Below are 58,048 nucleotides of genomic sequence, written 5' to 3' on the forward strand. Positions count from 1 at the left end.
ATGAACTAGGAAAGTCCTGGCCAAAATGAATTGCATGAAGCATCTGTTTAGTATAAGGAAGAACCAAACTGAAGCTATTTTTGATAGAACTTTTATATTGAGTAAGGGCCAAATATTGTTCAAGTTCCTAAAACACCCCCAGACATCACTGTAACTTACATCACTGACATCCTGGTTGGCAAGTTGAGACATGAATGCTGGGCAAGTCACCCAATCATAGTTGAGCAAACCCATCAATGAGAACAATTTAAGTGTGCCATGGGCACAGGTTCCTAGGAAAGTCCCTAATATTTGAATTCTGATTGGTGAAAATGTAACTTTAACTTAGCACAGACATTTGTGATTTTCAGGCTTAAAAGATCTGTAACATTCTGTCTTGGGTTAGCAGTTTAGCTCCCTAAGACAGAATGTTTTACTGTCCTGACCAATCAGTAGTGATTTGATTACATTGAGTTTTTTGTTTTCTGCATTGACTTGGTGCGTGAGTTGTGTTGGATTTACCTAGACCCTATAACATTTAGGAACCAATGATCTTGCTCTCTAAGTAAAAATATAATAAGAGAAAATACAATAATGATATGAACATACAGGAATGGAATACTGGGAGATTAGGGTTTAAGAGGAGATAAAAATTGAGTATGAAAGAAAAGAGATATGGAGATATATTAACTAAGAGTATGGATGTATTATGAAGTAGCCTTATGAAATATCACTAGTTTGTAAGCTAATTAAAAATAAAAATTTGAGCAACAGCAATAGAAATTGTCTATGGAATCAATGAGAGACCCCACTGATCAACAATTCAAAAAGAGGTAACACATACCTAGTACTAGGATTGTATTTGGTTGTCTATGGTGACTCAGAGGGGCATGATTTCCCAATTATAGGTTGACCTCTATGTATGTAGATGTTTATGCTCTGTGAAGTTTCTGCAGTAGTAGTGTACTCAGTTCGTAAGTCTTTATGTTAGTCATTCCTACCCCACAGTCAAGCTTCCATTCTTCTCTTATTCCAGCCTGACAGTCCTTTATTTCCATCATTTCTATTTCCTCCTTTTCCAAGGCCTTGCCACAGTTCAGGTTTAGGTGCTGAGACAGGGAAAGGGAGTTGGTGGAAGAAGAATTGTACAGCTATCACATAAGTTTCACAGAAGTGGCTGGCTCCAAATAACTTGAGTCATCTTTATTTACACTTTAAAAGCAATCATGAGTTAACAGCAATAACCTCTGGCAAAAACAAATATGTTTTGTCCCCCACAACTTTTACATAAAAATCCTTTAAGATAAAAACAAAATCTAGATTATGCTACCTTGGCTAAATATCTAGCCAGATACATCCTGCCCTCACAAAGCTAAATGGTGATAAACATAGGCACACATTGTCAAGAACAACATTGTTCAAAACTTAACAAAGCATATTTTATAGACACAGGAGTTATTTGCCATAAGTTGCCTGAATGCCTAAGCCTCCCTATTACAAAACTAACAAAGCTCAGTTCCCAAGGAATTTTAGGGGAAAAACTTTGAGAAAAAAATGGTATTTCCCAGAATAATCACATCTGTACCATGCATGACCAACAAGGTGACACTAAAAACTGCCAAGACAATCATCAGTATTACAGGGGAGAAGAGAGTGTGTAGTCAGCACAGTTTCAGCAGCATTCTAAATTGTTCTGGAGTTAAATGGCTCTTGCTGATTGAGAGACTATCTCCATAGGACTTGCCTCATGAAGAGTCATTGGACAAGTGCTCATATGCTCATCTGAAATGAGACTATACATCTACCAAAACTCTTTAATATCACCAGCATTCTATCCCCAAATATTAAAGCCAATGTCATGGATCCTGACTAGTTTTGTGACATTTATATGTATTCTAACTTAAATGCATAAACATCTGAAGACTGAAATATAACATTCATATATGAAAGATAGTGTAAGTTGTTCATGTTGTTCTGTGATACTGCATTCAGAATGATTTTTTCTAGCTTCATTATTTTTTTCATAATTACCTTGTTTTACACTTAATAAAATTCCTTTGTGGATATGTTTATTATCAATTTATCAGTTGATAAATTTATTATCAAAAAATCAGCTGTTGCACTTGATTTTCATCCAGCATCTGATAACACATTTTGATTGTTGAAGAAGTTTATGCTGCCTAAGTACATACTTGATCCACAGGAAATGGGAGAATGAAGCTGGTACTGACTTATAAGCTTCATCACCACTGGCCAGATTTCATAGTGCAGGAAGGTTGTAAGAGCAATCTAGGGAAGAAAAATAATTGACAGTGTCTCACTGTAAACCTCATAACTGCAATAATGACTAGTCTTGGTAGATATACCCACTGGTACAATGATGGCACAAAAGTTATGAGAGTATTCTACCTTATGATTAGATTTAAAGCTCATAGTACACAATAGAAACTCACACTGAACTTTAAATCCATGGTATGTATATAATAGCTGTAGGGGGGATTTAATACTATTATTATACTAAATATACATAGAAACAAATTGTCCCCTAAGCATATATATATACACACATATATATACATATATATGGGTAATTTATTATTAAAACAAATTGTGATTAATACAAAGAGTCATAATTGATAAACTTACAGAGGATAAGAGAATATGGAATGCTCCACTGTAAATGGAGGACCTAGTCTAAAGATAGTCAGTTCAAGATCTATTTTTCTGTATCTTCATTCAGAGTTGGTGGTGTTTTCAGCAACAGGATATTGCCCACAGCAATAGAAATAACTTGTATTTTTTCTTATACTCCTGAAGCCTTCATGACCAATAGGGAAGTGTCCCATGTCTGACACAGATTTTCATTTGATAAACTATGTCACATGAGAGGGGCATTTCACTGGTGCAGGGTAGCTCCTTTTAACCACTCTTTCACAAGGTTTGTGCTGTAAGAGAGGGTGGAAATGTTGTCAGAGCCAAAGGGATTAGACATCTGTATAAAAATATTATTCTCTGTCCATGGTAGTGTAATTGTTGTTGTGTCAGAGGGAGAGATGGGGGAGAATTGGAAGTGAGAGAAAGGTAGGTGAGCTTTATCATAATGCATTAAAATGATTATAGGAAATTCTCAAAGAATAAGACATTTAAGAATATATTATTACATAGGAAAGTTTTTCCCTGTGGGTTAGTGTTTATTGGGCATAGGTTATTATTGTGCTATATAGGCTCCTGGAGGAAATAGACAATGATGGTCTTACATAGCACTTAGCTCTGCATTCAGTAATGCCAACTTGACAGCAGCATGCACCTAATTGTGGGGCAACTAACTGGCTACAGATTATATCTGAGGCCTGCTTCACTGGAGGTAATGCCATGCCTCATACAGTAATCCTGGTCAATTTTGGTAAATAATCATGTTGTAAAACTGCATTCTAAATTTGTATCTTTATATGCTAGACCTAGAAAGCTATCAACCGGATCATAGAAACTTCTTTTTGCTGTGGGCTAAAGTCAATGTAGAGAAACAAAGCTTGCCAAATAGCTGAGAAGAAGAAACTGAATGATCAACCTTAAAAGGAACATACTTATTATTCAACTTTGTTACTGCCAAGGCTCAGGAAATTCAAAAGGAGAGGAGGTAGAAAAAACATAAAAGAGTTGAAGCATAGTAATGAATGATGTGAAATGTTATTCTCTGAACATAATGAGGCTATTACATTTATAAGCTGACAACAGTTGTGGTTACCAGCATAAGATTTATAAAAGACAAAGCCAACCCAAATTACTACATACATGGGGTAGATGATCTCCAGGCCCTATTCCTTACTGAAGACCTATAGAGAAATGATAGATGTTAATAAGAGAAGAATACCGTTGTTTGAATGAATGGCCACTTTTAGGTTTTCCAGGTTCTAGTGAATGGCCCTATACCCATGTATATATGGGCATCAATAGTGTGGATTGTAAGGAAAAGACATGAAGTTAGGAGATGGGATTGTTAAGAAGATCCAAGGGAAATTGGAGGAGGAAATGGGGAATATGTGGTTGTTTCAGTGTATAAATATATGTGAAATTCTCAAAGAATAAAAGTGTTGAGGGCACAGGAGGACCATGGGACCAGTAGACTTCTGAGAGAGCTGGTCTATTCCGCCCCCACTCAGGGCAGAGAACAGAGGGAAGAGGGCAAAGGGCAGAGAGCAGAGGGCAGACCTCCCACTGACGAGGAGAGGGAGTGCCTCAGAACCATCCACACCCACCATGAGACCCATCAGAGTATTGGACCTGCTTGCATCCACTGGAAGAGAACTTTAGATCCATACCCACCAGGAAAGAAAGAGTCTCCAACTGTACACACTGGAAGAAGGGATGGGAATATTACAATATAAGAACACATTCAATGACAGAAAAAACAATATGATTATACCAGAGTCTAGGGACTGTACACCAAGAAGTTCTGAACATCACAACACAGATGAAGCAGAGGAGAATGACCTTAAAAACAACTTCATGAAGATGATAGAGACCCTAAAAGAGGAAATGAGAAAATCCTTTAAAGAAATGGAAGAAATGACAAAACAAAAATTGCCAGAAACAATTCAAACAGTGCAAGGTTTGAAAGCTGAAAAAAACACACACACACACAGTTTGAAGGAATACTGGAAATGAAAAAGGTGAATAAATGATCCGGAACTACAGATGCAAGCATAACCAACAGAATACAGGAGTTGGAAGAGAGAATCTCAGGCATTGAAGATTCACTAGGAGAAATAGATTCATCGACCAAAGCAAATCTTAAGTCCAACAAATTCCTAACACAAGATATCGAGGAAATATGGCACACCACGAAACGGTCAAATCTAGGAATAATAGAGATAGAAGAAAATTTTCCCAACCTACAGAAAGACATGCCAATGAAAGTACAAGAAGCCTACAGAACATCAAATAGAGTGGACCACAAAAAAAATGTCACCTTGCCACATAATAATCAAAACCCCAAACATATAGAATAAAGAAAGAATATTATGAGCAGCAAAGGGAAAACGTCAAATAACATATAAAGCCAAATGTATCAGAATCATACCTGACTTCTCCATGTAAACTCTGAAAGTCACAAGGTCCTGGGTAGTTATTCTACTAACACTAAGAGACCACAATGCCATTCCAGCTTTCAATCACTATAGATGGAGAAAACAAGATATTCTTTCCCCAAATCAGATTTAAACAATACATATCCATTAATCCAGTCCTACTGGAAGAAAAACTTTGACCTAAGGAAGGTAACTATGCTCACAAAATCATAGGCAATAGATAGTCCAACTTTACCAAAAGCCAAAAGAAAAAGCAGGGTAAATCCAAAAACAATAACACCACCATCAACAAACCAAAAACAAACAAGAAGCAACACTCAATGGTCCTTAATCTCTCTCAATATTAATGGTCTTAATTTACCTATAAAAAGACACAGGCTAACATAATGGATATGAACACAGAATCCATCTTTCTCCTGCATACAAGAAACACACCTCGCAGCCCCTCCAAGACCCCAACCCCAGGGAGTCCAGCTTCAGGTGAGATTGGGTCTCCAGCGGGGGACCGCCCACCCATCACCCTTCCCCCTCCATCTTCGGGGCCGCTCCTGGCTTCCAGAAGAGCCGCCCACACAGGAAAGAGATCAGCCCCTCCAAGACCCCAACCCAGCGAGCCCAGCTTCAGGAAAGAGATCAGCCCCTCCAAGACCCCAACCCAGCGAGCCCAGCTTCAGGTGAGATTGGGTCTCCAGCGGGGGACCGCCCACCCATCACCCATCCCCCTCCATCTTTGGGGCCGCTCCTGGCTTCCAGAAGAGCCGCCCACACAGGAAAGAGATCAGCCCCTCCAAGACCCCATCCCAGCGAGCCCAGCTTCAGGTGAGATTGGGTCTCCAGCGGGGGACCGCCCACCCATCACCCATCCCCCTCCATCTTTGGGGCCGCTCCTGGCTTCCAGAAGAGCCGCCCACACAGGAAAGAGATCAGCCCCTCCAAGACCCCATCCCAGCGAGCCCAGCTTCAGGTGAGATTGGGTCTCCAGCGAGACTGCCCGCCCATCACCCATCCCCCTCCATCTTCGGGGCCGCTCCCGGCTTCCAGAAGAGCCGCCCACACAGGAAAGAGATCAGCCACTCCAAGACTCCAACCCAGCGAGCCCAGCTTCAGGAAAGGCATCAACCCCTCCAAGACCCAACCCCAGGGAGTCCAGCTTCAGGAAAGAGATCAGCCCCTCCAAGACCCCAACCCCAGCGAGTCCAGCTTCAGCATCCCCAGCTTCAGCTGCAGTAAGGAAGGAGACCAGAGGAGACAGAAAGACCCCACCAGCACCCACTGGAAGAAGAGATGGGAAGAAGACAGAATAAGAGATCACTCAGCAATAGAAACACCAACATGACCCCACCAGAATCCAGGGATCCAACACCAGCAAGACCCGAAAAGCACTACATAGATGAACAAGAGGAGACAGACCTTAAAAATTATCTCATGAAGATGATGGAGACCCTCAAAGAAGAAACAAGGAAATCCCTTAAAGAAATAGAAGAAAAAACAAACAAAAAAATCCATGAAATGGGGGAAAAATTTCAAGAAATAAACAAATCTCTCGAAGAATCTAAAGAGCACCAAGAAAAAACAACCAAGAAAATTAAGGAAACAGCTCAAACAGTTGAAGGATTGAAAGCTGAAATAGAAACGATAAAGAAAACACAGAATGAAGGGATGCTGGATATAGAAAAGCTCGGTAAACGGTCTGGAACTACAGATGCAAGTATCACCAATAGAATACAAGAGATAGAAGAGAGAATCTCAGGTGTTGAAGACTCATTAGAGGATATAGAGTCGTCAAGCAAAGAGAATCTCAAAACCAACAAATCCTTAACACAAAATATCCAGGAAATATGGGACACCGTGAAGAAGCCAAACCTGAGAATAATAGGTATAGAAGAAGGTGAAGAACTTCAACTTAAAGGTACAGAAAACATATTCAACAAAATCATAGAAGAAAACTTCCCTAACCTAAAGAAAGATATGCCTATGAAAGTACAAGAATCTTACAGAACACCAAATAGGCTTGACCAGAAAAAGAAGTCACCTCGCCATATAATAATCAAAACATCAAACCTACAGAGTAAAGAGAAAATATTAAGAGCAGCTAAAGAAAAAGGCCAAGTAACATACAAAGGCAGACCTATCCGAATTACACCTGACTTCTCAATGGAAACGATGAAAGCCAGAAGATCCTGGTCAGATGTCCTACAAACGCTAAGGGAACAAGGATGCCAGCCCAGACTACTATATCCAGCAAAGCTCTCAATTACCATAGATGGAGAAAACAAAATATTCCATGACAAAGCCAGATTTAAACAATACGTATCCATGAATCCAGCTCTACAGAAAATGCTAGAAGGAAAACCTAGAGCCAAGGAAGATAACTACATTCACAAAGACACAGGCAATATATAATCATACTTTACAAAACACCAAAAGAAAAAGGGAGGAGAAACTACACAAAATAACTTCACTAACAATAAATCAAGCGCAAACAAGGATCACCCATCAATGGTCATTAATATCCATCAATGTCAACGGCCTCAACTTGCCTATAAAAAGACACAGACTAGCAGAATGGATACGAAGACAGAACCCTTCCTTCTGCTGCATACAAGAAACACATCTCAACACCAAAGACAGACGTTATCTCAGAGTAAAGGGCTGGGAAAAGATCTTCCAATCAAACGGCCCCAAGAAACAAGCGGGCGTAGCAATCCTAATATCTAACAAATTAGACTTCAAATTAAAATCAATCAAAAGAGATGAAGAAGGGCACTTCATATTCATCAAAGGAAAAATACATCAAGACGAAGTCTCGATTTTAAACATCTATGCCCCAAATACAAAGGCACCTACATTCGTGAAAGAAACATTACTAAAGCTCAAAATGCACATAAAATCTCACACACTAATAGTAGGAGACTTCAACACTCCGCTCTCACCATTAGACAGGACCTCCAGACAGAAACTTAACAAAGAAACAAAAGAATTAATAGAAGTTATGACACAACTGGGTTTAACAGACATCTATAGAACACTCCACCCAAATACAAAGGGATATACCTTCTTCTCGGCACCACATGTAACCTTCTCTAAAATTGACCACATAATAGGAAACATAGCAAATCTCCACAGATACAAAAAAATTGGAATAACCCCCTGCATCTTATCAGACCACCATGCATTAACATTAGAATTCAACAATAACACAAATCGCAGAAACCCTACAAACTCATGGAGATTGAACAATGCACAATTGCACCATCCCTGGGTAAAGGAACAAATAAAAAAAGAAATTAAAGACTTCCTCGATTTCAATGAGAATGAAGACACAACATACACAAACTTATGGGACACTTTGAAAGCAGTGCTGAGAGGAAAGTTTATAGCACTAAGTGCCCACATGAAAAAACTGGAAAACAGTCATACTAGAGAATTAATAGCACAGCTGAATGTTCTAGAACAAAAAGAAGCAAACTCCCCCAGGAGGAGCAGACACCAGGAAATAATCAAATTGAGGGCTGAAATCAATCAAGTAGAAACCAGGAAAACACTGAGAAGAATCAATGAAACAAAGAGTTGGTTCTTCGAGAAAATCAACAAAATAGACAAACCTCTGTCCAAACTAACCAAAAGACAGAGAGAGAACATGCTAATTAACAAAATCAGGGATGAAAAAGGGGACATAACAACGGACTCTGAGGAAATCAAGAGAATCATCAGGGCATACTTTGAAAATCTGTACTCCACAAAATTTGAAAATTTAAAGGAAATGGACAATTTCCTGGATAGATATCACTTGCCAAAACTAAATCAAGAACAGATAAATAATCTAAACAGACCTATAACCCCTAATGAAATAGAAGCAGTCATCAAAAGTCTCCCAAACAAAAAAAGCCCAGGCCCAGATGGCTTCAGTGCAGAATTCTACCAGAAATTCAAAGAAGAGCTCATTCCAATACTCGTCAAAGTATTCCACACAATAGAAGCAGGAGGCTCACTGCCAAACTCTTTCTACGAGGCTACAATTACCTTGATACCCAAGCCACACAAAGACACCACTAAGAAAGAGAACTATAGACCAATTTCCCTCATGAACATTGATGCAAAAATACTCAATAAAATACTTGCAAACCGGATTCAAGAACACATCAGAAAAATCATCCACCATGATCAAGTAGGTTTCATTCCAGGAATGCAGGGATGGTTTAACATTAGAAAATCTATCAATGTAATCCACCATATTAATAATCTGCAAAAGAAAAACCACATGATCATCTCACTAGATGCTGAAAAAGCCTTTGACAAAATCCAGCACCCCTTCATGATAAAGGTCCTAGAGAGATCAGGGATAACAGGAACGTACCTGAATATAATTAAAGCAATATACAGTAAACCAACAGCTAACATCAAACTAAATGGAGAGAAACTCAAAGTAATTCCTCTAAAATCAGGAACAAGACAAGGCTGTCCACTCTCTCCATATCTCTTCAATATTGTACTTGAAGTTCTAGCTACAGCAATAAGACAACAAAAGGAGATAAAGGGGATACAAATAGGAAAAGAAGAAGTCAAACTTTCACTATTTGCAGATGATATGATAGTTTACATAAGTGACCCAAAAAACTCCGCAAGGTTACTCCTAGAGCTGATAAACACCTTCAGCAATGTGGCAGGATACAAGGTAAACTCAAAAAAATCAGTGGCCCTATTATATACAGAAGATGAAGTGACTGAGAAAGAAATCAGAGAAACATCACCTTTTACAATAGCCAAAAACAGCATCAAATATCTGGGGATAATGTTAACCAAGGAAGTGAAGGACCTGTATATCAAGAACTTTGTGTCTTTGAAGAAAGAAATCAAAGAAGATACCAGAAAATGGAAAGATCTCCCATGCTCTTGGATTGGTAGGATCAACATAATAAAAATGGCAATCTTGCCAAAAGCAGTCTACAGATTCAATGCAATCCCTATCAAAATTCCATCACAATTCTTCAAGGACCTGGAAAGAACATTAATCAACTTTATATGGAAAAACAAAAGGCCCAGGATAGCCAAAACATCCCTATACAATAGAGGAACTTCAGGAGGCATCACCATACCTGACTTCAAGCTCTATTATAGAGCTATAGTCCTGAAAACAGCTTGGTATTGGCACAAAAATAGGCAGGTAGACCAATGGAACCGAATCGAAAGCCCTAATTTTAACCCACACACCTATGAACACCTGATTTTTGACAAAGAAGCTAAAACTGTACAGTGGAAAAAAGAAAGCATCTTCAACAAATGGTGCTGGCATAACTGGGTACTGGTATGCAGAAGACTGCAGATAGATCCATGTTTATCGCCTTGTACAAAACTTAAGTCCAAATGGATCAAAGATCTCAACATACATCCAGCCACACTGAAACTTTTAGAAGAGAAAGTGGGAGATACTCTTCAACGAGTTGGTACAGGAGACCACTTCCTAAACATAACACCAGTGGCACAGGCACTGAGATCGACAATTAACAAATGGGACCTTTTGAAACTAAAAAGCTTCTGTAAGGCAAAGGACACAGTCAAAAAGACAAAAAGGCAGGCCACAGAATGGGAAAAGATATTCACTAACCCTACATCTGACAGAGGGCTAATCTCCAAAATTTACAAAGAACTCAAGAAACAAGTCTCCAAAACACCAAAGGATCCACTTGAAAGGTGGGGTACAGAGCTAAATAGAGAATTCTCAGTAGAGGAGGCTAAAATGGCCAAGAGACACTTAAGAAAGTGCTCAACATCCTTAGCCATCAGGGAAATGCAAATCAAAACAACTCTGAGATACCATCTTACTCCTGTCAGAATGGCTAGAATCAAAAACACCGAAGACAATTTATGCTGGAGAGGATGTGGAGAGAGAGGAACACTCCTCCACTGCTGGTGGGAATGCCGACTCATACAGCCTCTTTGGAAATCAGTATGGAGATTCCTCAGGAAAATGGGAATTAATCTACCACTAGACCCAGCAATTCCACTCTTAGGCATTTATCCAAATGAGGCAGGTTCATACAACAAGGGCATCTGCTCCACTATGTTCATAGCAGCATTGTTTGTAATAGCCAGAACCTGGAAGCAACCTAGATGCCCCTCAACTGAAGAGTGGATAGAGAAAATGTGGTACATTTACACAATGGAGTATTACTCGGCAGAAAAAAACAATGGAATCTTGAAATTTGCAGGGAAATGGATAGCACTGGAAGAAACCATCCTGAGTGAGGTAACCCAGTCGCAAAAAGTCAAACATGGTATGTACTCACTTATATATGGATTTTAGACATGGATCAGGATAGTGCCAGTCTGCACTTCCACAGATAGAGAGTCTGGGAAACAGGAAAGAACCTAAAAGATATGCATATATGCATAGTACCCAAGAGAAGAGGATGGAGACAAGATCCTCTGAATGGATGGGGAACACGGCGAGGGGAGGGGGGGAGTGGGACCTGGGAAGAATAGAGGGGGTAAAGAGGAAGGGAGTTGGTCATGGGGGAACAGGAAGTTGAGGGGGTGGGGGTAGAATAGGGGAAATGGGAATCATAGGATCGAAGACAGATCAGGCACCAGAGTGACCTCGAGTGATCTAAAGGTATAACATCAATTGGCAAGCTAAGCAATAGTGGAGGGACCACCTCGAATGCCCATTCCTGATAATGAACTTGATGTCTATAACCATCCGGGAGCCTTCATCCTGTGACTGATGGAAGCAGAGGCAAACACACAACTAATCACTGAACTGAACCCAAGGAACCCAGTGACAGAGAGGAGTGATGAGCAAATTGGCAAAGAATGGGCTGGCAAAACCAGCAGAGACAGCTGATCTGAACAGGGGAGTGCCCTTGGACCCCAGACCAACAGTGGGGAGGCCAGCATGGGACTGATCTGGACCCCCCAAATGTGAGTGTCAGCGAGAAGGCCTGGGCAACCTATGGGGCCCTGAGCTGTGGATCAGTGTCTATCCCTGGTATACAAACTGTCTTCAAGTGCCTATAGCACAAAGAGAGATGTTCTCTCAGCCTGGACTCTTAGGGGAGTGCCTTGACCCTACCAAGAGTAAAATGACAGACTCTAGATATCCCCTATGTGGAAGGATTTGGCAATAGGGTGGGAGGGAGGGGGGGAAGGGGAGTGCGGGAAGAGGGGAGGGAGAGGGAACTGGGATTGACATGTAAAACAAGCTATTTAAAATTAAAATAAAAAATGAAAAAAAAAAAAGAAATACACCTCAACTTCAAAGACAGATATTACCTCAGAGTAAAGGATTGGGATAAGATTTTCCAATCAAACAGACAAAAGAAACAAGCTGGTAAATACCCAGCGATCCCAGCTAGGTGAGCTTGGGTCTCCGGGGGGGGGCACTCCCCATCATCCACCCAACCCTCATCCCCTCTATCTTCCAGGGCCACTCCTGGCATCCAGAAGACCTGCCCATAGAGAAAAGACATCAGCCTTTCCAGGCCCCAAACTCCGATGATCCCAGCCAGCCAGCTAGGTGAGCTTGGGTCTCCAGAGGGACACTTCCCATCGTCCACCCGACCCCCATCCTCTCGATCTTCTGGGGCCACTACTGGCATCCAGAAGACCCGCCCACACAGGAAAGACATCAACATTTCGAGGCCCCAAAGTCTGGTGATCCCCGCTTCAGCTTCAGGAAGGAAGGAGACCAGTAGAGACAGAAAGACCCCACCAGCACCCACTGGAAGAAGGGATGGGAAGAAGACAGAATAAGAGCTCACTCAGCAATCAAAAGGCCAACATGACTCCACCAGAATCTAGGGAACCAACGTCAGCAAGACCTGAAAAGCACTACATAGATGAAACAGAGGAGACAGACCTTAAAAATCATTTTATGAAGATGATACAGACCCTCAAAGAAGAAACGAGGAAATCCCTTAAAGAAATAGAGGAAAAAACAAACAAAAAATCCATGAAATGGGGGAAAATTTCAAGAAATAAACAAATCTCTCAAAGAATCTAAAGAGTACCAAGAAAAAACAGCCAAACAAATGAAGGAAACAACTCAAACAGTTGAAGGATTGAAAGCTGAAATGCAAACAATAAAGAAAACACAGAATGAGGGGATGCTGGAAATGGAAAAGCTGGGTAAACGATCAGGAACTACAGATGCAAGTATCACCAATAGAATACAAGAGATAGAAGAGAGAATCTCAGGTGTTGAAGACGCATTAGAGGATATACAGTTGTCAACCAAAGAAAATCTCAAAACCAATAAATCCCTAACACAAATTATCCAGGAAATACGGGACACAGTGAAGAAGCCATACCTGAGAATAATAGGTATAGAAGAAGGCGAAGAGATACAGCCCAAAGGTACAGAAAACGTATTCAACAAAATCATAGAAGAAAACTTCCCTAACCTAAAGAAGGATATGCTTATGAAAATACAAGAATCTTACAGAACACCAAATAGGCTGGACCAGAAAAAGAAGTCACCTTGCCATATAATAATCAAAACATCAAACCTACAGAATAAAGAGAAAATATTAAGAGCAGCTAAAGAAAAAGGCCAAGTAACATATAAAGGCAGACCTATCTGAATTATACCTGACTTCTCAATGGAAACGATGAAAGCCAGAAGATCCTGGTTGTCTTAGGAAACCTTGAGGACAGTGTTACAGTGCCAGGAAGGCAGGTGCCTGAGTGTAGAGGGGTGCAGGATGGCTCTGTCAAATGTTATCTCTGTATGCTCCTCCCCGCCTGGTTCTAATGCATTGTAGAAGGTATATGTCACCTTACATACTTTTGGCTTGGACAGCGCACTGCCCTTAGAAGTCCTCACATATTTCTGTATGGAAAAGCAGAGGCATGGAGTGTGTGTATTTGTGGCACCCCAGGTTATTTGGGTCCTCTGACTTGGCTGAGGGTTTGGTGAGAATGCAGGGAGGCACAGGCATATGGGCACCAGCACAGGGCCAACCTTCCCTCTCATGACCCTTGTGAGGGACACCAAACAACCCAAAGCCCTGGCTGGCCACTGCAGTCTTATGGCAGCTAGCCCCTCTTTTTTGGATACATCTTCCCTCATCCCTAACAAGGTTCTAGCCACGTATCCCCATTTAGTACTTCAGCTCCTTATAGAAGGCTGTGAAGCCTCTGTTAAGCTTTTTGGTTGCCAACCCACTAAGGTTATTGTTCCTTACACCAAGCCAGACCTACAATGACTAATGGAAAAACATCAAGAATGGATCGTTTTTGCCTCAGGGTTTTCAGGCACCATGGATAACCACTATCCCCCAAACAAATTGCTTCAGTTTTTGCGCTTGCACCCTGTTGTTTTTCCAAAGATTACCAAACTTCAGCCCATTCCTAATGCCTCCTTAGTTTTTACAGATGGCAGCTCTAACAGCATGGCCGCCTTTAAGGTGGACGGCGTTATTCATCAAGTGCCCACACAACACACCTCAGCACAGCTTGTCAAACTTGCTGCAATAGTTAAAGTTTTTGAGTTAGTTCCCCAAACTTTTAATTTGTATACAGATAGCTGCTACATTGCAGCATCCCTTCCTCTTTTAGAAACAGTCCCTTATATCTTCCACCCCTGCATCTGTCCTTTTTTCTAAGATACAGGAACTCCTTTTACTTCACACCAACCCATTTTTTGTTGCTCACATTAGAGCACACACTGGTCTTCCTGGCCCTCTGGCTGAAGGAAATGATTCAGTCGATAATGCTATATGACTTCTAGCTGTTCTTTATCCGTCTAACTCTTTACAGTTAGCACAACAAACTCATAGATTACATCACCTTAATGCACAAACACTTAGGCTACAATATTCCATCACTCGTGAACAGGCTCGAAAGATCGTTAAATCATGCAAAGCTTGCCTCTCCCTTTTGCCTGAGCCTCATACAGGAGTCAACCCCCCATGGTCTTGAGCCTGGTGAGCTTTGGCAAATGGATCATTATTCTGCCTTTGGCAATCTTAAATATATTCATGTTATGGTGGATACCTTTAGTGGCTTTGTTTGTGCCTCTCTCCAAACAGGAGAGGCCACCAAGGATGCTATTGTCCATATTTTACATTGTTTTACCATTATTCCTGTCCCTACCACCATTAAAACTGACAATGGCCCAGGGTACATTAGTTCTAAATTTAAGGATTTTTGTACAAAATTTGGCATTACCCACAAAACAGGAATTCCCCTTAACCCTCAAGGACAGGGAATAATAGAGCAAGCTAATCAGACCTTAAAAAATATGCTCTTTAAGCTTTCTTCCGAAAGTGAAACCCTGTATGCTCGCAAAGGCAAGCATCGCCTACTTTTAAATCATGGACTTTTTGTGCTCTATTTTCTCTCTCTGGACAGCAATGGCCGATCAGCAGCTGATCGGCTCTGGCACCCTTCCACCTGTGAAAACTTTCGACAGATACTCTGGAAGGATGTACACACGGGCCAATGGCTCGGTCCTCACCCAGTCCTTATCTGGGGAAAAGGACATGCTTGCGTTCATAACACCAGCAATGGAGAAATGCGCTGGCTTCCAGACAAACTGGTCAAGCTTTATAACCCACCCAGGGAAAGAGCCCCTGAGGAATCTCTTGTTTTCTCTTTCAGATGCTGTTGAAAACAAAACTCCCAGTGAAGATGACATCGCATCACCTACTACTTGTTCCATTTCTCCTTTTGATTTTTAGTTTCCCTCCTTACATCCCTGCCAGTCCCTACTTAATTCTGGCCCAACACCACTTAATCCCCTTTGTTCACACAGCTGGTGCAACCTCCTCCATATCCAGTTTACAGCTGCAGGAAAAAGGTTCCTCTGGGAAGGTTCCCGAGGCGCTCACTGAGGTCTACGCTTATATGTTTCTGGCACAGACCCAGGCCTCACCTTTTCCATTAGACTATTGAAAGAAATCCCTTCCTTTCGCCCTTATTGCTGTTGGCCCCAATCCATTTTTATACCCCTCTGGTGGTGGCTCATTCCTACCCAAGGCCGCCACCCTTCACCCTCGTCCTAATCTCCATTCTCCAGCTCCCACTGCTGCTCTCACTGTTTATCAACCCACCATGCCCGCTGGTCCAGTCTCCACCTGGGAACTCATCCTTCAGATGGTCAACACCTCGGCCCAGGCTCTCTCCAACACCACTTATGAGTGCTGCTGGATTTGCTATTCGCCCATCCCTCCATTCTACGAAGGTATTGCAGCCTTCTACACCAACAACACCAATCTGCTTCACTGGGGCGCGCAGCCACAGCCACACGGCATGACCTTAGGACAGGTCGTGGGATCTGGACTCTGCCTTTTGGGACCACATATGCTTCCCCCCACCCTGCTGTTAGAAGCATGTAATCAAACCATACAAGTTGCTGCTCATACTTCCTTTCTTATTGCCCCCAACCTCACCTTTTTTGCTTGCTCCACAGGGTTATCCCCCCATATTATTGTAGATGTTTTTCTTGCACACAAGGACTACTGCGTCCTTGTTGTACTCGTGCCCAAATTGACTGTTCGCTCTGAATCTGATTTATTGCCCCAAAGCGATCCAACTGTAACTCTCTCTTGCCAAAAAAGAGAGCCAGTCACTGCCCTCACATTAGACATATTGGTTGGTCTGGGTGCAGCAGGAACTGGCACAGGAATTTACTCCCTACTCCTTACAAAGGACTCTGTTAATGCTCTATCCCGCACTGTTGTTAGAGACATAGACGAGCTAAAAAGAGGTTTAGATTACTTAGAACAAACTGTTGATTCCTTAGCTGAAGTGGTACAACAAAACCGTCGCAGTCTCCACCTTGCCTTTTTGTGGGAGGGGGAGTTTGTGCCACCCTTAAAGAGGAATGTTGTTTTTTCAAAGACAAATCAGGATTAGTTACAGACAGTATCAGAAGAGTTGAAGAGAGTCTGGAAGAAACAAAAAGAAATTGGGATCAAAGTGAATCTTGGTACAAAAATTGGTTCTCTACCTCCCCCTGGCTGTCAGTTTTGCTGCCTAGTTTGTTAGGACCCTTTATTGGCTTCATGTTACTTATTTCCTTTGGTCCTTGGGCATTTCGTCGCCTTACTGGTTTTGTTAAAAATCAGGTTGATGAGGCTACCAAAAATTCAGTTCAGGTTCACTATCAGCAGCTCTCTCAACAAGACCCGGAAGAACCTACTGTAGACAAACCTACATTCCAACCTTTGAGCTTTCGGGAATTTGAGTACCTGGCCAACCACCCGCATTCACTCTGCTCCAGGCTGTGGAGATGCTTAAGACAGGGATAGCTTGGCTGCAGAATCTGGGAGCAAACATGGCCGACAAAATCTTAATTTGTATCCTCTCTCGCCATGTCCAGAACTGGAAGCCCACCAGGTAACCTAAGCCAGGCACTTCACCCAACTGCTCTTTTCTTTTACTATATAGAAAAGGGGGGAGATGTTGGGGACTGCTAGAACCTTGAACAAAATGGAGTCTGTCAGCCATTTCTTGGCCTTCTGCCTACGTGACTGCAGGCACACATGCCCTTGAGACAAAGGAAAAAGTTAACCACAAAAGTTAAATTTACACAGGGCAGCCCACCCGCCTAGCCAGGGGGAAGTAACCCTTATAGAACAATTGCCTTTGTTGGCAAAGGGTTAATGTGTTCCTTTGGATGCTTTTACCACAATGATAGGGGAAGTAACCCTTATAGAGCAATTGTCTTTGTTAACAAAAGGTTAATGTGTTCCTTTGAATACCTTTTACCCCTCCCTAATTCCTGCACCTGGCTTACACTGACGAGCATTTGCAGAATGCAACTGATGGAAAATTACAGCTTCGTCTTTACCTTATTTGGTGTATATTTGAGTTGAGACTTGATTGGCATGCTTGTACCGCCCCCTGAGATTCTCTTCCTATAAGAACTATCTCACCCCAAAAATAAACGCTCTTGATCAGCAAAAGTTGTCTTGAGTCTGCTTCCCTTAACCTCTTGAAGTTTACTTTTAAGATCGGATCTGCTCATGAAGACCCACCCTCATCACCTCATCCCTGCGGGTCGGGGATCCCCTCTGGGGGTCGCAAGCATTCTTTTCGGCCTCTGGTACTAGATCAATATTTATCCCTGGCATCCAATTGACTTTGGGAGCCCATTCCACATGGAGGGATTCCTTCTCAGCCTGGACACCTGGGGGGAGGGCTTAGGACATACCAAGGATGATATGACAGACTTTGGAGATCCCCAATGAAGGGCCTCACCCTCCCTGGAGAGTGGAGTGGGAATTGCGTGAGAGATTTGAGAGGGGTTGTTAGGATGTGGGGGAGGAGAGGAGGGCGAGGGATCTGGGATTGACAAAAAAAAAGGAAGCTTATTTCTTATTTAAATAAAAAATCAATAAAAAACAAAAAAGTATAAAGTGTTAACAAGAGAGTTATTAAGATTCTTTTTCTAAACTGATCTCCCGAAATATTTGTGGAAATCATTATACCTAGCTAAATCTATTCATAATCTTTTCTATATTCTTCATATGCTTTGGAATGAGTCCATGATAATGATAATTCATTCCATTATTTCTGTTGTTAAGCATATGTGCTCAGGAATATTTTATGTTCAGTGTCCAAATGGATATAACTATTTATAGAAAATAACTTGGCTCACTTCCTGTAATATAATTTTGTTATTGTTGTAGTTTTATTTCTTTGTGACAGGGCTTCTCTGCATAGCCCTAGTTGTCCTGGAATTTTCTCTGTATACCAGGGTGGCATCCAACTCACAGAGATCTGTCTGCCTCTGTTTTCAGAGTGCTGAGATTAAAGGCTTGTGCTACCACCAGATGTAGCATAATATTTCAACTAAACTGTGACTACTGACTATCATAGTAAAAGACTAGTCTAATTGAGTTTGAAAACTATGTATAAATTTAATGTTGAATACCCTTTTCAAATAAGGAGAATGGAAAAGTATAAGCCCTCATGAAAAACTGAAATAAAGCAGACATACTTTCTCGCAATATAAAAAAATTTCACAAAGTGAATTATATAAATGTAAACATTGAAAATTATGGCTTATTGAAGACAAGGAAGGAGAAAAGACTTGTGATTTAGGGTTAGGCAAAAGTAAAGTAGATATTAAAAAAAAGTTTATGGGAAATATATGAATTGGATCTCATAGATAATATTTTCTTCTAAAATATAGTATTGATGCAAAGGAATTATAAGCTCATCTACTGACTGACCAAGATTCCCAGATAGAAGTTTCCAGTGGGTGTTTAGAAGTAACAAGTAGAAATAGAATTTGATTCTTTAAATACCTTTAAAATATGTATCATTAACATTCTGTAGGTTACAAGAGTTGAAGTCACTTATTCAAATCTTTAAAAATTTCAGAGAAAATAATTAGGGATCTTGGAGAATATTCAGCTGGAAATTCTTAATGAAGATTAATTAAGAGACAACGAATCCAACAACAGATCCCTCTACAGAGATCAAGATAATTGGGTAAATTGGGGGGTTATATTTCCATCTCCACAAGAGGGAGTATTTTCCCTAAAGAGAAACTTGTATATTTTGAGTCTCTAGGAAACCAGAGGCAAATCATAATCCAAGTTGTAAACCAGCTAAATGCTTCAATTCCTTTTTATATATAAAAGCTATCATTGGGAAGGGAGTAGCTATGCTTGTACCCCACTTGTAAGCTAGTCAGTTAAGCCATTTCAGTCCCATTAAAACCATTGCATTTCTAGTGTCAGTGTGAGAATCATAGTAAAGTTATTTCCTCTGCTGTTGGAGAACACTGAAAGTCTGATCAAAAAATATCTTCTGTAGTTAAGAAGTATTTTTAGAGTATATCAGGTAATAAGTCTTCATTATATTCTCTTACTAGAAACAAAGAATCCAAAATTACTCTTCTGCATATCCTGAAGAGCAAAGGTAAGAAGTCTCTGAAATTTTCCTAATATATTGATTTTCTTGAATGTATGAACACCCTCCTTAATGTGAGATGGACTGTTTCTTCCCTATCTTGTGTGATCTAGGGGCTTACATGAAATTGTCCAAGAAAATGTTATGGAGAATGTTAAGAGATGTAGTGGCCATCCAAGTTGCAGGATACCTCTCTATGGACAGGACTTATACACTTTTAGGTTCATGATTTTCTGTGACTTTGAGTAGTGAAAGAAAAAAAACTCCTAGGTAAATCTCTAGCTATATGAGAGATAAATCTCTATCTATGGTCAGCATTAAGTGGTCATGACCTCCAGATTTATTTGTGTGGGAAGGACTCTAGAGTAGCAATAAACTATAGAGACAGAATGTTTATGTTTTCATTCATTCACATTTATCATTTTTTTCTATAAATCATACTTACATTTTTTCACCACTGCTCTTTCATGTGTAAGATAACTTGGTTATACTCCTTACAATTTATGGGTTCAGCTGGGCCCAGTATCACATATTTCCAACCCACAAATCAAGGAACCATGATAGGAAGAGGGGATCATTTTCTAATGAGATCATTTTTCCTGTTTCTGCAGATTCTCTTGTAGAAACATGACTTCTGCAAATGTCTCTTTGGTGACTGAATTCATTCTGGTAGGACTAACAGACCAGCCTGATCTCCAAATACCCTTGTTCTTTGTGTTTCTAGCAATGTATATCGTTACTGCATTGGGGAATTTGTGTTTGATAACTCTAATTGTAATAAATTCAAACCTTCACACACCAATGTACTTTTTCCTCTTTAACTTGTCCTTCATAGACCTCTGCTATTCTTCTGTGTTCACTCCCAAAATGCTGATGAACTTTATATTAAGTAATAATGTTATTTCGTATGTGGAATGTTTGACCCAATTATATTTCTTTTGTTTCTTTGTCATTTCTGAAGGTTATGTCCTGACATCAATGGCCTATGATCGCTATGTGGCTATCTGTAATCCATTATTGTACACTGTTGCTATGTCCCCTAAACTGTGTTTGAACCTTATGTTTGGTACGTATGCAATGGCATTTTCTGGTGCTATGGCTCACACAGGATGCATGCTGAGACTGACCTTCTGTGATGCAAACACCATCAACCACTACTTCTGTGACATCCTCCCTGTGATGCAGCTCTCCTGCACCAGCACTTACGTTAATCAGCTTGTAGTTTTTATTGTAGTGGGCATCAACGTCACTGTGCCCAGCATTGCCATCGTTATCTCTTATGCTTTCATTCTCTCCAGCATCTGCCACATCAACTCCGCTGAGGGCAGGTCCAAGGCGTTTAGGACCTGCAGTTCCCACATGATTGCTGTTTCTCTGTTCTTTGGATCAGGTGCATTCATGTATCTCAAACCATCTTCCTCTTCATCTATGGACCAAGGAAAAACCTCTTCTGTCTTTTATACCAATGTCGTTCCTATGATGAATCCCTTAATCTACAGTTTGAGGAACAAAGATGTGAAAATGGCCCTGAAAAAAACTCTGACCAGATGGAAATTTTGAATGGCGACAACTTGTATCTGCCTGTGGCTTACAGAATGTGGATACTTTATAGTTACTTAAAATGTTTCATGGGAGAATATTTAACAGATTTTTATCTCTAGGCATTATTCTGTTTTTAAATTTAATGTTGAAAATTTACCACATGATATCTTAGTGTGTAGATACATTGTATCTTGATTAATGCAACTATTATTTCCTTCATATAATAATAAAGGAAATTTGAATAATTTTAATTTTTAAAATAATTTTAGAGTCCTTTTCTTTTCCTCACCATTACCAAGATTCGTCATTAATTTTCCTTTGTGTTAATAAAGCCTCATATTAATAAAGACTTTTTATTTCCCCCTTTCATTATGAAACTCTAGTTTTTTTTCAGGAAAAGAGAATGGTATGTCAGTTGATCAAGTAGAGTGACACAAGTCAGTGATTGTGGATTTTTCACTTTTGCTCCTAATGTGCCTTTGGGAATGTAATTCAGAATAATGCCTTGCCCCCTCTCTGTTGATTCTCCTTTGTAACGTAGATAACATCTTAAGCCATAGTCAGATGCATCACAGGTTGCATGTGCAGTTTTCTACTTGTATTGGGAAACAACTCTATCAGTATATCCTAGGTGCTTCATTCACTTACTGTGTGTAATAGTTACTGATGTTCAGAGAGGACCATGATTTACTGATAACCCAATAGGTTAAAGTATGAAGTTTCCAATTTTATTTTCTGATTTCAAGTCGACTGATAGTAGAAACATGCATTCTGAATTCATGTTATCATTTTTTATTTGAGGAAGTATAACTATGTGGCAATATTCCATTTTTAAATGTGATTATGACTTGCTTCTGTGTGGTATGTACATTTTTCAATATGGTTAGAGTTTTCATTTTGTTGAAGACTATTGTTTTGTAGCAGTAGACAAAACCTTTTGGAACAGGGAATTGAGTTTATCCATAATACTATAAATAAAAGTATCTGAGTGATTTCTTTGTTTTGTAATACAGGAAAACAAAATAGATGATAGAATAAGCAAGCACCCCCAACCCCAGGAAAAAACAATACGTGTTAAACTAAGAGTGAAAGAAGCTAGACACTGACAGCCTGTGATTGCAGAGAATTTTTAGGGAGAATTTGAAAAACATCTCCCTTCTGATTTTGTGTGTCATATAACAATAACTATCCCCATTGCCTGCACAAAAGCAGAGCATTAGGTGATGTTGATTCTTACACTGAGATGTGGAAATTGGCTGCATTTGTAGGAAATCAAGCAGAGTCAAGACAGCCCAAGAGAGCAAGTTGCCCTGGAGATACTATATAGGAAGATAGATTTTAGTCCATGAAAGTTAGGAAAATAACTCTCCCAGGGTTCTTAAATTTTTTACGAAAATAGAAAAATTTTAAAGATCACATTTCTCTTGACAGGATAAAGGCTCAAGTTACTGAATAGCAAAGTTAAACTCAAAGAGGGTCTGAAGACAAATCATAAATTTGTTGGCTTTCATGTATAGTTCTCATATGGAATGTAAATTGCAGATTGATCAAGGTACAGCCAGAAGATAAGGATTCTTTATAAAGGTTAAACTTTTGGTGAACAAATTGATGTCTTTTTCAGATAATAGTTGGATGTATTTTTTAAGTTGGCAAAATGATAACCATTTTTAATTTTTTTATGTAAATTAGAAACATGAATACTTCACATGTCAATCCCAGCTCCCTCTCCCATTCCTCCTCCCTAGTCCCTCCACCAGCTCTCCCAGACCCCCACCCAATCCCCACATCATTCCCCAGGGAGGGTGAGGCCCATTTTTATAATTTTTAATTTGAAGCACAATATATCCATAGTATCTTCAAAAATTAATTTGAAATAATATTTGCCATTTCCAGCCTTAAACTCTGTATTTTTGGGTGTTTTTTGGTGTGTTTTGTTTTGTTTTTTTGCTTGTAACTTCGTAAGAGATGTATTGTCTATTTCAGATATTGGGCATTTCTCAACCCATGAATTTTATTTTCCAATTACCCTGACCTATTATTTGCTCCGGCATTAAGATGCATTATTTTATCTTGGAAATACTTCTTGACAAACACTGCTGTTTTGGGGTGGGCTTTTATTTTATTTTTTAACTTAGTGATACTCTAAAAATTGACTTACAGATTTTGTCTTTCACTAATGGTCCTTGGTAATAATATGAGTGGTCCAAATGACTGGAAGAATCAACTGGGTTCACCTCTTCCTCTTCCTCTTTATCTTCCTTCACTCTTGAATGCAGTGGTGTTTTCCAGGATAGTTCCAGATGTGGCATGTACCATCCCAGAACTTATGTAACATGTGTGAATTCCTCGGTTTGATTATCAATAGGACACACAAAAACATAATACATTAAAGGATCAGGTATATTGGAAATAGTCTGTTTATAATAACACATAACGATTAAAAGTTGTTTATTTTATGAAAATGTGCCGCATTGGATTCTTTATACAATCATATTAATGCCCAGTTTCACAGTAAAATGCTGCAAAACTTTGATTTGGTTGTCAGTTATGTGAACAATAACATTTTAAAGGAAACCCCTAGTATATGATATTCACCTTACTAAAAATAATCTGACAGGATCAAATAAAAAGAAGCAACAGAAAACATATAGTCTCTGCATATCTGTCTACCAGTTACAGACATTGACTTTATATCAATTTTCATTCTGTACTTTGTTACTTTATCAATTAACCTGTTCTCCTATCTAAATAAATTCTTTCCTTAACGCACTCTTCAATTATTTGTTTTTAAAGGTTACTTTTAGTTGTGTGTGTGTGTGTGTGTGCACTCACACTTGTGAATGATGGTGTGCATGGAGTATGGAAGGATTAACAGATGATTCTGAGTTAACTGAGATGGGTGTTGGGAACCACACTCATGTCCTACATGGGAGTAGGCAGAGCCCTTGACCCCTTAGCTATCTTTGTATCCCCTCACATATGTGTCATTGCTATCACTCTTATTGTTTTACAGCGCTGGATATAGAACGTATGGATTCACATGCATTAGGCAAGTGCTGCACTATTGAGGACCATTGCCAGCACATGAAATTTTCATTTCTGAGTGTGTTTGTTTCTTTTGTTTCTTTTATTTCTATAGGGCTGGGTTAGTGGACACATATTGCTTGAATCTAGTTTTGTCATGGAATATCTTGTTTTCTCCATCTATAGTGATTGAGAGCTTTGCCGGGTATAGTAGTCTGGGCTGGCACCCATGGTCTCTTAGTGTAGGTAGAATCCAGGACCTTCTGGCTTTCAGCGTTTCCATGGAGAAATCAGGTGTAATTCTGATAGGTCTGCCTTTATATGTTACTTGACCTTTTTCCTTAGCTGCTCTTAATATTCTTTCTTTATTCTGTATGTTTGGGGTCTTGATTATTATGTGGCGAGGGAATTTTTTTTTGTGGTCCACTCTATTTGGTGTTCCGTAGGCTTCTTGTACCTTCATTGGCATGTCTTTCTTAAGGTTGGGAAAGTTTTCTTCTATGATTTTGTTGAATATGCCTTCTGCCCCTTTGAGGTGGATTTCTTCTCCTTCTTCTATACCTATTATTCTTACGTTTGGTCTTTTCATGGTGTCCCATATTTCCTGGATGTTTTGTGTTAAGGATTTGTTGGATTTAAGGTTTTCTTTGGTTGATAAATCCATTTCTCCTAGCGTATCTTCAACACTTGAGATTCTCTCTTCCATCTCTTCTATTCTGTTGGTAATGCTTGTATTGGTAGTACCTGACTGTTTGTCCAGCTTTTCTTTTTTCTGTGTTTTTTTTAATGACTCTATTTCAGTTTTCAACCCTTGCAGTGTTTGCATTGCTTCTTGCAATTTTCTGTTTATCTGTTCGTCCGTTTGTTGCCTTTTATGAATTTTTTGGTTTGTTCTTTCTTCCATTTCTTGGTTTGCTTTTTGTTCCAATTCTTGCATTTTGTGCTTTGTTTCTTCTTCCATTTCCTGCCTTTTTTGGTTTGTTTCTTCTTCCATTTTTTTCATTTTTTGGTTTGTTTTTTCTTCCAATTCTTGCATTTTTTGGTTTGTTTCTTCTTCCATTTCCTGCCTTTTTTGGTATGTTTCTTCTTCCAATTCTTGCATTTTTTGCTTTGTTTTTCTTCCATTTCTTGCTTCATTTCTTCTTCCATTTCCTGCCTTTTTTGGTTTGTTTTTTCTTCCAATTCTTGCATTTTTTGGTTTGTTTTTTCTTCCATTTCTTGCCTTTTTTGGTTTGTTTTTTCTTCCATTTCTTTGAGGGATTTTCCAATATCCTCTTTTAGGGCCTCTATCATTTTCATGAAAGTGTTTTTAAGGTCGTTCTCTTCTGCTTCGTTCGCATTGGAATGTTGGGGTCTTGCTGGTGTGGAGTCTCTAGAATCTGGTGGTGTCATATTTGTTTTTCTGTTGCTGACTGTGTTTTTGTATTGTCTCTTTCCCATCTCTTCTTCTAGTGGGTGCAGAAAGAGCCCCTTACTGGTCTGGGGACCAGAGTTCCCTTTTGGTGGGTGCTAGCAAGTCCAATAATCTGGTGGTTCTTCTATTCCTTGTCCGAATTCTGGTCCCGTGGGTGGAGAAGAAGAACAGAAATCTGGGGCGCTTATCCTCTTACCTGGTCCCCTGGACCCTATGCTGGGTCCTGTTGTACTTGATCTAGAACAGCTACTCCCCTGGTCTCCCTGGGTCCTCTGGTTTCCTGGTCTCCTTGGTGGGAGAGAAGACCTGGGGTCTGGGTGCTTGGCTCCCTCCAGGATTGGGAGCTCTGTGCAGTTCCCAGGCGATCTGCAGGCACTGGAACACAGGCCGGGAAGCCGGCCTGTTTACCTGATGCTGTCGGAGGAACAGCTGCTTCCCTGGACTCCAAGCCTCCTCTCCTTTCCTAGTCTCGTTGATGGACGAGAAGATCTGGAGTCTGGGGTGCTTGGCTCCCGCCGGGATTGGGAGCTCTGTGCAGGTCACAGGTGATCTGCAGGCACTGGAGCACAGGCCGGGAAGCTGGCCTGTTTACTTGATGCTGCCGGAGGAACAGCTGCTTCCCTGGACTCCAAGCCTCCTCTCCTTTCCTGGTCTCTTTGGCGGGAGAGAAGATCTGGAGTCTGGGGTGCTTGGCTCCTGCCGGGATTGGGAGCTCTGTGCAGGTCCCAGGCGATCTGCAGGCACTGGAGCACAGGCCGGGAAGCCGGCCTGTTTACTTGATGCTGCCGGAGGAACAGCTGCTTCCCTGGACTCCAAGCCTCCTCTCCTTTCCTGGTCTCTTTGGCGGGAGAGAAGATCTGGAGTCTGGGGTGCTTGGCTCCCGCCGGGATTGGGAGCTCTGTGCAGGTCCCAGGCGATCTGCAGGCACTGGAGCACAGGCCGGGAAGCCGGCCTGTTTACCTGATGCTGCCGGAGGAACAGCTCTCTTTTATTTCTGGAAGAGGATCTTGGCTGCCTTTCTCAGGTCATGAGCTGTACTGGTAACTACAGATGTCAAGCATTGTTGTAGACTAGTCAAGAGTGATGTGGGTAGGCTAGGTAATCTTCAGAGGGCTTCTAGTGTCTCTCTCAAATCCCAGTTAAGAAGCTGGAACTGGATGAGCTGTCGTCACTGGCACTAAGGTCACGAATGCCATCTACACCCTTTCCTATTGGCTGTTGATTCTGTGACCACCCTTGATTATCCCCAGGCTCAGACTTTGGACAGACCCCAACAAAGAACTCCCAGTCTCTTCTCATATCTAATCTTCCTGAGCAGCCATTCAGTTCACTGCAGTTTCCACAGCTTTCCTAATAACTGGGTTGTATCAGTTAGGGTGTTACAATAAAATATAATTACAGAATATGAATGAGGTTTTGCAGTTCAAGTTCACAGAATACTCAGTACTTAGTAAATTTTTGTTGATACATAAAATGTTAGAGTATTTTGTAGCTCATCACCCTGGATAAGCATTGTTCTAGAAAACCAGATACATTTAAGTCAGAAGGTAAAGCCTCCATATACATGCATACACCTTTGGATGTGTGTCTGTGTGCATCTGTGTATGAACACAGGTTTGTGTGTCTGTGTGCAAGCACACACATATATTCACACACCAAGTATATACACTACAAACACACATAAAGCAAGCACATGGACCAAACATGCATATAGACTATAGACACACGAATGAATTGTGAGAGAATAAATAATTGGCACTTAGTCTTATTTGTATAGACTCAGAGTGGGGTTTATATTTCTTTGACTGGGTACAGAATGGAATGTGGCACAGTTTAACAATAAATGATTAATTGATCTAAGTCATCTTAAATGTGACTAATAAATTGTGCTGTAGACAATAGTGACAATTCTGAAAATGACAAAACCTTAAGACTTAATAAGGAAATTAAGTAAAATAAGGACCAATGAAAAGAGCTCATTAAAAACTGACTCTGAGATTAACATTACATTAAAATCCCTGGGGTGATATATTTTTTATGATCTAATAAAGCATGCCTGGAGATCAGAATGCAAAGCCAGCTACAGCCATACAAGTTGGGCAGTGATGGCAGGAGTCAGAGGCAACTAGATCTCTGTGAGTTCATGGCCACTGTAGGCTACATGAGAGTGAATCAGTCTAAAAGAGAAACAGGGCCCATGCCTTCAGTCTCTGCGCTTGAGAGAATATACTGAGCTCAGTGCAATCTCAGATGCAGTCTGAGATTTGGAGAGGAGCAGTGAGTCTGGAGATGCAATCTGAGGTTCGGTGGATCGCCCCTTTGACCTGAGCATTGACAGAGGCAAGAACTCCAGAGTGGCTGGCCACTTTGCTTCTCTCATCTTCAGCTTTAACCACAACATCTGTCTCTGGATTTTTATTATTCATGCTGCACAACCCTTTTGAAATTTTTATTCAATGTAGCAATGAAAGTTCTAGACAGAGTTATTGGGAAAGAAAAACCAGCAAGTGCTGGCCGATCATTGGTGGCCCACACCTTTAATCCCAGCACACGGGAGGCAGAGGCAGGCAGATCTCTGTGAGTTCGAGGCCAGTGGTCTACAGAGCTAGTTCCAGGACAGCCTACAAAAAACAACAACAACAACAATATAACCAGCAAGTGCTTTTAAATTAGATATCTTGAAGAATGATTTCTCTTTATAGAGGATGTGGCCTTCTGTGTCCAAAGTTCTAATGAACCAAACAAAAATCTTATAATGTATATAAACTTTAAACAAAATATAAATATTAACATTTAGATGTCAGTTGCATTTTAATACACTAATAATGAGTAATATAAAGTGGAAATTAAGAAAATATACATATATACCAATGCATCCCAACAAAGAGTAGAATGTTTTGTACAACAAAATCTATCAAACTTTCTTGAAAAGTAATTAATAAGACATAAATATAAGGAAACACATACAAAAGTTGGAAAACAGTAGTTTTTAAACAACAATGTTCAAATTAACTTATACATGCTTAGCTGAGTTAAACAAGCAAACAAACAAAAAGCCACTTAAAAGATGTCCATGGGATGATTATTTTATTTGACTTTAGTAACATTGGATTTACAACATTAATTTTGTTCTCTTCAACTTTTGTGAAGACGTTGAAAATAGTGGCATTAAATATTCTTGATAGGCTTGAATATAGTACTTATTCACTTTTGATTTATCCCGGGTGGCTCTCTGTTGTTCAGAATATGACCGACACAATCAGTGCTCTGAAACAACAGAGACAGAAACCAACTTGACAGCAGTGTCCAAATCAGTTGCATTATGACATATTTCATACTTCTTTCCACCCTGAGGTGATGTTAGGGGTAGTGTGGCTAGCTGTTTTCCTATCTTATGTCATTGACACACATTGGGTAGGAGTTATGGTGATCCGATCACCAGTCTATATCCACATATATATTTTTACTGGAACTGAAAACAAAACTACTGAATCTTAATTACTATCAAAACTCTACCTCAGCCTAGCATTCTAGACAGTAACCAAAAATCTGGTTAACCAAAAGATGATTTAGTGTATTGGAAGTACTGTACATGTCTTTCTTCTATAGGGAGAAACCAATAAATGAAAGTTTTCAACTCTTACTCCCATATTGACCGAAGAATGTTAACTATGCAAACTTTCAGTCTCAGCTACCATCCCTTTCTAACTGGCATTTGGGATCAGAGTGCATACTGTATTTTCCTGAAATATCCTTATGGAAAACGCATGAACACATTTGGCTTTGGATGTGTATATGTGCATGACAATCATTTATCAGGGGGTAAGTTTTCATCCTTATTTTGTGCTGCTATGTCAAGAATAACTTGCGATGGTAACTTGTTTTCCCTAGAAGATCCAATTTGGCTGGTTTCATGGGAGGTCAGGATGTAAGGAACTCATGTCTAATTTCCAGATTCCTCACAGATTGAGTGGGTACATAAATGTAGCTCAGTTGCTGTGTTAATGATGTAGGATTGTATACTTCCTGTTCCATTATCTTGCTAAGTTAAAATTGATTTATTTTCCATTTCCATGGGGGAATCTGATACCTAAAGGGAAGGAAAATGAAGAAAAATCAAGCCCCTAAGGAAATAATGACATATTAATGTCTAAGGTATCACTGTAAACCAATTATCTGTACTTATACTTAAAAATATTCTCTTGAGAGGTTTGAGCAATCATCTACTCTGTTTATAAATGAGTGCATAATAACTATAGGTACATATAATATAAAAATGCTTACTTATCAAAGACAAATGTGATAAAAAATTTTCCCCTGATGCTTGAGATGGCTATAACCATAACAAGTTATGATTTTCAGTTTGGAGATACTAACTAGATATATACTAGAAATATATCTGTGATGTAATTGCTTTTCCAGGACCATCGAAGTAAGTAAACAGTGAGGAAATACCATATTTTCTTTACTGAATAAATGTGAACTTCAGAATTCAATTTATATTATTGTCTTTTTAAAGACTAAATTCTAGAGATTTAAGATATAAGTCACTGTTTTTCATAGTGTACAGTATTAGAACTCAAGTGAAACTGATATAAAAATCCATTCAAAGTGGGGCATGAAGACTGTGAGGAGACTTTGGGGATTTGGGGAACGCAGAAGATTTATATAGTTCCTCCTCCTTTGACAGAACCACACTACTCTACATTCATAACTTTTTCTATGACATGGGAATAACTAAACCATTCATGATTTTTTTAGAACAATGTACTGATCTAATGCGGCCAGCACATGTTGCCAAGGTACTTAATTCCAATATCATCACCGAGGGGAAGAGTAAAGACAAGGAAAAAAATCAATGATGCAATGATCTAATAATGATTTTTTTCTTGGTTGAATAGTCTCCCTTATCCTCTGGCTTTCAGGAGTCATGTTTTCATAGAAAACTGTTGATAGCCATTTGTGGGATGAACGTGATATTGTACTCTGTTACTTATCTTGTTTAATAACTGAGGGCAGAAATAGTATAAGAGCTGGGTCTTTGATGAATATAAGTTTGGATATGTAGCTGCAATTATGTGTCCAGAAAACACTTTTTCCTTATATTCAAACTTATACTAGTTGTATGCTCAAGATCTGTGCAAGTCCAATCCAGACTTGCACAGATCTTGAGCATACAACTAGTGGGTATAAAAAATTGCACCCTTGGCTTATAGCTATTGGCAATGGTAAGGTGATGGGAGAGAGAGAGAGTAAGTCTTCTCTAAGAGGGTAGCCCCTGGTAAGCCAGCCATCCTTATATTGAAATGCCATAGTTTCAAGAACATATGTGCAACACAAATTAACTTTATGAATGAAAAAGAATTTAAGCTAGTATAGGTAGTGAGGGAGGCTGGATCTGGAAATGTTTGAGGAAGGGAGGCAGAATATGATCAAATCAACTATGAAATAATATATGTGTGTGTCTATGTGTGTATGTGTGTGAAATAATTTAAGAGAAATATCACAATTAAAGAAAGAATTTCTGCAGATGATATTCTATGTTGTATTAAAGACTATTGTGTGAATGGGTGCATTTTCCTCTAACATGATACCTCTTTGGCTCTTCTCACAGATTCCTTTATAAAAGAATGGTTCCTGGAAATGTCTCTTCAGTGACTGAATTCATTCTGTTGGGATTAACAGTGGAACCTAATCTCCAGTGCCCACTTTTCATCCTGTTTCTGGTGATGTATGTGGTCACTGTGTTGGGAAATCTTGGTTTGATCATCTTGATTGGACTGGATTCTCACCTTCACACCCCAATGTACTTTTTCCTCTTTAACTTGTCCTCTGTTGACCTCTGTTACTCTTCTGTGTTCTCACCCAAAATGTTGATGAGCTTTATATCAGAGAAGAATGTGATTTCCTATAGAGGATGCATGACCCAGCTTTTCTTTTTCAGCTTTTTCTCCATTTCTGAGTGTTATGTGCTGACATCAATGGCCTATGATCGCTATGTGGCTATCTGTAATCCACTCTTGTATAATATAGTCATGTCTCATAAATTATGTTTGAATCTTATTCTTGGCTCATACATGATGGCATTTTCTGGTGCACTGGCTCATACAGGATGCATGCTGAGACTGACCTTCTGTGATGCCAACACCATCAACCACTACTTCTGTGACATCCTCCCTGTGATGCAGCTCTCCTGCACAAGCACTTATGTCAATGAACTGGAGGTTTTCATTGTGGTGGGCATCAACATCATTGTGCCCAGCATCACCATATTTATCTCTTATGGTTTCATCCTCAGCAGTATTTTTCATATCAACTCTAATGAGGGTAGGTCCAAGGCCTTCCACACCTGCAGTTCACATGTAATTGCTGTTTCTCTGTTCTTTGGGTCAGGTGCATTTATGTACCTCAAACCATCAGCTGCCATGTCAATGGATGAAGGTAAAATCTCTTCAGTCTTTTACACCAATACAGTTCCTTTGCTGAATCCGTTAATATACAGCTTGAGGAACAAAGATGTTAAAGTTGCCTTGAGAAAGACACTGAGTAAGAGAAAGTATTGATCTGAAAGAGGGTCTTTTCATGTATAGTTAAAAGACTTGGAAAGTCAATTTCATTAGTTCCATTTGTGTGGCCATTATCTTACCTACATTTTGTTTTTGGTCATGGTGTTTTATTTTATTTTTAATAGTGAAAAGTTCGAATCCCCTTTCAATAATGTATTTCTGTATTTAAAGATATCAACTTTCATTCTTTACCATTGTCATGATTAATTTTGCAGTTTCTTTCACACTTTAAAAATTTTAGTAGAGAAATTTGTGCATCTAAAATATGATCACTTTCATGTGGTCTTCTCATTACAAAAGATCAATGTCTAATAATGACTGCATTTCACAATGCTAGGTTTGCATTCTGTCAGTTGACTCAATTAGCATGGTCTTTAGAAACATTCATGTATAATATGTTTCTACTCTGGACATTCTCCTTCACTGGAGAATTTCCCCTTTTCAAATCAGAAATGAAAGGTTCCACAGTAAATTAAAGTTACCCACTCATATGTACAGTCAATATGAACTAAACATCTTTTAGCAAGGATCTCTCTTAGTTAATTTGACAAGTTGAGTTTATTTTCTGTAATAGGAAACATATTTTTAAGTCAGGGGATTTAGAAATGATGATGGAAATGGGGCATTTAAACTTCAAGGAATTAATTAGAAGCAAGTCAAGTTATGATAATGTTTTTCATGGAATATGCTATTTAATTATGATTCTTTCGATAAAAGTGTAAAAATGACTATCTTTAAGATACTAAATAAGTTAAAGAAGACTATTACAAAATTTTAAAAAGATAATAAATTGAATGTTATTAAAGTGAAATTTAAATATTTAAATATACTCTGTAAATATTTTGTTGATTACTTTTTCCCAACTTCATTACATTTTGAAATTTAGCATAAATTGTCCATTTTTCTATCATGTTGTTCTCTTGACATAATTAAATCCTTGACTTATACTTAAGAAACACTATCTATTTTTTCATGTGAGACCAATACTAATCTTCTGGATTTTTCATTAGCAATTCATTCATATATATTTACATATATTAAATCTATATTATGTGTATATATGTTGCAAAATATTGGTTTTTGCTTTGTCTCTGGTTTATAATTTAATTAAAAATGTTTTATATGTATGTGTCTATACTTGTGTGAGTTTATGTGCACCCTGGGCATGAAGAAGCCCACAGAGGCCAGAAGAAGTTATTAGATATGCATGAGAGAATTACTGAAGGTTGTAAACTTCCATCTGGGTTCATTAAACTGGAACCAAGTCTTCTGCAAGAGCTAAGTGATTTCAACAACTAAACAATATCTCTTGTCCCAATAAAATTATTGTCTTTTTTGAATGAAAAGTATATCTAGTAAGTAATATTTCTGCTATCTTGTAGCTAGTTCCCCTTTTAACTTTTTATCCACACATTTCCCACTTTCTGAATGCATTGTAGCCTTTCATATCTATGTTATCTACTAGTCCTACTCACCTGGAAACAGCTGTGGATTGTCTAAGACTTGCTGAGAGTTTCCTACATGGGTTTCCATTCTATTTATCATGAAATATATATATATATGTGTGTACATATATATGTACATATACATATATGAATAAAGTGCAACTAAAGCTAAATTGATCTTTTTTAAGTGATTTGTTCTTTGTACTTTTATAAAGAAAACTCCTGAGGGTATGAATTAACAAAAGAAAACATATAGAAGGAATATTCTATTGCCACCTGCCACATAAGAGAGTGGATAAGAAAAGGGAGTAAAGAATTAAAAATATAATTTAAAGCAGAACAGACACTTTAATGAAGAATGGTGTTAACTAAGAACTCTGAGGTATCACACAGACCCATCTTTACTTTCATGATATAGTTGGAATCCCACAGCAGCCAGGTCCACAAAGTGAAGATATTGTCTTAGCCTTTCCTGAAGTGCTTTATGCTTTGGTATTTGTTGAGAAATATATATTTTGACTTTGAAAATATCTTGTAAAAATCTCCAGACATTTAGAAACTGACATATTTATTTGCAATATTATCTATCTGGGAAGCATAGAAAACACATCTAGGACACTGTCATTGAAGGGTTAATGACTAAAACCTCAAGTGGGCCAGCACATCTCTTTACAGGAAAAGTGACTTCACTAGTGATACCTTTTGCCTGGTAAGACCCAGGGAGTTCCCATCCATGGATATCTATCACTTTTGACACTGGCGGGGAACTTACTCTGTTGGTGGAATATTCCATCACAACCTCTTTCCACTGCATAAAACGTCAATGCCCCTGATCCATGTGCTAGCAGTCATTACTCTCACATAGAGCCTGTGGCCTTTAGGTTGTTCTGATTAAAGGAAAAATTCTGCTTCTACATATGTTTGTCTGTTTCTTTATTTCCAGTATGACTTCATGAATCGTGATCTCCATGAATCTTGATCTTTTTTATGCTGCCACTTCTGTTTTCAATGCCTGCTTGGTCTGATACTTGACCCTCACATTGTCTGAATAAATTTTAGGAGCTGTATATGGTCACCCAGGTCTTTTCAACATTTAGGTATGTTGGATAAAAGATATTAAAATCCCATCATGTAAAGTAACAAACTACTGAAATGCTAACCTTTAAGTTGTTATGGCCAGAATACCATGTCAGGTCAGCATGGGTAGCCTCACCACTCTTAAGACAACCTGGACTATATAAGGAGAACATAATACAGGGACATCAAAACTGTATAAAATATGTGATATTGTGAATACTTTATTTACCTCACCTTTCCCTGTATGTCTCATGTTCATTACCTTTGATCATTTATTGTTCATACACACACACACATACACCTTAATGGGTTTATTTAGTGTTTCTTATGTTCATATACTTGGGGATAAACACTTAGGATAGGTTATTTCTTGTAACATTTCTATATTATATTGAGGGTGTACATAGGTTAAAAAGTAGGTAATTCAACTAGACAGATATTCAAGAAACTCCATTTCATCTATACTTTTAATAATGAGGAAACTAGGCATGGATAAGCTAGTTGTAAACTTTACCAAATATTTTCAATTCTCAAATTATCATTAAAAATGAACAGCAATAAAATATAATAAGCATTTCATAAGAGAATCATTACCTTGATTCGAAAACTCAAAAGAGTAATTGTAAGAAGAAACTATAGAACAGCACACTTTATGAATGTAGATTTATTTTTTCTTGAAATTTTATCAAATTCATAAATGTAAAAAGGTAAGGAAATTACCTAAAAGAATAGTGCAATGATTTTAGTGCTCTGTGAAACTCCTAAAGGATAACTAAATGACTGAATTAAGTTGAATGAATAAAAATTCAGGTTAATGGTACTATGACTGTGACAATGGTACAGATCTTTCAGACATCAGATTAATGTCTCATTATTTTTACTTTCTAACCTTGTGGGTTGATATCTATATCCATATACACATTTGAATATGATTTACACATTACCATCCAGAGTTCCCTTCTGTGGAGTAAACATCAAATATATAATTGTTGGGTACTCCTAAAACAAATATTTCACTATTGAGCTAGCATATCATGCCTACCAGGAAGATATTACAGCTTCTAGAGTTTGTATTTGTGTGAGAACTTTGGTAACATTTCTCTCTGAGCATACTGCATGACATATCTTGGCATTATAAAGCTAGTCAAGAGAGGAGATACTTCAAGCTGTGTTTTAGTTTGATTTTTCTGTGTCCTGTCATTAAAGTGCATAGTACCCTCAGCAATAGAATGTAGTCTTAGTTGATAACCAAAACCAACAACAATGCCCTTTTTTTGTATATCTAACTACAAGTCATAAGGATGTATCACACAACTGGCAACAATATATAGTTTTCTGGGAGTTGTATTGTCCACTCCTACATGGTATGTTACTCATGTGTCTGTTAGTGTGATAGAACATCATGACCAAAAGTCACTGGAGAAACAAAGGATTATTTCATTTTGCATCTCTACAGCACAGTTCATTATCAAAGGAAGTCAAGGCAAGCACTCCAGGCAGAAACCTGGCAGGAGGAACTGACACAGAGGACATGGAGGAGCATTGCCCAGAAGTGATAATTTTTTGATTGTGGTATATAAAATAAACTCTGTTTTCAAGAACATATTATTCTATAAAAGCAAAATGATGTCCCACTATTTTTTAAAATGCCATTGAAAATATATCAAAGATGTGGATGGGATTCCATGAGGTCATCTTTATTCTTTAAAATGACTAATCTGTGTAAGTCCTGTGACCTTCCCTTTCCTATTACATAGAAAGAAAACAATAATAATATGCTTTTTGAAAATTTACTTAGGCAAAACAGACCAGCAAGTATAAATAACATAAAATTATATTAAAACCTTAGAATTTTTCTTTACAAAATCCCTATCAGCCCTACCCAGCTTTCCTGTGCCCATATTTGGTTATGAATAATTTGTAGAAAATACATGTCTCAGTATTAGGAGTTGCCGATCCCTTCCAATCAATTAATGTGCCTTTCAGAAATTGTCTCCTTTTTCCTTATCATCCTCATTGGGAGGGTGATAGTGTCTTTATCACTAGCTGGTAGGAAAGATGATGTTCACAGGGCAGATGCTTGGCAGTGGAGTCTGTCATCTGTTGACCTTGAGCACACACCAAACTCATGTTTGTTCATAGACAGCTGAGACTCCTGTCCAACTCTGTGCATTCAGGGTGATTCTCTAGTTTCCATTTCTAAATGACTCAAAACTGCTTCAGCCACTGCTACTGAATCTGTGAGGATTTCCTTTAGGGATGCCTTCTCCTGATACCCTGAGAGGTACCGCAGACAGTGGGAACAGGCAGTATTCTGAGCACTGACACTTTCCCTTCAGTCTCCAGTGGATTATGTCCTGCAGTTGGTTTGAAGCAATATTTCCCTGGGAATTTTACCCGCTAAGCTCACAGGATGCTCACTTCATCTTAACCGGGTTTTTTTTATAAACTCCACCAAGACCAACCCTGGTAGGGGGAAAGTAAAGGAAGAACCTTAACAAATGTTTCTGAAAATGGAGATGTGACATCCTTCACATGTTCCTCATAATGATGAACAATGAAACAGAAAGTTTGTTTAACAATCCAGAATCACAGCTCAAAAAATGAGAAACAGTTACTATGTGTGTTAGTAATTTGATCTCTAAATATATACTAAGTGGAATTGAAAACTAATGTCCACACAACAAATTTAGTTATATGTTTATATGTGTGTTTATTAGGGCATTATTTGTAAATCACAAAATACTTGCTTTTATATTTTTCTAAAAACATTTTTCATATAGTTTACTTTCATCATCACTTTACCTTCATTGGTACCTTCCAGATCTCTCTACCTCTTCATGCACTCAACTTTATGCTCTTTCTCAAAAGAAAACAAAAACAAGCAAAACAAAGTCCAATAAAATAGTAAATGCCAAAACAAAACAAAATGAAGCAAAAAGCCCATAAGAAACATAGTGTTCATTTTTTGGGCAAACATAACTCTGCTATATATTAACTACTGAATGGATAAACAATGTGTGCTATATTCTTTCTTTGGAATATTATTTATTTGCAAAATGGAATGAAGCAGAGATCATTATAAAATATGGATAAACTTTCAAGCAAGCATATACACTAATTGAAAGAAGACAATTAGAAAGGACAATATAGTATGCGATTTTATTTTGTTGTCTAGAACAGAGAAATACATCAGAATAGACTAGCATTTCTATATAAGTTGGAGAGATAAAAGAAAGCCATGAGAATATGAACATAGTTAAATAAAGGAGAAGGACTTGCGGTGCCACTCTTCCAAGCTGCTACCCAGATTCCTCTATAGACTGACAAGCATCACTGTACACGCCAAGGAATTTGTTCCTGAGATGCCTTACAGGTTCCTTACTGCTAACACTGTTGCCGCTGCCAAGGCACAACCTGCTCCAGCTACGTCACTGACCACAATTAATTATCACCTTGAGTAAACTACTCAAAGAATCAGCATAAGGAGATTGATAAACAAAATATCCTGATAGTTTAAAAGCAAGCATGGATATCATACTATACTAGCTCAAATGACAGAGTGATCAAAGGTATAGCCTAGTGATGAGAACCTGTTACAGCCACTAGAGAAAATGACTGTTGCTGGATGCAAGCTGCACATGGGAAGCATCCAGGGGAATCCAGCACAAACTGTGTCAGCACATAGTTACTAGATATGTAGTAGTATCACACAAAATTAGTTCCTGAGCCACAGAAAGCTCTGCTTGTATAGGGTTCATTCCCTGTTCTCTGGGAATAAGTTGTAACTTGCTTGAAAGCAGGTCGATAATGGCTAGAGAATTCTGGCCTGAAGTAGTCTACAGTCACAGAAATCCTTCTTCATAAGGACACAATTGACTTAACAGAGCAGACCTCCTTCCCCTTGTGGACGCTGATACCAATAAAAGTCCAGGGGTACAGAATACATACAATTCCAGCATGAAAAAAATACTGATATAATGTCTTCTATTTCATGTTATTGCTATTTTTGTCACTTTGAATCTTGTACTTAATTTTTCTGTATTTGTCAATAAACAACAGTAAGCTACTGTTTTAACTTTTATCTCTGCAGAAATGCCTTTTGTGATGATCTTTCTACAGCAAACAATTCTCTTCTCCATTTCTACACCTACAATAGTCTCTCTACTACTTCTCATGCCCTCAACCTATGTCCTTTCTCTCTCATTCATAATATATGCTCTGATCTCTCTTTCCTCATTATTCCTCATTTCAAAATCTCATAACATCATTCACATCTTAGCTAGAAACCATCCATGAATACATTTTCCTCCAGTCAAACTCTAAAGTCTAAGTAACTGAGTCTTACCAAAGACACAAGTGATGTATGCAAGTGTCTCCTATGTAAAGTCCACCCCAAGAGTGTAGGAGACACAGTACAGGATATGCAGCCATTTCTCTTTCTTGACTATATAGTTGCCGAAATTAATTCCTAGTGAAGATTATCCTGTAAGAATAGTCCCATAAAACATAACCAAATAAACAAAGGAGAAAATTAAAATGGAACATACATCTATCCCATTATATGCACAAAACACAACAACAACAAACCACATAATCAAACAATAATAAAAGAAAAAGAACAGTAACAAAAAACTTTCCTGTCAAGAGAACCAAGTATTTGTCTTAGTTTGAGACCTCACAGTTTGGCCAGGTCAGTCACCTGCCAAGAGACCACTGCTAAGAAAGAGGTTCAATTTAAGCCTTGCTAAAGAGTAGGCTAGTCCGTCCCAGATGCTCACTCCTAGTGCAGTATCTTATTGTGTCATAGCCATGCAAATTCACAAGTCTGTCAACTTTTCTAAATTATTCAGAAAATATTTTATACTTTTTGTACCTTTTCCAAGAACACTCTATCTAAATCTTTGTCTTTCTCCAAAATTTGGAGATTCTTTCTTTATGCCTTCTCTAGAGCTTCCTTCCTGCCATGTGACTGCCAGTGTGTCATGTGTCTGAACTTCATGCTGGCTTAAAAAGTATGACTTCTTTTTCATTTTCTTATCCATTGTGCCACTAGGCAGATGCTGAGACGTACAGTTTGCACCTGTGCTTTTTCTGTCTCTAAGTTTTTATTTGAGTTCATTCTTAAATTATTTTATGAGACTAAGAGCCCTAAGGATGGGCCTCAACCACCCATGAATCACCATGACATACCTACAACATTCTCAATAAGAGAAAACAAATACAGTGAGATAGATGTAATGTCAGAACAAATTCAAGACTCTTACTTTACAAAGGGATCATTAACCATGTAGAGGACTCATGTAAGCAGATTCATGAAGCAAGGAAATTACTTTAGGACCCAGACAGAGAAGAAACTGAAGAGTATGGAGGAAATTTCATAACTAAGACACTAAAAAGATCCTAACAGAGACACTGGAAATGAGATGGTCAGTAATTCAAATCGAAATCACAGCTAAAAGCTGTCAACAGATAGATAAGATGATGAAAGCATGCCAGAATCTTTTGGTAGCAAATACCAGTTCCAAATTTCACCCAATGTTTTCCCAGCTGAATTGGAAAAACATGCATCCTTGCTAAAAGGAGAGAGGGGAAGAGAGGGAGGGAGAGAGAGAGATCAGCTTGCTTTTCTAAACAAAAACAGATATGAAAAATAAAGAAAATGAAAAATGCTGTGTGAATTAGCATTTTATTCAGCAAAATTTAAAAGGGAGTTGTTATCCCATATTTTGTTTTACTAAAAAAATATTTTTTAATTCAGTAAATTTAAATTAAAAAGTGCTAGAATTGAAATAATGACTAATAGATTACTTTGGACTTAATATTTAATGAACTTTTTTATGTTAAGGACTACTAGTTTCATTAAGCTCAAGAATATTGATCATTTAACGTATGTATGTATGTGTGTTTGAATGTGCATGTATACATGTATGTATGTGTGTATATCTCACTATGATGTTGTATTCTTACAATATGTATATGACTAATGTGGAAAAAAGGTTTTGAGAATTGTATTTAATCAGTGGAGAAAGTACTGAATATGGAATCAGTCATCTCAAAGAGATATAATTAAACACCATTTTGCAACACAATGCTGACAAAGAAAAAATATAAATTACTCCACTACAATGAAGATATAAGATAATGAAGCAGGCACTACATCTAGAAAATCATGGATTATGACTGTTTGACACAAAGACAGTATATTTCTCATATGAACTTTCTCCTGTTCAGAGTTTTTCTCAGGGCAATTTTAACATCTTTGTTCCTCAAGCTGTAGATTAAAGGGTTCATCATGGGGACCACAATGTTATAGAAGACAGAAGACACTTTTCCTTCATTCAAAGTTCCAACTGAGGAGGGTTTTAGGTACATAAATGCACATGATCCAAAGAACAGGGAAACAGCAATTATGTGGGAACTGCAGGTACTGAAGGCTTTGGACATTCCCGAAGTAGACCGCATTTGGAGGATACTAGAAAGAATGAAGCCATAGGATATGAAGATGACAATACTGGGTACAGTGATATCTTTTCCCCCTACCATGAAAATCTCTATCTCATTGACATAGGTGCTGGTGCAGGAGAGCTTCATCAAAGGCAGGAGATCACAGAAGTAGTGGTTGATGATGTTCCCATCACAGAAAGTCAGCCTCAGGATGCATCCAGTGTGGATCATGGCATCAAAAATCCCCATCAAATATGAGCCAAGCATAAGATAGGAACAGACCTTAGGGGACATGGCAACATTGTACATGAGTGGATTGCAGATAGCCACATAGCGATCATAGGCCATTGCTGTCAGGACATAGCATTCAGAGATGACAAAAAAGCAAAAGAAGTAGAGTTGAGTCATGCATCCTGCAAAACTGATAATATTCTTCTTTAGTACAAAGTTCATCAACATTTTGGGTGTAACAACAGAAGAATAGCAGAGGTCTATGAAGGATAAGTTAAAGAGGAAGAAGTACATGGGGGTATGAAGGTGGGAGTTCAGCACAATTAGAAGGATCAAAGTCAAATTTCCCAAGGCAGTTATCACATACATTACCAGAAAAACTACGAATAGGGGTATTTGTAGGTCAGGGTTGTCTGTTAAACCCAAAAGAATGAATTCTGTTACCAGAGAGCCATTTGTCAGAACCATTCTTCTCTAAGAGAATCTGTGGAGATAGAAAAGAAGCAGTGGAAATAAAGTGGCACAGAAAAGTTACCAATGCTTGTTCTCACATGCATTTGACAAATATGTTGGACATGCCTGTAAATCATCCACATGCTTAGACTTATGGGAGGCAAAGTTAAGAGCTGCAAGTCAAACAGTAAAATGATTCAGTATAAAGCATAATTAAGTTCTGGATACCCAGTGTTAGGCATGTTAATAATACTCAATAATGCTTTGACATATACTTGAACTGATTGCATCTTATAATTTTTTCTCAATTTGTATATTTTATATTCACCTCAAACACATAAAAGCAAGTCTATGTTGTGGGGATGCCTATGTCACTTAGCTTAATTTTGGACATCTCACAATGAATAAATTGTTCAAAATAAGTTGTAAATCATATATGATTTGCTTCAGTTTCAGGGATGTCTCCTGAAAGGAATTACACAAACACTAGCATAAATTTCAAAACATCCAAGCAAATTACTTATAGACTGAGTAAATTGTGCATACATGTACATATGTGTGTGCACTCACCCCCCACACACATATACACACACATATATAATTAATAAAAAATGAGGCCATGAACTTGAAAGAAAGCTTAAGGGGTTATGCGGGATAGTTTTAAGTAATGAAATAGTTAAAATCTCAAAAAAGAAAGAAAAAATTAAATATTAATTTACCATATTTTAGAGGGAAAACAGGGATGTCTCTTTATTACCTGGCCTTGCTATCTCAAAGAACAGTTTCAAGATCCAAGATTTGGCATTTCTCGGAATCCAAGAATCTGAGGACACAAAATAATTTCTCTTATTTCTTGGAAATCTTTCTGAGATGCTGCTCATTAAGTGTAATATAAATCTTTATTCCTCTGACACACTAGATAAAATACACCACTTTTTTGTGTTCACTCTTGCTATTGGATAAAACACAGGAAATTCTTATTATGTTTCACTTCAGTTTTATGTATTTTACTGTACTTGCCTGTTAATCCATGGTAGAATCTTCATCAGTCTTTTGCCAGAGCACACATGCCAGTTATAAAAATGAAATGAGGTGGTTTCTTTTGCATGCTAGACCATGATCTATCTTTATGTCCTAAGAGAATAAGGTATGACCTTCTCTTAGGGATTGGTACATCTTCTGTACTTATGACATTACTGAACTCCCATTTCTCATTGACTTTCATCTCATAAGGGAAATATTTTGTTTGGTTATTTTTTTGCTTACTTGTGAATACTTAACAGTAATATTCCAAAGAGTTCCATTAAGTTTTCTTATACTTTATTCAAAATTTTCAAAACTTTGGAAATATATTTAATGTCTTATCTCTCCTGAGACTTACCCAAACCACTTTTTAGAAATTGTGGTTTTACTGCATTTATTTTCAATGAACTGGATCAAAACCACAAAGCCCCCCCCCACGCCACCCTGCCAGCTCTTGAGTAAGTACTGTTGTTGCCCAGCACTCCCTCTATCCAGAATCACTTCGCTATGTTACTCTTTGCCTAAGTGTTGCTACTTTTGTGGTGAACAATCATAACCAAGGTAGTTTATACAGGAAGGCATTTTATTGGGGAATTTTTTCACATTCAAAACACCAGTTATTTAAGAGACAACATGGCAGGGAGCACTTGGGAGGAGGGCGCGGGGCAGGTGCAATAGCTTAGAGATCACATTTAATCTACAATTTGCAAGCAAGGCAGGGCCTGGATTGGGGTTTTGAAAACTCAGTGCCCACACCTAGTAACATATGTCGTCCACTAAGACCTCAGCTACACCATCAAGACCACACCTCCTTACCCCTACCAAACAGTTCTACTAAATGGGAAGCAAGCATTTAAAACATATGATCCAATGAAAGTTAATCTCATTCAAACCACTATACACACTAACTAAACATTTATAATAAATATCAAAATATTCAAAGGAATATTCATTGCTTAGTCCTTAAATGTACAGCGTATTAATGAGGTCAAAGATTTTTGCACTCATCATAATAAGAGTAGAGGCCATGTAGCTAGATAGATAAGTTATTAAACACCTCTCTTTTCCAGTTTCATTTGTGTAAAATAAGAATGCCTAAACTGTTGTGGGATATTTTGATTGCATTCTGATATTTCTGAGACTGCCAATAAAGTTTGCTTTTAATCATAGGATGGAGGATGCTACTAGCTGACTGAAATCAGCCATAGAAGTTTTGGAGGACCAAGGACAGGTAGAAAGACACAAGAAGCATTAGGGCAGGGCTGGGAGAGGGTCTTGGTCATTTTGGATGGTGGATGAGAGAGAAGGGGGGTCATTAGTCACTTCTCTGATACTTCATAGATCATTCAGTTTAATATCCTGATATCTAACATTCCCAAGTTTTATTGCTAAAGAATAATTAGAAGAACACTTCATTAAACTATTACTTTTTTCTGAGAGGTTTTATAATTAAATGAAAATGATAAACCCAGGCCCAGAACAGGGCTGTGAGTTAGCTTACCCCAACATCCACATCATCTGAACTGCTGGAATATGAGAAGGGGCCAGATCTGCAGACCCAAAGCAGCATGATCTCCATGACATAGGACAACAGGATAACTAGGAGGAGACACATTGGGAACCCAGTACTGACAGTGTAGCAGAAGCCAGAGGCCTTGAGTCAGACCAATGATCTATTGCAAAGAATGCTTACAAATAAAGATACATGTAAAGGGTTTATTGTGCAATTCACTGGGCCACACTACAGCTTCTTGCCAAAATTTTTCTTGTTTGTTTTTTTTTTGCTATATTTTTGCATTATGTTGTTTTGGGGGCTTTCACAAATGCAAATGACAAAGTTGAGGGGTCAGGGAGTTATGTGGGGTTGGAATGCTAGATGTGAAATCCACAAAGAATCAATAAAAAGTTAATAAAAGAATTTTTTGTCTTTTTCATCTTTCTTTTTAAATTTAAGTTAGAAACAACCTTCCTTCATATGTTAATCCCAGCTCCCTCTCCTTCCCCTCCCCCCACTCTCACACCCAACCTCCACTCTGATTCCCAGGGAGGGTGAAGGCCTTCATGGAAGATCTCCAGAGTCTGTCATTTCATTCAGGGTAGGGTCTAGGCCTTCCCCCAAGACTCCAAGCTGAGAGAGCATCCCTCATTGTGGGATGGGCAGCCAAATTCAATTTGTATACCAGGGATAAATACTACCCAAGGCCCCACAGATTATCTAGAAAAAAGAACATGATTGTAGTTGAGGGAATGGTTAAATGTCAGCCACAATCACTAGTGCTCTTGAATTTGGGAAGGAATTATGTCCAGATTAAGATATTATTAGTTAAAGATATGTTTGTAAATTAAAGCACATAATGGATATTTCTATCATATATATTACTGATTTCAAGAGATGTTATATGATGTGGGGAGAATACAGGTGTACATTATCCATTTCCACATATACCAAGTGGTAGGGACTGCTCTGGAAGTGTTTGTTTGGGTGAGGATAATTTATAGATCTATTTGAAACCTTCCCACCGTTGTATATGAAAAATGCCTGGTGTGTGATAATTTACCTCCTCACTTTGATTTATATTTGCTCCGAAAGCATCTATGATTAAGAATTGAGTTTTTAAGTTATTTGGTCATTACTAACGAGCTGCTATTTAAGATATCAATGTCCCATTAAAAGTTCAGTTACTCTGTTTATCATGTTTAGTCCTTTGTGATCACACATACCTCTAGTTACAGCAGTAAGGAGGCTGAGCTAGAGAGATTGCAAGGTGATGGTTTTCTGTATAGGGCAATGAGTTTCACAGAAAACCTGGAATGTATATCAAGATTCTGTCTCCAAAATTTTATAAACAGAAACATAACATATGTAAGTAAAATTTATATCTAAGGGTGAATTAGCGTAGTCAATAGTCAGACTTAGTTTTATTTACAAAAAGTAAGAGAGTTTTGTGAAAGGTATTTAAAGTTTCGTAAAAGATGAGGGTAAATGATGATGAATCAATTCTTATAAATTTTATTGTTTATCCTCAGTGTTATAGTTCTTGAATAGCAAATACGGGCTTATTGGATATCATTGAATAAAAAAGTTTCAGTGGTGAGTACATGGCATCAGGAAATAATATGCTAATTCTGAACTGAAAACTAAGGTGAAGCCAATGTGTTATCCCTCTATTTAACGTGGTGTGCAAGCATGACAGTATCCTTTGTAAAACTAACAATTTAATGTATCACACTACTTAAAACCACAGCCACTTCATATATAATAGGTAATATTTTTATTTGTATAGTAAGTTTTTTCATTGAATTTTTTCCTTTGATTTATGTTATACAGTTCAACTGTCTTGGTTGGGATTATGACTGTCTTAGAGTTTTATGGCTGTGAAGAGACACCATTAACACAGCAATTCTTATGAAGGAAAATATTTAATTGGCAATGACTTACATTTCAGAGATTAGTCTATTATCATCATGGTGGGAAGCATGACTGCATGGAGGAAAGCATAGTGTTGGACAGTTAGTTCAGAGTTCTATATATGGACCCACAGGCAGCAGGAAGAGAGAGTGAGCCAATGGGCCTGGGTTGAGCTTCTGAAACCTCAAGGTCTACCCCAGTGATACACTTCTTCCAATTAGTGCACACTACTCTAAGAAGATCACATTTCTGATTTCTCTTTCAGCCCTTTTATCATCTGTATATAGTAGGGCTACTGATTTTCTTGGTTGATCTTGTAGCCTGCCACTTTGCTGAAGGTGTTAATCAGCTGTAAGAGTTCCCTGGTAGAGTTCTTTGGGTCATTGATGTAAACTATCATATCATCTGCAAACAGTGAAAGTTTGACCTCTTCCTTCCCAATTTGTATCCCCTTGATCCCCCTTTGTTGTCGTATGGCAATAGCTAGAACTTCAAGTACCATGTTGAAAAGGTATGGAGAGAGTGGACAGCCTTGTTTTGTTCCTGATTTTAGAGGAATTGCGTTGAGTTTCTGTCCATTTAGTTTGATGTTGGCTGTTGGTTTACTGTATATAGCTTTTATTATGTTTAAGTATGTCCCTGTTATCCCAGATCTCTCCAAGACCTTTATCATGAAGGGGTGTTGGATTTTGTCAAAGGCTTTTTCAGCATCTAGTGAGATGATGATGTGATTTTTGTTTTTCAGCTTGTTTATATGGTGGATTACGTTGATGGATTTTCGTATGTTGAACCATCCCTGCATTCCTGGGATGAAACCTACTTGATCGTGGTAAATGATTGTTTTGATGTGTTCTTGGATCCGATTTGCCAGTATTTTATTGAGTATTTTTGCATCAATGTTCATGAGGGATATTGGTCTGAAGTTCTCTTTCTTAGTTGTATCTTTGTGTGGCTTGGGGATCAAGGTTATTGAAGCCTCATAGAAAGAGTTTGGCAAAGACCCTTCTGCTTCTATTGTGTGGAACACTTTGAGAAGAATTGGTATAAACTGTTCTTTGAATTTCTGGTAGAATTATGCACTGAGGCCATCTGGACCTGGGCTTTTTTTGGTTGGGAGACTTTTGATGACAGCTTCTGTTTCCATAGGGGTTATAGGTCTATTTAAATTGCTTATCTGTTCTTGACTTTACAATTGCCACAAACAACATAAAATACCTTGGGGTAACGCTAACCAAACAAGTGAAAGACCTGTATTGTAAGAACTTTGAAGATGGCTCAGAGGTTAAGAGCACTGGAAAATCCGGGTATTAACCCACACACGTACGAACATCTGATCTTTGACAAAGAAGCTAAAAATATACAATGGAATAAAGAAAGCATCTCCAACAAATGGTGCTGGCATAATTGGAGACTGGCATGTAGAAGAATGCAGATCGACCCATGTCTATCGCCATGCACAAAACTTAAGTCTAAATGGATCAAAGACCTCAACATAAATCCAGCCACACTGAACCTCTTAGAAGAGAAAGTGGGTGGTACCCTTGAACGAATTGGTACAGGAGACAGCTTCCTGAACATAACACCAGTAGCACAGGCAGTAAGATCAACAATTAATAAATGGGACCTACTGAAACTGAGAAGCTTCTGTAAGGCAAAGGACACAGTCAGCAAGACAAAAAGGCAGCCCACAGAATGGGAAAAATATTCACTAATTCCACATCTGACAGAGGGCTGATCTCCAAAATTTACAAAGAACTCAAGAAGCAAGTCTCCAAAACACCAAAGGACCCTATTAAAAAGTGGGCTGCAGAACTAAATAGAGAGTTTTCAATAGAGGAGTCTAAAATGGCTGAGAGGCACTTGAGAAAGTGCTCAACATCCTTAGCCATCCAGGAAATGCAAATCAAAACAACTCTCAGATACCATCTCACCCCTGTCAGAATGGCTAAAATCAAAAACACCAATGACAATTTATGCTGGAGAGGATGTGGTGAAAGGGGGACACTCCTCCATTGCTGGTGGGAGTGCCAACTGGTTCAGCCACTTTGGAAATCAGTGTGGAGATTCCTCAGAAAAATGGGAATAAACCTACCACAAGACCCAGCAACTCCACTCTTAGGCATATATCCAAAAGATGCCCATTCATACAACAAAGATGTCTGTTCCACTATGTTCATAGCAGCTTTATTTGTAATTGCCAGAACGTGGAAGCAACCTAGATGTCCCTCACCTGAAGAGTAGATAGAGAAAATGTGGTACATCTACACAATGGAGTACTATTCAGCAGAAAAAATAATGGAATCATGAGATTCGCAGGCAAATGGATGACACTAGAAGAAACCATCCTGAGTGAGGTAACCCAGTCACAAAAAGAGAAACATGGCATGTACTCTCTCATATATGGATTTTAGACATAGATCTGGGGGTGCCAGCCTACAATCCTATGGCCAGAGAGTCTGGGAAACAGAAACTTTATTTAGTGGCTGATCGAAGAAGAGGCAGACTCCCTTGGTTAAGTACTGAGCTGAACTCAAGAAAGCCAGTAACAGAGAGGGAGGACTGATGATCAAAGGGATTAAGACTGGGCTGGTTTAACCCCCAGAAACAGCTGACCAGACAAAGGTTAACTCTTGAATCCCAGGCATTAGTCTGGGAAGCCAGCATGGGACTGATCAAGACCCCCTGAATCTGGGTGTCAGTGAAGAGGCCTAGGGAATCTATTGAGCCTTGGGCAGCAGATCAGTACCCATCCCAAGTATACACACGGACTTTGGACTCCCATAGAACAATGTGAGGTGCACTCTCACCCTGAACTCTTGGGGAAGGGTCTAGGCCCTGCCCTATATGAAATGACACACTATGCACACCCCCATGGAGGGCCTCACCCTCCCTGGAGAAATGAGGGGATAACGGGGGGAGGGCACGGGAGGAAGGGAGGGAATGGGAGAGGGACCTGGAACTGACTTGTGAAGCAACCTTGTTTCTTATCTAAATTTAAACTGGAAAATAAAATTAAAAAAAAAAAAAGATCACATTTCCTAATAGTACTGTCTCCTAAGAGCCTATGGGGCCATTTTCAGTGAAATCACCAAAATGACTAATTTTTTACTTGTTTGGACAATATACATTTTCATGGTATTAGATGTTTTCTTTTAAGCAATGCATACCTTTTCAACCTTTAGTCTTTCTGTATTCTTCATGATTGTGAACAAAATGTTAATATAATTGCAAACAATGAAATCTTGAAATTTTCAGGCAAATGGATGGCACTAAAAGAACCCATCTTGAGTGAGGTAGCTGAGTCACAAAAAGACAAACATGATATATATAAAACAGGGGAGTGCCAGCCTACAATTCCACTACCATAGAGTCTGGGAAACAGGGAGGACACTAAGGGAGATATGCATGGTACTCCAGAAAGGGGAATGGGATAAGTTCTCTTGAGTGAACTAGAGCATAGAGGGAGGATAGAGGGAACTGGGAAAAAAAGAGGGAGAGAAGAGGAGGGGAGAGGAGGACAAGGGGAACAAAAAGTTTAAGTGGGTGGAAGAATAGAGGAGAGCAGTGTTAGAGATACCATAACAGAGGGAGTCATTATAGATTTGAGGAGGAGTGATCTGGCACTAATCAGATTTCCAGAGATCTACAAGGATGACACCAACTGGCAAATTTAAGCTACCTTAAATGCCCTTCCCCAATAATGGGATTGATGACTACCTTGTATGTCTTCATCCAGTGACTAATGGAAGCAAAGGCAGACACCCACAGCTAAACACTGAACTCCTGGAATCCAGTTGCAGGGAGGGAGGAGTGATGAGCAAGGGGTCATGATTGGGTAAAAAACACAGAAACAACTGATTGAACAAGGGGGAGCTCATGAACCCCAGACTGATGGCTGAGAGGTCAGCATGGGACTGATTCGGAACCCCCGAGAGTGGTTGTCAGTGAGGAGGCCTTGGCAATCTTTGGGGCCTCAGGTACTAGATCAGTAGTTATCCTTGGCATCCAAATGGGGTTTGGGAACCCATTCCACATGAAGGGATGCTCTCTCAGCCTGGACACGAGGGGGAAGGCCTAGACCCTGCCCTGGATGATATGATCTTTGGAGCTCCCCCATGAAGGTCCTCACCCTTCCTGTAGAGAGGGATAGGAATTGGGTAGGGGGTTGGGGGTGATTGGTGATTCAACATATGAAGATCCATCAATGTTTTCCACCATATAAACAAGCTGAGAAACAAAAATCACATGATCATCTCACTAGATGCTGAAAAAGCCTTTGACGATATCATATCCAACACCCCTTCATGATAAAGAACTTGGAGAGATCCATGATAACAGTAATATACCTAAACATAATAAAAGCTATATACACCAAAACAACAGCCAACATCAAACTAAATTGACATAAACTCAATGTGATTCCTCTAAAATCAGGAACAGGAAAAGGCTGCCCACTTACTCCATATTTCTTCAATATTGTACTTGAAGTTCTATCTAGAGAAATATGACAACAAAAGGAGGTCAAGGGGATACAAACTGGAAAGCAAGAAGTCAAACTTTAACTATTTGCAGATGATATGACAGTTTACATGAGTGACCCCCAAAAAAAATCTACCAGAGAACTCCTACAGCTGATAAACACTGTCAGCAAAGTGACAGGATGCAAGATCAACTCAAGAAGGTCAGTAGCACTTGAGAAAGTGTTCAATATCCCTCGTCATCAGGGAAATGCAAATTAATACAACTCTGAGATACCATTTTACTCCTGTCAGAATGGCTAAAATCAAAAACACCAATGGCAGTTTATGCTGGAGGGGATGTGGAGAAAGGGGAACACTCCTCCACTTATGGTGGGAGTTCAAACTCGTAAAACTACTTTGAAAATCAGTATGGGGATTCCTCAGGAAAATGGGACTCAGCCTACCACAAGAACCAGCAATTCCATTTTTAGGCATATACCCTTCCATTTTTAGGCATATACCCAAAATATGCACATTAATACAACAAGGATGCCTGTTCCACTATGTTCGTAGCAGCATTATTTGTAATAGCCAGAACCTGGAAGCAACCTAGATGCCCTTCAACTGAAGAGTGGATAGAGAAAATGTGGTACATTTACACAATGGAGTACTATTCAGTGTAAAAAATGGAATTTTAAATTTTTCAGGCAAATGTATGGCACTAGAAGAAACCATCCTGATTGAGGTAACCCAGTCACAAAAAGACAAACATGGTATGTACTCACTCATATATGGATTTTAGACATGGATTAGGGGAGTGCCTGCCTACGTCCACTGCCAGAGAGTCTGGGAAACAGAAACTTCAACCAATGATTGATTGAAGCAGTGGCAGACACCCACAGCTAAACACTGAGCTGAACTCAAGAATCCAGTGATAGAGAGGGAGGACTGATGAGCATAGGGGTCAAGACTGGGTTTAACAGCCTGGCCTGAACAAGGGGGAGCTCTTGAACTCCAGACTGATGAGTGAGATTCCAGCATGGGACTGATCCAGACCCCATGAATGTGGGTGTCGGTGTTGAGGCCTAGGCAACCTATGGGGCATTGGGTAGTAAGTAGATCTGTATCTCTGGCATACAAATGGACTTTGAGTGCCCATGCCACAATGAGAGTTGCTCTCTCAGCCCCGACTCCTGGGGGAGGGCCTAGGCCCTGCCATGAATGAAATAACAGACTATGGACACCCCAATGGAGGGCCTCATCCTCCCCAGGGAAAGGAGGGGGATTGGGAGAAGAGAGATGGACAGATGGTGGGAGGTCATGGGAAGAGGGAAGGGAGAGGGAGAGAGAGTTGGGATTGACATGTTAAGCAACCTTCTTTCTAATTTAAATTTAAAAATAAAAAAAGGAAAAAAGAGAACTTCATACCAATATCCCTCCTGAACATTGATGCAAAAATACTAAATAAAATAGTGGCAAATCGGATCCTCAAACACATCAGAAAAATCATCCACCATTATCAAGTAGGCTTAATCCCAGGGACGCAGGCATGATTCGACATGTACAATTCATTTTATGAGGCCACAGTTACCCTGATCTCCAAACCACATAAAAACTCAGTGAAGAAAGAATTGTAGGCCAATTTCCCTTATGAATATAGATGGCAAAAATACTCAATAAAATACTTGCAAGCTAAATTCAAGTACACATGAAATGGTCATCCACCATGATCAAGTAGGCTTCATACCAGATATACAGGGATAGTTCAACATACAAGAATCAGTAAATATAATTTTTATATAAATAAAATGAAAGGGAAATTCACATATTATCATTTCATTAGATACAGCAATGTTCTTTGACAAAATCACATTCCCCTTAATGACAAATGTGTTGGAGTGATTAGGGATCTATGAAATAATAATAAGGGTAATTAAAAGCAAGCCTAAAGCCAACATAAAATTAGAGAAACCCAAAGCAATTCAACTAAAATTAGAAACAAGACATGGTTGTCCACTCTTTCAATATGTGTTCTGTTCAATATAGCACTTGAAGTTTTAGCTAGAGTAGTAAGATAATTGAAGTAGATCAAGGAATACAAATTAGAAAAGAAGAACTTAATGTATTGTTATTTGCAGGTGATATGGTAGTGTATGTTACTGACCCTAAAAATTCCTACAGGGAACTCATGCAGCTGATAATCACAAAACACCTGTGGATCAAAGACATCGACATAAAACCAAATACACTAAACCTGATAGAAGAGAACTTGAGGGACAGTCTTAAACTCCTTGACACAGGAGCTGTTTTCTGAATAGAACACCAATAGGTGCAGGCATAAAGAACAACACTCAATAAACAGGACCTCATGAAACTTAAAATCTGTAAGGCAAAGGACACTGTCAACAGGATAAAATATTGGGCTATAGAATATGAATTTTTTTCACTAACTACACACACACACACACACACACACACATATATATACATATATATATATAAATCTCAAGAAACAAGGTATAAAAACCAAATAATCCGGTTGAAAACAGGGAACAGATGTCAGCAGAATTCTCAATAGAGGAATTCCAAATGTCTGAGAAACAATTCAAGAAAAGTTCAAGACCCTTAGCCATCAGGGAAATGAAAATCAAAACTATTTTTGTATTCCATCTTACAACTCTCACGATTGGTAAGATCAATATCACAATGGCAGCTCATACAAGTGAGGATGTGGAGCAAGGGTAACAGTCCTACACTGGTGGTGGGAGTGAAAACTTGTACAGCCACCACAGAAATCAATAGGGCAGTTCATTAGAATATTGGCAATTGATCTACCCTAAGTCCCAACCATATACCTCTTGTGCATAGACACTGCTTCCTACCACAATGTCAGTTGCTCAACTGTGTTTATTGTGGCTTTATTCTTAATAGACAATAACTGGAAATATCATAGATGCCCTTTGAACAAAGAATGGATAAATAAAATGTGGATCTCTGCTTATACTTGCATCAGCTAATGGATGAACGTTCTAGCATGACATTTAAGGTAGTTATCAATTTCATTACAGGGGAAGGGAATTTAAGGTAGCCTCTCCACAGCTAAGCACACAGCAGAACTCTTAGAATCCAATTGTAGAAAGGGAGGAGTGATGAACAAAGGGGTCAAGACCTTGCTGTAGAAACCCACAGAAACAGCTGAGCTGAACAAGTGTGAGCTCATGGACCCCAATCTGACAGTTGGGAAGCCAGAATAGGACTGAACCAGGTCCCATGTATGTGGGTGTCAGTTGGGAGGCCTTGGCAGTCTACAGAGCCTCTGGAACAAGTGTTTGTCCCTAGTGCACGAATGGGCTTTGGAGCCCATTTCCTATGGAGGGATATTCTCTCAGCCTAGATACACAGGAGAGGGCCTAGGTCCTGCCCCAAATGATATGACAGACTTTGATGATCCCCCATTAGAGGTCTCACCCTCCATGAGGTGTGAATGGGGTGAGATGGGGGGTCATTTGAGGGCATGGGAGGGAGAAGGAACTGGGATTGGTATGTAAAATAATAGTGTTTTAATTTACATAAAATATTATTTTAAAAATTATTTATAATTACTAAATAACAACAAAGTATAAAATTGGGGGAATACTTGCCATCCTGATTTTTTAAGGAAACAGTTTCATTCCTTAATGAGATATGATCTTTCTTAGACAGTAGAATTAGGAGAGTTCCTTAGCCAACTGAAAGAACTGATGTACTTTTAGGGTGGCCTTCTTGAGGATAGTTAGATATTTCTTTAGTTCCTTTAGTTTACAATTTATAATTGTGTTTGTAGCTCTTAAAATGTGCTTATGCCTTTAAAAAAGTTGAAAATGTGACCTACATTCAGAACATTGCAGTTGGTTAAACACAAAATGAAATTATTGCAAACAAAAAAATTAATGTCACAAGCATGTTATTGTGGTGGTGCACCGTTGATTTAATTGGGGATACATTTAGAATGAAAGTTAATGTTTAGAATAATCTTTAAAGAAATTGGAATTAAATTTTTTGTCTAATTCAATTAAAAAAAGAAATCTATCCTATGGAACAGTACACAAATCCTGTGAAGTGAACAATTGATTACACCCTTTGTGATGGCTATTCTTGCTTGTCAGTATGACTGTATTGGGAGTGAACTACAATCCAGAAATAGTGGGCATACTTGTAATCCAGATCTCGAGGCAGGGAGACAACATGTCTTCCTTCAATCTGGATCTTGAAACTGGAATACACAGGCTTTTGATTTCAACCTTGAGGGGGCTTTCACTTGTCCTTAGTACAGATGTGGGGCAGGAAGACACATCTCTAATCTTGCCACACCTTCTGCTGGAATCCTATATAAGGACAATGGAAAAAGGAAAGAATTATTCGTTCTTTGCCTGTTTGACCTTGTTTTGTCACCATGTTAATTCTTCATGGAGCCTACTTCTTCAGGACTACAGCATATACAGAAGACCAGCTGAGACACCCAGCTTCACAGGACTGAGAAACTACTAGATTCTTGGATTTACCATTCCTAGCTAGCCATTGTTGGGCTGCAGTCTTATAAGTCATTCCAATAAATTCAATGTATGTATGTATGTATGTATGTATGTATGTATGTATGTGGTTTTGTGTGTCAATTGGACACAGCTAGGGTCAACAGAGGAAGGCGCCTCAGTTGAGGAAATGCCTTGATGAGATTCCAGCTGTAAGGCATTTTCTCATTTAGTGATCAGTTGAGGAGGGTCCAGCCCATAGTAGGTGGTGACATCCCTGGGCTGCTGGCCCTGGGTTCTATAAGAAGATGGGCTGAACTTTAAGACCCAGCAATATCACTGTTGGATATATACCCAAAGGTACCTTAAATGCCCTTCCCTATAATGAGATTGATGACTACCTTAAATCCCACCACAGAACATTCATCCAGTAACTAATGAAGGTAGAAGCAGAAATCCGCAGCTAAGCAACTGAGCCAAACTCCTGAAGCCCAGTTGTAGACAGGGAGAAGTGATGAGCCAAGGGGTCAAGACCATGATGGAGAAACCCACAGAAACATATGACCTGAGCAAGTAGGAGCTCACTGACTTCAGACTGACAGTTGGGGAATCTGCATAAGGCCTAAGTAGGTCTCTTGAATGTATGTGTCAGTAGGGGGTCTTGGGCAGTCTATGAGGCCACTGGCATTGACTAGTATTTATTCCTAGTGCATGACCTGGCCTTTTGGAGACCATTCCTTACGGAGACTTACCTTTCCTTGCCTAGATACAGGGAAAAAGCCTTGGTACTTCCCCAAATGGTGTAATGGATTTTGATGATTCCCCATGGGAAGCCTCACCTTCTTTGAGGAGTGGATGGAAAGTTGGATAGGGAGATAGTGTGGGGAGTGGGTTGACAGGAGCGAGAGAGAAGTGAGATTGCTATGTAAAGTAAGATTGTTATAAAAAATAAGGTAGTCTGAGAAAGCCATGAGTAGCACTCCAGTAAACAGCTTTCCTCCATGACCTCTGTGCCAGCTTCTGCCTCTGAGATCCTGCTCTGTTTGGAGTTCCTGTCCTGACTGCCTTCAATAATGAACATCAATTTTGAAGTGTAAGCCAAATAAACCCCTTCATCCCAAACTTGATTTTTGGTCATGGTGTTTTGTCAAAGCAATAATAACCCTAAATTAGACACACACACACACACACACACACACACACACACACACACATACACACACACACACACACACACTCATTCAATAAGTTCTGTGACTCTAGAGAAGACTGACTAATACATCCTTGAACAGTTTTTTTCATTATTCCAGCAGTGGGGACATCTTTCCTTGCAGGTTGAAATTGCTGTATGCAGGGTCCATCAGTGTTTAATATCATTAATGCCTTTTTATATCTATCATCCTGCATAGTGCTTCTCAGTACTCTGAAACCTAAAAACTTAGAGTATCTTGTTCTGCTCAAGATTGATTTCTCTATGTCTTTCAGTTAAAATTTATTCTTCAGATATAGGATCTTTCTACCTGGTTAGTTTGGGCACGAAGAGCAATAGCAATACATTTTGTTGTTTAGATATTTGCCATGTGATATCACATTATCACAAATTTACTTACAGTATTTCATTTAGCTGTCATAGACACCTGGTGAAATATGTGCTCTTAACCACCATCATTACTTTGTAAATTGTGATCACAAAGGAAAGGAAGTTTGATAGAATAATTATATTGAATCCTCAGGAGGACCTTCAGATTACAATTTCTAATCATTATAAAAGTAAAAACTTTGGAAGGGGGAAATTTTATAAAATGAAATACTATTGAACTGTACTACTGAAATTATTGAAATATCTGAGACAACAGAAGTAGGAAATATATATGAGAACATTTTTTTCTTATGGTGTGGGTGGAAATGAGATAATGCAACACATTACCCTTCAGATGTGGAAACAATATGGAGATGGGATCTTGTTTTGTGGTTTGTCTTGGGAACTGTACAAGCCCAAAGGTGAATGAAAAACTTCAGTAAAATTGTGAGTCCCTTAGGAGTTAATAGAGATCTTAGTCCAGTGTGTAAATAAAATACTTCTACTCCCTTCTTACACCAAGGTTCTATTCTCAAGGGATGAGAGCCAACAAGCTTTCATTCTGTTTAAAGCCTGATATATTAACATCACTACAGTCACATCGAAACATACCCATATTATAAAGTGACAAATAGAGCAATATGAAGACTTTTATCATTATGAATAAGTAGTAAAAGATCATGATCAGCAAATGTAAGCTATAATTCGAAAATATATCCAAAACACTTTGGAAGTTAATTCTTAATAACAACAGCAACAAAACCCCATAAAATACAAATCCTGAAATTTTCATTTCAAGCAACAATAAGCAAACACCAATGTTTTCTGGTTCAACAATGGTGAGTTTATGAGCTTTATGCACCTTAGTGTCTTTGTTTATGATGGAAGTTTGGGGATATATAACAGGTCCTTTTATTTCCCATTTATTAAACCCTG

General features: G+C 38.8%; 3 protein-coding genes across 3 annotated transcripts; 2 read left to right on the top strand and 1 right to left on the bottom strand.

The window, feature by feature from the left end:
- Window positions 1-20,549: 20,549 nt before the first annotated feature.
- LOC101832095 (olfactory receptor 8B8-like) lies at window positions 20,550-21,671 on the top strand. The gene has a single exon (XM_005069354.4). The coding sequence runs from the start codon at window positions 20,562-20,564 to the stop codon at window positions 21,492-21,494; it is 933 nt and encodes a 310-aa protein (XP_005069411.1). The 5' UTR covers window positions 20,550-20,561; the 3' UTR covers window positions 21,495-21,671.
- A 9,867-nt stretch (window positions 21,672-31,538) lies between these two features.
- On the top strand, window positions 31,539-32,477 carry LOC101832353 (olfactory receptor 8B3-like). Its single transcript, XM_005069355.3, has one exon. It carries the CDS (start codon window positions 31,545-31,547, stop codon window positions 32,475-32,477), a length of 933 nt encoding a protein of 310 aa, XP_005069412.2. The 5' UTR covers window positions 31,539-31,544.
- An 8,735-nt stretch (window positions 32,478-41,212) lies between these two features.
- LOC101832619 (olfactory receptor 145-like) lies at window positions 41,213-50,854 on the bottom strand. Its single transcript, XM_005069357.1, has 2 exons — window positions 50,847-50,854; window positions 41,213-42,149 (listed from the first exon to the last, which is right to left on the bottom strand). Exons 1-2 carry the CDS (start codon window positions 50,852-50,854, stop codon window positions 41,213-41,215), a joined length of 945 nt encoding a protein of 314 aa, XP_005069414.1.
- Between the last annotated feature and the right edge of the window lie 7,194 nt (window positions 50,855-58,048).

Source organism: Mesocricetus auratus, unplaced genomic scaffold (genome assembly GCF_017639785.1).
Source record: "Mesocricetus auratus isolate SY011 unplaced genomic scaffold, BCM_Maur_2.0 Super-Scaffold_100022, whole genome shotgun sequence".
In the NCBI taxonomy this organism is placed as follows: domain Eukaryota; kingdom Metazoa; phylum Chordata; class Mammalia; order Rodentia; family Cricetidae; genus Mesocricetus; species Mesocricetus auratus.

What these genes read in the sequence shown, in the direction of transcription:
- LOC101832095 (XM_005069354.4), top strand. Translation starts at nt 20,562, where the DNA reads ATGACTTCTGCAAATGTCTCTTTGGTGACTGAATTCATTCTGGTAGGA.
- LOC101832353 (XM_005069355.3), top strand. Translation starts at nt 31,545, where the DNA reads ATGGTTCCTGGAAATGTCTCTTCAGTGACTGAATTCATTCTGTTGGGA.